Source organism: Artemia sp. Qi Xiang Cuo, chromosome 17 (genome assembly GCF_049724085.1).
Source record: "Artemia sp. Qi Xiang Cuo chromosome 17, ASM4972408v1, whole genome shotgun sequence".
NCBI classification, from domain to species: Eukaryota; Metazoa; Arthropoda; class Branchiopoda; order Anostraca; family Artemiidae; genus Artemia; species Artemia sp. Qi Xiang Cuo.
Genome location: NC_142810.1, coordinates 2,227,489 through 2,299,577, shown reverse-complemented (window position 1 = coordinate 2,299,577; position 72,089 = coordinate 2,227,489). Strand labels below are relative to the sequence as shown.

Genomic DNA, 72,089 nt, shown 5'->3' with positions numbered 1-72,089 from the left:
AGATCAAATAAGAACGTCAATCATAAATAAACCAAGGATAAAATAGGAACAAAATCAAACAAAGCAAAAGCAAATTCACACCTACAACATCAACATATTCATATATATATATATATATATATATATATATATATATATATATATATATATATATATATATATATATATATATATATATATATATATATATATATATATATATATATATATATATATATATATATATATATATATATATATATATATATATATATATATATATATATATATATATATATATATATATATATATATATATATATATATATATATATATATATATATATATATATATATATATATATATATATATATATATATATATATATATATATATATATATATATATATATATATATATATATATATATATATGCTTGATGAGAAGAGACCTAGTGTGACATAAACAGGACCCAATGGGGAGACCTAAGTATACTATAGGATCAACAGTCTGAACTGTTAAGCTCCCACGTGCTATTGAAGGGGGAGTAGGACTCTTCCAGTTGAAAAGAACTATTTCGGACTATGCCAAATTGAACTGAAGCCCAACCTTGAGGCATTCATCTTGAAGGATAGAAAAAATTCCACTGATTCGCAGTAGCATAGGACTGAGATTCAGAATATCATCCGCGTAGCACACAAAAGACAGATTAGTAGATGCCGAAATTAAAGAGCATGGGCATTGGTCTTGAGCCTCAAGGACATAAATTATTGATGAAATTGGGGGAAAAAACTGCACCTTGTCGAGCGCCCCTTAAGACTGGTATGAGCCTTTTCTTAGGAATCGGAGGGAAATTTTTATCTGGCGGAAGTTTCAGTCGAATGGATAACCGTGTATACATATCCCTAAGTGTACGAATTATATCCGTGTTCAGTCCACGCCTACCAGCTTTAAGAAACGTTGCAGAGTGAATGAGTGAGTCAAATGCGCGTCTTACGTCGTGGCCAGCAAGAACTAGACTTTTTCCCACAGAATCGACATCAATAAGAGCGTTTGCTACTGCAGTGAGAGCGTCAGCACAGCCAGTTCCTCGTTTAAAGCTAAATTGGTGTGGAGGTGTATAACAAGTTACTTAGAGTTCGTCCCTAAAGAGAAGCTCGAAGAGCTTACAAAAAGAGGTTGCGACATTGATGGGCCGAAACAAGGTACACTGGGGTACTGCTTTTTCCTTCTTAGGGATCGGAGTAAGGTCATCAATACAGAATGTTGAGGGTACAGCGCATTGAGTGAATATCATCTGTATTAGCAGTGTGAGGTATTGGGTTAAAAGCGGGCTTCCGTTCTTCAGATGCATAGCTCCCACACAATCAAAACCGCTGGAAGGTTTCAACTTTAATTTTTGGGTTGCTTTTTCTATTGCTTGAGTTGTCACGGTGTAATGTGTTTTCGGCAAAGAAGCTAAGAAGGCATCTAAATCTTTACCATACTGATCCTGAAGATGGGGATCAGGAGACAAAAACTCCGATTCAAAGTGAGCATACCATTCATCATCAGGAATATCAGAGGGATGCACAGAGGGGGCGTTGTTACGTGACTGGGAAACCCATTTGAAGAGTAGTATATGGTCGTTTCTGGCTCTAGCAGAGTTCCGATTGACAAGCATCTTCCGATGAAAAGCAAGTGCCTTCGAAAATAGTCTTTGTGTACTGAGGCCTAGATCATTCACGATACCAGATTACGGTTTATCACAATCTTTCCAAAGATTGAACCAAATTTTTGCTTTTCTCCATGATCTAACTAGATCAGGATTTGATGACCAACCCGTGATAATACGTTTGCGATTTCTTCGGAAAGGAACTGCTTGGCTCTCGGAAAAACGAAGGGCATGGAAAATCTCGGCAGAATACATGTCCAGGCTAAGGTGTGTTTCTTTTTTCGATAAAATATCTAAAATCTGTAGAAGATGAAACGGTACTCGAATTTTATTCAGGATAAAATCCGAAGAAGACTTGAAAAGTTCACAATTAATTTTCGACCAATCACGCGAAAGTGGAGGAGTTCGAGGATTAGTTTGGTGTGTATGTTAGGGTGGTGTGTGAATTATAGTGGAAGATGAAATGGGAAAATGGTACGATAGCTGTTATTCATTCAAAACAGAAACTTGTTCCGTCTCAGATTAGATGTGATCAGATGTGATTCAGATTAGATGTATGAGATGCAGTATGAATGTAAGTAAAATTGGAATCCTTATGAACCACTTTAACCCGATCACCAAATATACCCCTAGTGAGGATTATTCGCGGCGATTCTTGGGTATCCCTTTCCTTTAATTTAAAATTAAAATCACCAGCTACTAAAAACGACAGCCCTAAACTTTTAAATTTATCAAGACACGAACCTAATTTCTCACACTATATAATAAAACGACGCTCGGATTCATCACTACAATAATCAGTAGGTAAATAAACGTTAATAAATGCACACCCTTCAACTCGGACAGCCAAGAAGTTATCACTTGTTTCGAAGAGGCTCGAGCGAAGGGAAACACAAAAAAAAGTCCTGAAGCCCCCTGACGGCCTGCCTCTAACCTTACGCTGTTGAGCAGGTACATTGTAAGACGAAGACTCCTGCAGCTTAAGGAAATTTACACTATACTTAGTTAGGAAATGTTCTTGTATATATATTACATTATAATTCGCACGAAAACCATTAAGCACAGGAAGTCTATTCACAAAAAAGCCGTTGATGTTCCAGGATAGAAACCGAACTGATGAGCTCATGGATTCACTGCCTTGCGATGTGTAGGACAACTAACGTTGTAGCATGTATGCCCAAGAACTTTTCAATCTACACAGAAAGGACTCTTCTTGCAGGGAGAGTCAGAGCTTGACTTATGGTCACTGGCACTGCATTTAGAGCAGATAGCACTGTTTAAACAAGTCACAGCTACGTGGCCCAACATGTGGCAAGTAAAGCAGCGACGGGGCCATAAAAACATATTCTTAAGCCAACAGTCTCTCATATCTTATTTTCAGGGAGTCCCTTAGAAATTGATCTTGGTCAGCACGAGTTTGGAAATAAACTTTGAACGCACGAGACTTTCCGCATTGTCCAATTTTACTACACTTTGGGATTAAGTCTTTAAGTGTTGTGTCATTTAAATCCCCTGGAACTTGCTTCAGAACGGCAACGAAGAGTGGTTCTGTGACAGAGAGATTCAGATTGGGATCAGACCGTTTTACGGTATCAGCTATTTGATTTGCAGCTTTCTTTGACGAGACGACGAGCTTCCATTCATCTTTTTGACACATGAGTTCACATATATCACCACCAGAAATAGGGCTTAGATTGTCTATAAATGCTTCACGCTCAGGTGGATCCTTCAGGTCTTTTGGTGGATTTTTCAGAATCACAGCGAATAAAGGCTTAGGGGTCGGGTATGGTTGGGAGGCTGAGGGGGGAGGGACACTTGCTGAGGGACGAGTGACGTTTGTAATAAAACCATCAAGTTTTCTGGACAGTTCATTAACTTTTGACACAACTGTAGAATTGACAGCCTCACCAACAGTCGAAACGTCACCTGGGTTCAAAATCACGAATTTTGGGACATTGGCATTTTGCTTAGCCTGTGACACCAGGCTCTTACACATATCAAGAATGTTCTCTTCATCCCTAGTATGAATCACAACTAGCAATGTGACGCTTAACTCTGTGTATAGAATCTTCTTTGCTTGTATAATTTGATCGTGATCGATAAACGCAACAGCTGCCTTCTGAATTGTCTCTTGTTTGACCCCATCAGTCAAAGACCGACTCAGGAAATTCAAGACAGGGCTCAGAATCAGCTTTTCCGCCATAGCACACAATTTACCTTGCAATCGCAAATAATCCAAAGCACAATCCGTAAATCATATCCAATGAAGCAGGTCATCATTGCCATCTAATGAAGCAGGCCATCAAATCATAGTGCCACCTAGAAATTTAGGTAAATTTTTGGTAGTTCATATTATTGACTTACAAATAAAGTGAATAATGCTGAATACCGCATACCGCTTGATGCCTTTTTTTAAGCTCATTACAAATATAATGACTATTTTTGTTGAAAATGAATTTTACCCCCTCACCACTATATATACCAACTCAGGGTATATATATTTACACATTAGGGGAGGGGGTAAAGTTTAAACTTACTTCTCATTCACATCAGAAATAAACTTTACTCCCAACCCCCTAATGTGCAAATATATACCATGAAATGGTATAGCCTATATAGGGGTAGAGGTAAAATTCATTTCTGACAAAAATGATTATTATATTTGGAAAGAGCATATAAAAAGGCGTTGAGTGGTATGTTTACTTTATTTGTAGGTCAATAATATGAACTGTCAAAAATTTACCAAAATATACCCATGCTTTATTATGTAGACCCCTCCCTGAAAGTTTCATTTTCCTAACCTAAGCCCCTTCCCAAGATAAAAAAAAGTAGCTAAACTAGAATTCATCATGTCTCTTTATTGTCTAGGATGTGTCCAGAAAAGGTTCAATTTTATTCCTTTATTGTCTGTAGGCCAAGTTTATGTTAATCTTGTCCAAATGTAGGTCAGTTATGGAATCTTAAATACATTGACCCTAAAAACACAAGCTTATATATATTATTTAGGGCTATACCTAGACAAATCAGAGAAGAACGCACAACTGTAAAGCTAAGGGAAGATCAGCTTTAAATTGTCATACAGGTAATTCAATTTTTGGCCTGCCAACCTAATTTACATTGCTTATTTCTCAGAAGTGGGTCTAGGTATAGTCTTTATGAAGGACTACCGAAATTTACTTTTAATGCCTACCTCTAAAAAGACTGAATTCTAGTTAAAAAAAAACAAAGAAAATCAGTCTGCCAGTTCCTTAATCAAAATTTGACAGAAACTAATCATTTAGTTTCCAAAAATAGAAATGGCTGTTTTGTAAATCATAACATCTATTTTGGGTAGACTATAGGTACAAGTTTACAGACTACATTTACTATAAACCAGCAACACTTTTTTGACTAATGAAGTTGCTAAAATGTCCTATTTTTTACAAGAATGGACTTAAAGAAAATTTAAGGACATTGATACGACTTCTTATGTTGTTTTTTTTTTGCAAACATTTCTTTGTTATGCTTTGATCAGTAGTTTAAAGACTCTGATTAGATTGTCATCAAATTTCTCTAACTACATTTAATTTCCTCACCTTGTGCCTCTCTAGCCTGCGCATATAGATCTAGTAACCAGAAATTCACCATTTTCTCTTGCCATTAAAGAGAAAATTTTTCTCTTTAATTGCATTAAAGAGAAAAAGAATATTAAAGAGAAAATTATCGCCATTTAAAAAAATTACGTTCATTCAAACAACTGTTTTTTAACACTTTTATTGATAAACTAATTTAAGCAAGTAGAAATGCGATATTAATCAACGAAGCAAATCAACATATAGGAAACGTAGTATTTATGAAGACAAAAATCTCGTGATTAGCGTCTATGCGAAATCAAAAACAGTAAAGGCAATAGATCGATTTTACTGGGTGCTTTCACATTAGTTGTCAATTTGAAAGTCTAATAAAAAAGAACTTGAAAGATTATCATGTTTACATCTTTGATAGAGTTTATACTTTTACAGCCTTAATTTTTTTTTCTAAATCGCCGATTTTGGTTTATTGTAAGAAAGCAGTCATGGTGTAACGCAAATGGATTTTATTGAAAGTATGGAGTCAAATACGCATTTCCAGTCTGCATTACTGGAGAAATAAAGGGCCCGTAGCCCTTCCGCACAACCCAACCTCCTCCGGTACCAAACGTTAGTTGAGATATAAATTTCCTGCGCCTTGATTTAAGGCTGGAGATATGAAAATCAAAAATTAGCTATACAGAAGAGATTTTGCTGCGTAAAAATAGGGCAGTTATCTTTTGATGAATACAAACGGGTTTAGAAGGCGGTCCTTAACTTGATTGCAAAATTTGAATAGCAGGGTTTCAAGCTCTCATCCGATTTTAAAAGACAAAAATTGCAAAAATAGGTTAAAAGTGGACAGATATGCAGAATTTTGTTTCCCTCTCAGTATTAGCCTTTAGTCAAATTGAGAAAAACTAGAAATTTAAAAAGAAGAAGGATCAATTAAAGAACAACGTAAGGACGTTTGATAAAACGTTGACAGGAAAGAATACACTTATTTAGCAAGGGCACCGGCAGAAAATCTTCCAGGGGGCACACGCCAAAATACCAGTGATGGGGACAGGGAATATATTTCAGGATATTTATTTTTGTAGGAATAAGTTTATTTTTAAATACTTTTAGTGAAAAACTCTCAAATAAAAAGAGCAATTAAATTCCATACAAAATGAAACAAAATACAGTAAATTTTAAACAAAAGTTCCTGGCAAAGGATCGCTTTTATTTAATCAATAATATATGTAATCATTATGCATATAATCTTAAAAGAAAATCTGATTCAAACCAAAATTACATGAAAGATTTATCGCTTCCATAGATTATAACAGATGTAGACTTATCTTTATGCAATTTCCTACTCCTTAGAATAGTTTACAGAAAGAGTAGAGATGCTCAAAAATCATCCTGCCTACATAGATACCACGTCTTGATTTTATACCGGCCATGTAAAATGTACCTCTTTCATAATAGGACGATTCTCCAACTCAAACTTAAATCCCTTTTATATTCAGACATTTAAAAATTTACAGAGCAGAGAAAGAAAAAACTAAGTTTAAACTGACTCTCCATCTTGAAAATTGATCCTCTGTCTTTTTATTAGCCTATTCAACTAAATAAAACTAGTATTTCAAAACGCATTTGGTAAAAGTGGTGTTGTGTAAATTTTAATGTGATAAAAAAAACAGTAATCAGACAGTAACTTGGCAAATATAAGCCAAAGAAAAAAATAAAAGTTTATTGACATTTTGTTATCTGTCAGTTTTTGCTTTTTATGCTGATTCTAAATGTATTTAATTATTTCAGTATATTTTTACCCACCCACAACTAAAAATTTGATAAAATTTACCTAGTTTTTGAAAAAAGGGGAACACCCCCAGAAATGTGAGCGATCTTATTGAAAATCCCCTAAAAAAAAATCATATCAGAGAACTCTACGATAGAGGTTTCAAGCTCCAATTTAAAAATGTGGATTTTCGCATTTTTTTTTCAGAAGAAACATCGTCGATGCATTTTTTTTGTTTTGTTTTTTTGTTTTGTTTTTCACAGGGGTGATTGTATCAAAGCGAATGTCCAAGATAATTGGGAGGGAGCTCATTCAAACGTAAATTGAAAGTTCTTTTTTAAATGACCATACACGTTGGGCCAGAGGAAAGTCTAGTTTTCTTCCATTTTATGGCACCAAACTACCTCTTTACCCCAAAGAGACAAATTTGCAATCAATTTAAAATTGTGAGAAGTTAATTGATTTAAAAATATCAATAACTATATTTTATACTTCCCAGTTGCAAAAGAAGTAGTGCCAAATGGAGGCTGTACTGGATTCAACCAAGTTGATTCACTTTATTTGTAATGAAATTTGGCTACGTTTGATGATCTGTAATTACGTATCAGCTAAAATGAGGGGGGAGGGTGAGTCATTCTTTTCTATTTTACCGTTTTCTAGCAAATAATCGTGAAGGATTTTCTCTATGGATTCCCCAATAATGCTTTCGTACATGGTAAATGTTTTTTGCGATGGGCAGTTAATTCCAATTGTAGAAAAAAGTTCTTGAATCTGGGCATGAGTCATGCTGGCGTTTATAACAGCAACTACAACTTCTTTGTTGATATTTCTAGACCCCGTTTCTTTTTGTCCATACCTCTAATTGACCAGTCGATTTTTTTCCGTTTCAGACTGAGCGGTCGTGTATTTGTAAGTTATGTTTTTTACTCGTGTGTTATGTTACTGATTCTAGCTTTCGTATCCTTTTTTAATTTAACTGGAATATCAGTGTGAAGCGTAGCTTCTTCTTGGCAAGATTCACATTTGAAGATAAAGCGGGAGCGCAAACCAACAATGTACTCTCTGTCGAACATCATGTTTGAAATCAGATTGAAGTCTTGACACCTACAATAAAAAAAAACAAATCATCGGTTCAAGCTCCTGTACAATTAGAAGTACACAACCATTCTACAGCTGATAATCATCCCAACCAAGTTAGCTATGGGAAAATTTTGTGTAAATATTTGCATTCAACGCAAAACATGTTTTACGAGTGATTATGATTTAGAATCATCGTTTCCCTCCACGAGCACCTACCATTCCCCTATTTCTGTTGTTATCGGAGTCTCTGCCTCCCACGATACATTACCCTGTCCTGCGGTAGATTTCCGTACCCGTATTTGAGTGGAACCGATCTATATTGTTCACCTACTTTTATACGAAGGGCGGGGACGATTATCCGGAAAAAAATAAAGAAAAATACCCTCCCCCCTCCCGCGGCTGTGTGGGTTGCAAGTAATTTCGACTTATAAAAAAAGACTATAAATCTCAATTTCTGATCAAATGAGCATCCTCCAAAGTTTCTACGACCATGAGGCGGAGGTGGGGATGATGAAGGGACAGTCCTCTTCCTATAAGGAAGAAATTCTGCTCTTTTCGGGGTTTGATATTACTCTTTACTTTCATAATAACAGCGTAGACGGAATTATCCCCAGAAATCAAGAGAGATTAAATATCAGTTTCATATTTTTGACGTGAAAGTTTTTTTTGGGAGGGGGGGGGGAGTGGGGCCCCCCCCCGCCGGAAAAAAAAATAATACCCAAACAAAAGTCCTGAATACGGCCCAAGGGATTATACATCAATCTCTACCCCCCCAAACCCCCTCCCCTTGTCTCGTTCTTAGAACTAATTATGTATTTATCTGAAGGCTCAATGAGAGTTGGGATCTTTTGTCATCAGAAAAAATCCATTGAGGCAGGTCCCTCTATCCCTAACTAGTTACAATATTTTTAAGGTCCAATTTCTAATTTTAACACAAATTTCACCGTCTTAGGTAAATTCTCTGTTGTTTTACAATTCCACACTCAATTTTAAGGTCACAAAAAATCATCTCCCCCTCCTTTCGATACATAAAAGATAGACTCAACCTAGATTTAATACACTTTCAAGTTTGTTTTGACTAGCAACCTAATGAAAAATCGAAAGAGTTGTAAGTTTTAGGGCTATTCCTACGTAATATTATTTGTGTGTCTTTTAAATTCTGACAAAAAAGATGTTTTTCGTTTTAATTTTCCCGTCTCTGTTCATTTTTAGCTATATTTTTTGAAAAGGCTATCATTTGTATGAAATTAAAAGGAGAGAAATCTGTCAGAAAAAATGGTGTACGAATTATTGGTGTAGCGCTGGATTCCAACCCTCCAGCGCTCCTTGTCACTTTGATCTAGAAAATTTCACTAGAAAATCCATCAAAATGTATCTATGAAACTACTTTACGAATCTTCGACCAGTCATATAGTATTTCTTTTCAACTCCCCATAAAAAAAAAAAAAAAAAAAAAAAAAAGCTATGCATTAGAACATATATGGCAAAACTACGTGACGGAAATTGTGACCAAAGATGTTCATAAGATTTTATTTGTACTTATAAGCAAGAACGTATCCAGTATTTCTGTTTGGAGGTAACAAAAACTTTAAAAAATATGCCAAAAAATTTTTTGCGCTTTTTTGCTACAATTTTGGTGGGGGCGGGGTATTCAAACCCGGTATATACCCCTTCCCTGGATACAGCATTGCTTATAAAAGACTCGAATTTCTGTTGTTACGACTGCAAGAAGTGTAAGGCCCTAATAGTAGGAAAAAATGTGTCAAAACAACACTACAAAACTAATTAAGCAACACCTATGAAATAATACCATCGCTTTCTTCACTTCTTGTTACGACATTTACTTTTCATTTACTAGATTGAAGAGGCCCACACATACAAATTTTCTTTGACTTCTCTAAATTTACATTTACAATAAAACAAAATATAAATGAAACCCTTTTGTTAATTTATTTTCGTTTCATTTTATTGTACATTTTTTTTTTTACAAGTGATATGAGTCGAAGAAACTAAATTTGCTGCTCTTATTTTAGAAATATCTGCTGAACTTTACGACAAAAAGTCGACGACCTGAACTTCTCATAATAATAATGAAAATTATGGCCTAGAAACCTAGTTATTGTAGCTTCAACCCCCCCCCTTCCCCCACAGACACGCATTTATTTTACTTCCCCGTCAAAATATTATGTGAAGCTATGCATATTCCGGTAAAATATTATATAAAACAATACATTAAAATATATAAGGCAAAAGAAAAAAAAAACTGTATGGAATAAATCGCTAATATCACTTAGCAGAAAGTCATAAATCGAGGTCTAGTTTTTTTTTTTAATTTACACTACAAAATAAAATGAACGATAGTTGCATGCCTAGAAAAAGTGTTATTTGTTAGGAGACTGCAATCCCCTACCCCTCTTCTTGCGACAAATAATATTTTACTTCCAATCTTTATCCCGTATTATCAAAAGAAATTTCTACTAGGACTAAGTGGGATAGATATTAAAGAGTTATAAGTTTTGAAGCTTCATTCACCTCCCCTCCCCCCTCATTTTTTAAAACTTTCTTGTCAAAAGATTATAGTCTTATGCATCTCCCGGTAAAATATTATGTAAAATTAAGCACTAAAACATATAAAGCAAAAGTAAAAAAAAACTACATCCCATAAATCGTTATTAAGTACTTCATTTGCCCGTACGATAGTGGGCTCATCCCTGGATCTTCCAGGGACTATGTAGAATGTCATAGATCAAAGTCTATTTTTTATGATTTACGCTGCAGAATAGAATGAATTATAGTTGTATGCCTAGAAATTGCGCTATTTATTAGGGGGTTACAATCCCCTGCCTTTCTCCTTGCGAGAAAAAATTTGTATCTTCCTTGACTTATCCTATATTTCTAAACATTTTTTCTAATAGGAACCAAGTACGATAAAAACTGAAGGGTCATAAGTCACATGCTTCTTCATAAGTCAAATTCAGTGTGTTTTAATTTGAAAGTCTCTAGGTGAATAGAATAAAAAAAGAAAACCATTAAATAAACTTAAACACAAAATGTGTATTTGCCCTCTCCTACGTTGCCCGTGTTGGTTTGTTTATCAGTCTGAATCTATTAATTCATCCGAACAACATTCTAAGAGAAGTATGAGAATTGAAATCTAAGGCCCTGAAAGCACACAAACCTATAATGAGTATAAAGTCTTTGAAAGGTCCATGCTACAAAATTTACTAAGTAGTACTTACATATGTTTGATTACCAATTCTTCGTAGCTCTTTAGAAAATAGGGCACATTAACCATCCAGGGAGAATTTTTTTAAAATATCCGATTCTAAATTGCGACCCGCAGTTATAACTTTCAGTCTTGGGATTTCTGCTGCAGGCTCTTCTTGAAGAGATGTTTCGTTCAAGCCGAGTAAATGTTTTGGAAGTCGTGGTCTTCCAAGCTTTTTGTAAATTTGCTTTAGTTTTTCCCTGTGCTTCTGTACAGTAACCAAGCCAATGCCTCTTTTATTACGCTTCTTTACCAGCTTTCACAAAGCACTTTTGTGAACTAATAAGACCAATTTCTTTAATTGCCTTTCTCTTCTTTCCAAATCTTTGACCGCAACCTAATTTGACGGAGCATTCCTATTTGCATAATATGTTGAAACAATCCCCTTTGATGTCAGTCGATACAAGTGGAAACCCTGAACGTTTATCACCTGAAAACTGGTAATTATGCCCGCTTATTGAAACTAAATATGCAACTGTTCAGGAGTTACTAATATAAAACTGATGGTAACAACTTTTAAATAAACTGATGAAAATGTCTTTTTGGAACTAATTAGGAAAAAAACTTAAAAGTCAAGTTGTTACTTTCAAAATCCTCTACAAGTCCGTGTTAAATTTAATAAGCTTGTATTTACCGTTTCCTCATACAAGTTGAAATGGAATTGGCAAGAAAAAGTCTAATTTAGAAAGCCAAGTAAAAAATATTAAAAAAATAGCAAACTCAGATTATATTGCTAGATCAGGGAAACAGATAGAAACCAAAATCGATGCCTTAATGCGTCTGTTGTCGCCATACAAGCTAAAAATATTTCACATGGAAGAGATAGTCGGGATTGTTTCTATTCCGTTCCTCCTTAATCAACATCAAGAAAACATTTGGTACTCTCAATCATTCCGCATAGGAATAGTTTGAAGGCAGAAAGAAGGAATGCTTTAGAAGAAAGCTTCTTCAGCTGTTTTTGCCTAAAATCTAGCAATAAATGCCAATATTAAAGAGAAAATTATCGCCATTAAAAAAAATTATGCTCAGTCAAACAACTGTTTTTAAACACTTTTATTGATAAACTAATTTAAGGAAGTAGAAATGCTATGTTAATCAACGAAGCAAATCAACGTAAAAGAAACGTAGTAGCCTAATTATATAGACAAAAATCTTGTGATAAGCCTCAATGTGAGGTCAAAAACAGTAAAGGCAATAGATTGATTTCACTGGGTGCTTTCACATTAGTTTTCAATTTGAAAGTCTAATAAAAAAGAACTTGAAAGATTATCATGTTTATGTTTTTGATGAAGATTGTCCTTTTATGGCTTTTTTTCTAAATCACCGATTTTGGTTTATTGTAAGAAAGCAGCAAGGGTGTAACTCACATGGCTTTTACTGAAAGTGTGGAGTCAAACACACACTTCCAGTCTGCATTCCTGGAGAAATAAAGGGCCCTAGCCCTTCCGCACAACCCAACCTCCTCCAGTACCAAATTTTTGTTGAGATATAGATTTCCTGCGCCTTGATTTAATCAACATCAAGAAAACATTTGGTACTTCAAATCATTCCGCATAGGAATAATTTGAAGGAAAAAAGAAGGAATGCTTTAAAAGAAAGCTGCTTTCATTAAAGATTGGCTTCCTGATTTTTCTTTATTTTTTAACAGATGAAATGTTTTGTTAGTTTCTACTTAACCGATTCAAACAATCATATTTCAATGTCACTGACCTCGGTACTTTGAATCATTCTGCATAGGAATAGTTTGAAGGCAGAAAGACGGAAAGCTTTAGAAGCAAGGTTCTTTCATTAAAGATCAGCTTCCTGATTTTTCTTAATTTTTTAATATTTGAGTTGTTTTTCAAATATATGGTTTTAATTTCACTATCCTCGGGACTTTGAATCATTCTAGATAGGTATAGGTGGAAGGCATGAAAAAGAAAGCTTCAGAGGAAAGCTTTCATAAAAGATGGACTTCCTGACTCTTCTAATTTTTTAGTATTTGTATTGTTGTGTTCAGAGGATAGCTACTTTCATTATAGATTGACATCTTGATTCTTTCTAATTTTTTAATACTTGAAAATGTTTTGTTGGTTTCTACTTAACCTTTTTAGACAATCATATTTTAATATCCCTGTCCTTGATACTTGAATCATTTTGCATAGGAATAATTTTAGGTAGAAAGAAGAAAAGCTTCAGAAGACAGCTACTTTTACTAAATATTGACATCCTGTTTCTTTTTAATTCTTTAATATTTGAATTGTTTTGTTAGTTTCTACTTAACCGGTTCAAACAATCATATTTTAATTTTATTGTCCTGGGTACTTTGAATCATTCTGCATATCAATAGTTTGAAGGCAGGAATTGTTTTGTTAATTTCTACTTAACCGGTTCAAACAATCATATTTTAATTTCACTGTCCTTGGTACATTGCATCATTCTGCATAGGAATAGTTTGAAGGCAGAAAAAATGTAAGCTTCAGAGGCAGCTTCTGTCATTAAAGATTGACTGCCTGACTCTTCTAATTTTTTAGGATTTGAATTGTTGTGTTCAGAGGACAGCTATTTTCAATAAATATTGAAATCCTGATTCTTTCTAATCTTTTAATATTTGGATGTTATTGTTAGTTTCTACTTACCTGGTTCAAACAATCATATTTTATTTTCACTGTCCTTGGAACTTTGAATCATTCTGCATAAGAATAGTTTGAAGGTAGAAAGAAGGAAAGCTTCAGAATACAGCTACTTTCACTAATGATTGACATCAGGATTCTTTCTAATTTCTTAATATTTGAATTGTGTTGTCAGTTTCTACTTAACCGGTTCGAACAATCATATTTTAAATTCACTGTCCTTGGTACTTTGAATTATTCTGCATAGGAATAGTTTGAATATAGAAAGAAGGAAAGCATTAGAGGACAGCTACTTTCACTAAAGATTGACATCCTGATTCTTTCATATTTTTAATATTTGAATTGTATTGTTACCTTCTACTTCACCGGTTCCAACAATGAAATTTTAATGTCTCTGTCCTTGTTGCTTCGAATCAATTTGCGCAATAATAGTTTGAAGTCAGAAAGAAGGAAAGCTTTAGATAAAAGCTTTCTTTCATGTATTAAAATGAGATGAAACATACTAAAAACAAAAAAAAATCGCATTTAATATGTTTGAAATACAAAATGAGAATGATATAGATATTTTAGTCGTGACTTCTACTATTAGAAAAATAATGTTTGTAATAGCACTTTTTTTGGACTGTTTTTTGGACTTGGAAAATCATTCAACTTTGTTTTACGTTTCTTAAAATGACATGAAACATGCTTGCAGTTGTACCAATGGAACTCAATGGCTGCTCATCGACACTATGTGACTGTACCAGTAGTACTCTATGGTTACTTATCGAGACTACCTAGTTTATTATGTGTATTAAATCAGTGATTTTCTTACATTGGAAGGATAACAACTGATTCCATTTAAAAAAAGAAGTGAAAATGAATTATTCTAAGAAAGTGTGTTGTACCTGTTAGAGTGGAAGAAACTTTACATATTTATTTAATTTAAGCCCTTTGTCAGCTATATTAATGTTTGTTGTGATTGACACAGAATATATTAGACTGAAATATTCCTCAATGGGTGTTATTTTTGAAGCGGCTTTCTTATTGCTAGATGAACAACGCCGTGAAGTTTATAATTATAAATGGAACGTCAAATATAATATGTTTTAGTACGATAAAACAGATTCTGTCTAACATTAAATTTTACAAATCGAAACTGCTTTTACGATAAAATCATAAGACTAAGTAATGAAAATGGTTATGAAATAAAACATATATAAGAAATATGCAGTTTTTCAGTGTGCAAGCTATTTATGTTAAGAGAAACGTGCCGACTGATAAACTCTTACTGGAAAAATGTGAAAGACATACCATTATTCAACTAAGAAGACTTCAAATATGAGAAATACCTGCATTCAGTACATGATCCGGAAGATGAAGTTAGGTATTTCGCTCACTGGGTACCTGAAAAGATACCTAACATGGAGAAATGCATCAGATATCCAAAGATCTAAACTCAAGTTCCTTCTATCAAATGCATTAAGCTTTTTTTTAAATATGTGAATATGTATATTTTTCCAAATATTTGATTAAGCCTCTTTTTTTAAAATATGTAAATATGTATATTTTTACAAAAAGTTTTTGTTTGTTGCATATATTTTTAAGCAATAAACAAGTTTTAACTTACTTTCCATTTTCATCTATGACTTATACATCATGTTTAGCTCTAGGATACAGTTTGAAACATGAAGGAATATTTTTGTTTCTGAAAATAGAAATAATTTTTTTTAAATATTCCAATGAAATTAATAGAGTCGAATAAATCTAGCCAAGGATATTGGACTAAACAATCCAAGAGAGCATTTTTAAAATATTCTAAGTCGTGAGTAATAGTGAACTTTAAGCAATAAACATCCTTAAGCTTAACAGTTCATCTATTTATTTCTCTGTTACCTGAAGTAATCACATAGCTAGTTTCAAATTAACCTATGACGAAGGACAATATTGAAATAGAAGTATCTTTTTACTGTGACTGTTTCATCTGTAAAGGTCACTATCATGATTTTACCAGCTTGTTTGAGTTTAATGCAATCAATTTAGAAAATGGGGACTTTAAAATAAATGAGATGAATGTGGAGAAGATGAATTCAAATAGAATGGAGAGACGGTATCCGTCTCTCCATTCTATTTGGTATCCAAGGACTAATGTAGTATCCATTATATTTGGTATCCAACTGCTAAACATGATGTATAGGTCAGATGAAAATGAAAAGTAAGCAAAAACATGTTTATTGCTTAAAAATATATTCAACAAACAAAAGATATTTGGAAAATAGACATATTTACAAATGTCTATTATAAAAATCTTCTCTGTTATTTCTAAAGAAATGTGAAGATCTCCTATAGTGGTACCATGAATTTTGTTGATCTTATATTTTTTTCGTTGTGATCACTTTCTTGTTTACTACAGTTCCTTTCCCATGACCATCGTTGTGATGTTGAAATTTCATAGGGGAGTAATGCTACCTTTTCTTCCGATAATTTTTTACTTGACCAATCTAAAATAGAGTTTCTCTCCATTCTATTTGAATTCATCTCCTCGACATTCATCTCATTTATTAAAAAGTCCCCGTTTTCTAATTTGATTGCAATAGTCATAAGAGTTGGTAAAATCATGATAGTGACCTTTACAGATGATACAATAACATTCAAAAGATACATCTATTTCAATATATTCCTCCATCTTAGATTAATTTGAAACTATCTGTGTGATTGCTTCAGGTAACAGATCTATAAATAAATGACGTATTAAGCTTAAAGATGTTTATTGCTTAAGGTTCACTATAACACAACTTAGGATATTTAAAAAATTCCCTCTCTTGGATTGTTTTTGTCCAGTATCCTTGGCTAGACTAATTCGACTTTATTAATTTCATTAGAATATATTAAAAAGCTTATTTCAATTTTCAGAATAAAATGTTCCTTCCTATCTCAAACGGTATCCTAGAGCTAAACATGATGTATAAGTCATAGATGAAAATGGAAAGTAAGTTAAAACATCTTTATTGCTTAAAAATATATTCAACAAACAAAAACTATTTGGAAAAATATACATATTTACATATTTAAAAAAAAGCCTTTATTAAATATTTGGAAAAATATACAAATTTAAAAAAAAACCTTAATCAATTTGATAGAAAGAGCATGAGTATAGGTCTTAAGATATCTGATGCATTTTTCTATGTCAGGTATCTTTTCAGGTACCCATTGAGCGAAATATCTAACTTCATCTTCCGGATCATGTACTGAATGCAGGTATTTCTCACATTTGAAGTCTTCTAAGTTGAATAGGGGTATGTCTTTATCACATTTTCCTAGTAAGAGTTTATCAGGCAGCACGTTTCCCTTATCATAAACAGCTTGCACGCTGGAAAAACTGCATATTTCCTGAATTTCCTCTTGTGCATGTTTTATTTCATAACCATTTTCATTGCGTGGTCTTAAGATTTTATCGTAAAAGCAGTTTCGATTTATAAAATTTAATGTTGGACACCATCTTTTTTTATCGCACTGAAACATATTTTATTTGACACTTCGAAAATAACACCACTTGAGGAATATTTCAGTGCAATATATTCTGTGTCAATTACACCAAACATTATTATAGCTGGGAAAGGGCTTAAATTAAATAAATATGTAACGTTTCTGCCAATCTAACAAGTACAAAACACTTTCTTAGAATAATTCATTTTCCCTTTTTTTTAATATGATATCGGTGGTTATCCTTCCAATATAAGAAAATTACTGATTTAATACACATAACAAACTAGGTAGTCTCAATCAGTAACCATAGAGTACCACTGGAACAGCCGCATAGTGTCGATAAACAGTCACAGAGTACCATTGGTACAGCCGAAAGCATATTTCATGTCATTTTGAGATACGAAAAAAAAATTGAATAATTTTCCAAGTTCAAAGAATTCAGTCCAAAAAACTTCTACTACAAACAATATTTTTCTAATATTTAAAGTCACGACTAACATATCTATATCATTCTTATTTTGTATTTCAAAAATATTAAATGTGTTTCTTTTTTGTTTTAAGTATGTTTCATCTCATTTTAAGACATGTAAAAAAATTCGATGTTTTAAAAAAGCCAGTCTTTAATGAAAGAAAGTTTTCTTATAAAGCCTTACTCCCTTCTGCCTTTAAATTATTCCTATGCAGAATGATTTAAAGCATTAAGGATAGTGAAATTAAAATACGATTGTTGGAACCAGTTAAGTAAAAAACTAATCACAAAATTAAAATATTGGAAAATTAGAAAGAATCATGACTTAAATTTATAGTGAAAGTATATGTCCTCTGTACCTTTCCCTCTTTCTACCTTCAAACTATTCCTATGAAGAATGATTCAAAGTACCAAAAACAGTGAAATAAAATATGATTGTTTGGGCCGGTTAAATAGAAACTAACAATAACATTCAAATATTAAAAATTAGAAAGAATCAGGATGTCAATCTTTAATGAAAGTAGCCGTCCTCTGAACACAACAATTACAGTCCTAAGAAATTAGAAGAGTCAGGAAGTCAATCTTTAATGAAAGAAGCTTTGCTCTGAAGCTTTTCTTATTTTATGCCTTTAAACTATTACTATGCAGAATGATTCAATGTACCAAGGACAGTGGAATTAAAATATGAGTGTATGAACTGGTTAAGTAGAAACTAATAAAACAATCCCTGCCTTCAAACTATTGATATGCAGAATAATTCAAAGTACCAAGGAAAATGAAATTAAAATATGATTGTTTGACCCGGCTAAGTAGAAACTAACAAAACACTTCAAATATTAAAAAATTAAGAAAAATCAGGAAGCCAATCTTTAATGAAAGAAGCTTTTCTTCTTTCTGCTTTTAAACTATTCCTATGCAGAATGATTCAAAGTACCAAGGGCAATGAAATTTCAAAGTACCAGGGACAGTGAAATTAAAATACGATTGTTTGAGCCGGTTAAGTAGAAACTAACGAAACAATTCAAATATTAAAGAATTAGAAACAAACAGGTTGTCAATATTTAGTTAAAGTAGCTGTCACATTTTTGTCACATTTCCGAAACAGCATTTTGAGTATTGTTTTACAAAAATAAATTTTACTAGTACAGATTTTTTTTTTTAATTAGGTATCGAAACTGCTCCCCATAACAGTCTCAAGAAACAACTTACTCTCTACCAAAAAGTATAAGTATAATGCCTTAAAAATGGCAGTCTGTACGCTTTGAAGGCGTTATGACCTTAGTATTTAGGTTCTATCCTCCAAAGGAGTTATGTACTTAGCAATGACAGCCTGTACGCTGGGCTGGATTTACCAATAGGTCCGGGCCTAGGGGCGCACGATGTCAGGGAACGTAATAATTATCACTGAGTGATTGTTTTCTTAACAAAAACTGGACTGATGCAATTTATAGTCGAAGTCCCGAGTGCACTCTGCCACCACGCTGCCTTTTCACAGAAGTGATTTTAAAATAACACAGGAATTCCTTGGCCACTTATAAACTGTCAAGTGTCTCCCAGGTATGACAGCTGAGAGTTCGGTATCACCTCTCTCTTTCATTACTTTCGGGTCGTCAGTTGCGTTCTGTTAAGTGCTTCCACTGCCCCCAAATTGTCGGGATTTCCCTGAGAATTTCGCAAAAACAGAGCGGCGAAAACGCGTGGGTCTAGAAGTGTCAAAGCTTTAAATCCGATTCTGCCTGTACAATCCAAAAGGCGTTATGACCTAAGCAATGATAGTCTCATTGCTTACGATATGACCTTAGTTACGATATGAACTAAGGTCATATCATTAATACGATATGACCTTAGTAATGACTGTTTGGACGCTTCAAAGCGATATAACCTCTATATATCGCGATATATCGGCATATCGGCATATATATCGGCAATGATGGTCTACAGGCTTCAATGCTGTTATAGCCTTTGCGATGACGGTCTGTACACCTTTGGTGTTATAATCTAAAAGGAAGTTCCGCCCCACACCGCAATTATGAGACCTTAAATACTAAACAAAAGCAGTAAATGTATTACATCTTTAGTCCAAGACTAATAAAAGAAATCAAAAGTTTATTTTCAAGCTAGGACAATTCTACAATAATTCTATAATATTTATAATTACATATTATATAATATATATATATATATATATATATATATATATATATATATATATATATATATATATATATATATATATATATATATATATATATATATATATATATATATATATATATATATATATATATATATATATATAGTAGTACCGGAAGCCTGGCAGCTTCGCCACTGGGCCCTGGAACTCGGTACGGGGTAGACTTCTATAGAGGGATTCTCACTGTCGCTTGTCTTCTAGCCACAGACAATTTGAGACAATTTTCTGTATTTTCATATTGCAGTCTTTAAGCGATATTTGATTATTAAAGCAAGTTCAATTTCTAACAACGATATTTAGTAAGCTTGAAACTTTTGGTTTTCTTTTTTAAGGTTTTTTGAATTGTTGTAATCCTTTAAAATATATGCAAATATTTTTTGCACTTATCAACCGCCGGGCTCCGGCACTTGACACGTGGCAGGCTTCTATATGATTGCCAGCTTCACCCCCCCCCCGTCAATTTCCTCTCTAGAAAATCTAACCCCCACCCCCTTCCCTCCGGGGAAAATATCCCCCCGTCGAAAATAAGGCTTTCCAAATTTGAGACTTATATTTGAGTTTAATTTTTTTTTAAATTCCGTAGAGGGAAGAAGTTTTGGTACTTGTTTATTATGGACAACTCACTCAAGTTGACGCTGCGTAAAACTTGAGCACAAACCTGTTTCTTGGTTAGTTTTTTTCAACTTATCGCGAGACAAGACAAAGACAAGTGGAAAAAAATATTGGAAATATATAATTTGGGCTATATATTTGCACATAAGGGGAAGGGGTAAAGTATTTGGACAGTTTGAAGTCAGAAAACAATCCTTTCTAGGTATATGACGCTTAAAAATTACAGAGGAATAGCGAGGCATCTGGAAATTTTGTTGACTAAAAAAAAAAAATATATATATATAAAAAAAAAAACAGAAATAATCAAATGTAATTTTTCATTTAAGTGTTTTCCCCAAGTTTCTATATGTGGATTCTCACTGTTGCTTGTCTTCTAAACGCAGACAATTTGAGCCTTTTCTTGATGGCATGATGTTCAAATGGACCTTAAATTAGAAAAAGTGCCTTTGTAAAATTACAATTTTTTTTTTTGGACCTTAACTTTTGCCGTACCTTGTCGTTTGTCATTATGAAAGACATATAGCCGAACCTTTGTTTATTTCAATTGTTCAGGTGGTGGGACTAAAACTTCTTTCTCTTCCGACGAATCATCTAGTCCATGTTTTTGATTTTCAAAGGTATGGTGGGCATTGACCTTATCCATGTCAAAACCCAAAACCCAATCATCATCGCTATCATTTTCAATTTGTATGGTTCGTTTTACCTCGGCTTGTCTTTCGTCCTCATGAAATACATATCGCCAAACCTTTGTTTTTCCCCAAAGGTATGGTAGGCATTGATGACCTTATCCATGTTCAATATTGGCACGTTTTGATTCTCGCGGTCTAGGTTGATTTTCATTGACTCGCTCATATGCTCGGTGTCACATGTCCTAATCGCGCATATCTTTGCTCTTCATTATTGACACGCCGCCACTGTTCTTTTAACCACGCATGTATTTACTCTTCATTTTATTTTTGACACGCTCACAAGCTCGGGGCCACAAGTCTTCTAACCGCGTGTGTCTTCACTCTTCATTTTTCATTATTGACCTGCCATTACTTTTGTTCTAATCCCGCGTCTTTGTTCTTCATTTTTATTTTTGACTCGCTCACATGCTCGGTGTCGAAGGTCTTCTAACCGTCTGTCTCTGCTCTTCATTTTGGACCCGCTCTAATTGTCGTTTTCGCATATCTTCTAGCAACCCATGTCTTTACTCTTTATTTTCCTTTATGACAATTTTTGGGCTTTTGATTGATCCGGCCAATTTAGCAATAGCCTTTGTTTTAGCTGCCTGTATTGGTGTTGTCGCAATTGATGGTCCAGATTGTCGATTTTAACATTTTATCACGTTTGATAGTTCAGGTGTTGGTTCCATAGTAACTGCAACTGCAAATTTTCGTTTTTTTGGGTCTTCCAACAGGCATAATATTATATAAATAACTGATTCATTGGAAACTCAACAATCTTATTTATGTTATGCATGACATCATATAAAATTTTCTTATATGATGTCATAAGTAAAGCATTCTAACTTTGGAGTAAATTAGCCTTAGGGCAAGTGGAGTAAATTAATTAATGCGGTAATTGAGCAAACGTAAAAAATGATAAAGTGGCCAAAGCTTTCGACAACTATCTCGCATAAAGTTTTATATAATGTCTATGAGTTGTGAAGGAAGAAGCAAATATAATTTTTTTTTTTTTTTTAATATTGTTTATTGTAGAGGTCTGATCCTTGGTGGACATCGATGCCAAACCAGACAAGTGTAATCGTTTGAGGATTGAACGCAAGAACAATAATTAGTTCTTAAATTAATCATTGTCACAATTGCATTTGAATGTTTTAAGTGACGAATTAATGCAGAAATAAAGTTAAATAAGTTTTCAAGCATAAAACTATGACAAATTACCATCAATATACAAATGAAACCGAAAACGATCTGAAATTACATTAACTGAGTCAACGTTGTAACCTGATCGAGGCAGAACGGCTTCAACGCTTAAGAAGCCCAAAGATTATTCAGCTTTTCAATCCATTTATTTGACTCATAATCCATGAACCCACCCATCCAAAGTTCTATGGTACAGCTATTATTAACATTTTATATGATGTCCTAACATAGTACATGGAGTCATTTGCAGAAACCAAAATTGAGGCTCTTGACGAATTTTCTCAGACTTCTGACCTATCAAGATCGTTTTTCTATGCGAGAATATCCCTAGATACCAATTTTCCCGGAAAAATATAGAGTTGTTTTTGAGAAAAAATAGATACATACATACATATACAATTATTGCTCACTTGTAAAGATAGCATACATGAGTTTGAGTGTATACTCACCAAAGACTCTACTTAGGGATATTATTAATCAAGATTAATTGATTTCATCTTTCTAATAGACGAACAAAATTTGTAATATGCAGAATTAAGTCCAAAGAATTTCCTTGGATCTTGGTTATAAGTTTAAGCTCAAGCTACTACAAAATAAACTTTAATTACTTTATATTTAAGAAAAAAACGTTGATCGTCATATAGACCGCTTTTCCAGAATTTTGTGGTATGGTAATCTTGCCTTGTTTATCACAAAACGAAAAGCTTTGGTAAATATATTATCTACCAGTGCGCGAGGTAATAATTGCTGAAACATATTGGAGGAACAGAAGATGTAATCAATGTACTTATTTGACAGGCAAACAAACAATATGACTAAAAATCAATAACCTTTAAAGTGAGAATCCTTAGGTTTTTTTTTCTCTATAAATTGACTTTTCTAGGCTTAAAGGTTAATTGATTTCTATGGTGGACCTTGATTCTCAATTACACCAATAACAAAGTGAAAGAATTTTTAACACTACCTTTGAATAAATAAAGAATCTTGCAATTAATGAATACTGAGAAACTTCGTAGTATAAATCAACAAGTCGGTGATTTTTCATCATTTTTCTTGGCAAAATTTCACAATTAACAGTTGTATTTGTCAAATTAACAGATTTTATTGCAATATTCAGAATATTTTTTTAGTTCATCACGAGACTTTTAGAAGGAGGGGGAGGTATCAAGCCACATTGAACCAGTAGTTTAATACACAAGACTTCAAACCTAACCGAGAATAAAACCTGAATAATTTGGCTGAAACAAATTAGAGGAACAAAATATGTATTTATTTGACAGAAATGCAAACAAAATTACTCAAAATCAATTGCCTTTAAAAGCGGAAAGGTTATGTTTTTTTTTACATATATGTAAAAGATCAGGGGGGGGGGGTAGGGCTTATCAGTCTAAAGAAGGGTCATAAAGCTCTATTTCGCTTATGACAATTTATGAAGTGTATGAGAAGACAAAAATATAAATCTTGAATTTTAATATTTCTCAAGAGGGGAGGCTTGCTGATTTTACTTGGATATGTCAAGATAAAAAATAACTCTTTACAGTCACATTAAATTTCTCGAATAGGCAGGTTATGCCGGAATATTCAAATAAACAAATAAATATATCAAAATACAACATTTTATGTATTATTTACAACATATATTTCCAACACTCGATATGTGAGGAGGACGGTTAGAGCCCTCTCAATCCTCTAAAGAAACGAATTTACCTTTAAGCAAACGGCTCCCAATATGACAGAGTATTTCTCGATATTTTTTAAAATTATTTTTGAGCAGCGCTATTTTCATAGCATTTTTTTTGCCTAAAAAAGTGACCTTGGATTCACTAAAACGTTACCTTAAGTAACCTGGCATCTGAAATAATTAAATGTACTAGCTTTGAGCGAAAATCATTTTTTAAACTTAAAAAATTTAGTAATATAGTAATTAGTCTCACCAAAGATCCGACATCTAAGATTATATATCTTAGAATATATCTTAGAGAATATTCAAAAAAGAGATTTCAAAATTACTCTTTGTTCTTCCTTTACTGCTTGTAAGGACTCAGTTCAACTCAGCTTAACCTGACTTCCTTGTGAATGAGATGACAAAAATTCACCACGAACCTTAAACTGAACTGTCTAATATCCGACTTTTGCTTTTACCTCCTTCTCCCCCAGTAGTATAGATAAAGTGAAATTCAATGATGTAACAAGACTCAAGTGTTGTAAACAACAATTCCAGTGTTCCATCCAAATTTTTTATTGTCAACTATTAACTATCAGACTTCTTCTTAGAATGGGTTGTTAGGTGATATTTCAAGGTCGATTTCTCTGAAAATGTTCTCTTGCATAAATTACATTTGAATGGTTTCTCACCTGAATGTAGTCTTTGATGCCTATTCAATTTGCTTGATCAAGAAAAGCATTTCTTACATATCTCACATTCAAATGGCCTCTCACCTGTATGCACTGTTTGATGCTTTTTCACAAGGCTTGGTGAAGGAAAGCAGTTCTTACATATCTCGCATTTAAATGGGCTTTCACCTTTATGCACTCTTTGATGGATATTCAAATAGCTTGACGAAGAAAAGCATTTCTTACATATCTCACATTTAAATGGACTGTCACCTGTATGTATTATTTGATGCGCCTTCAAATGGCTTGCTCTAGAAAAGCATTTCTTACATATTTCACACTTAAATAATCTTTCACCAGTATGCACATTTTGATGCTCCTTCAAACTGGCTTGATCTAGAAAAGCATTTCTTACATATTTCACACTTAAATAATCTTTCACCAGTATGCACATTTTGATGCTGCTTCAAATGGCTTGAACTAGAAAAGCATTTCTTACAAATTTCACATTCAAATGGCCTCTCACCTGAATGAAGTCTTTGATGGATATTCAATTTGCTTGATTTAGAAAAGCATTTCTTACATAGACTACACTTATATTCTTTCTTTTCTGTTCGTACACTTTTAGGTCTTTCTAATTTTCTGTGCTGTTTACTGTCCAACAGACAATCCAAGTTTTGATCGTCTAAACCTTTTTCATCAGATTCGGATTTAGATGAATTTGAGTAGCCACTAGTGGAAGGATTTTGTGAAACGACTAGTGATTCATTCACCTGCAGGTCTAGTTCCGACATGTTTGGAGAGATGTGACCTTGTAGCACTAGATGTTGTCTCATATCACCAATAGATTCTTTTAAACAAATGGCACATTTCCTTGTCACTCCCATTTGGTGTTCCATGAAATGAACAACAAAATTACTATAATTACGACATACTGCAGGGCAGATATCACACTCTATTGGTGAAAGCTCTTCACAGCCAGTGTCAATGTGAAGATCTAGAATCAAAAGGGATTTCTCGGCTTTTCCACAGGAGCCGCAACGCCAGATTCCAACTGTTAATTCTTCAATAGACTTCTCTGTCAGTTTTTTCACAATAACGATCGGTTTAGGGCCTAAGAGTATTGGAAGACTCACATCATCAGACCTGCACACAGTAGAATGCATCATCCCTGTAGTAAAAGACAAAATATTGACTTAATTTTTTTTTTACTAAAATTAATAAAATAAAAATAACAAAAAAATTGGTATTTTAACACTTGAAGTTCGACCAATATATCGGGCAGCCGATATTATCAGATCAATATAGGGGTCAGTGTCATTATCAGATATCGTGAAATAAATATAGGATCCAGAAGATGGCACCAGATTTCCTCGTGTAGTTTTTGTTTATCCAGCAATGGGGACAGAGCCACCAGCGACTGTGTTGGAGATAGCAGCAGAGGTGAGTTAAATGAAGTCAAAGTAAATTTTTTGTCAATACACACCTGATGCAGCAATGTTCAAAATGTATGGTGAGTTCAAAAACACACAACTTCTACCAAAACAATCAAAAAGAATACAACAAATCATACATTTCTGTTTAATGAATGTTCACTTGTATGGGTGAAAGCTCCACGATTCAATCGATTGCAACCATGATAACTAGTCAGGGGAGCAGCTAAGGGGGAAGGGTTCAAAGGTGTCAGCACCACGTGCCGAAATCTTGAAAAATGTAACTATTTACATTGGAAATTTAGCTTGTGTCTGCATTAGTCAGCATACTGGAGGGTTCTATCGAAACATTCTTTATGTCCCCCCTAGAAAATTAAAACCCTTGTATCCAAACGAAATAGAGTAGGCAAATAAAGTATGATTGACTGCCTGTTAGAAAACATGTTTGCAACTTCAACAATTGAGGAAAAAGAGTCAGGAGATAATATTGATCCGCAACTGGTAAGGTACATGAGTTAGGCTGTCATTGGCTGGGGAAAAATATGTCTCTAAGATTGGTCACGAAATACCAGCACTCGTGTAAAGATAATGGAACAACTTGCTGTGTAGTATAAAAACGCATACGGGGGCGAGACGGGGGAGGGGAAGTGAAAAGAAAGACTTACAAATGCAACTTATATAGAAAGGTTTCAATAAATTATTTTATTGTTAAGCTTTCTCCATTCTAAACGTCTATCTTTATACATATCATTCAAGAATAGTTTTGAATGATTTAAGTAAAAAGCTAATATTAATTGAACGACCAAATGTATACTCCATAGGTATACCTAAACATTAATAGGGAATGGGGTGGGGGGAGTCAGTTATAAGAAAGACTTACAAATGTGATACATATATAATTTTCTGAGTCTACTAGAGTACTACTACTACTACTAACAACTTACCGCATCACCAAGCCCTCTGAGGCCAACACAGCTAAGCAGGCTCTTCCTTAATCTCAATCTATTCAAAGCCTCCCTCTTTACACCCTCATACGAAGTTCTCGTTTACTTAAAATTTTTCTGTACGAGTTTGTATGACAGTTTTATTTAAAAATTACAAGTTTGAAAGAGTTATTACCATTGTTCTGAAATAGCTCTTAAAACGAACGATCAGTGATTTGGCTTACGCCCCCCCCCCCCATCCTTTCCTAAAAATCTGCGTTCACTTCGGATCAAGTCGACAAAAGAGAGCACAATAACTGCCATAAGAGCTTTTAGCCTCAGATGAGCTCCATATGGGAGCAATAGCATGAACCACATTTGAATTTTATCCTTCTTTAATTTATTTTCTCTTTTATCTGTCATTTCAATTTTGCCTTTTTTGTCGTCTTTGTAGTCACTTAAACCAGTCTACATTTTCATCCAATAGTTGTCACTAAAAGAGTCTTCAATTACTCCAAACAAAAATGGCTTCAACTATTCCTGTTCAGAAATAGAATTAGAATATACTTAAGCGACAATTAAATTTAGTGACAACCTTGGATATCACTATTTCTAAAAGACACATCAGCTCCAAAAACTGAGTAAAGAATTCTAAAATTGTTTCATTGTGACCGTCAGCTTTAATAACCCTTTTGTGACCCCCCCCCCCTCCCGTGACCCCATCCCCCGTGTTGGTAAGATAAAGCGACAAATCACAGCTATCTATTGAAAAAGAATAAGTACAATTCTTACTTCAACCTGACGCCGCCAGATATAAGAGGGGTTTTAGGCTCCGTTAAAAAAAAAAACAATTATCTATCATTTCAAGCTACCGATCTGTAAAAGATGTATACAATTAAAGAGATGTTTTTTATTTCGACTTGACATTATACTTAAGGCATTTCGAGGTATTATTTCCCAAAATTCAAAAAAAAGGCTTGTATAATAAAAATTTTTAGTTCAATTAAACTTGAAAAAAAAAATACTATTTTTGAATCAGTGTTATATAAATCATCTTCACGAGACAGCTGAATCTCAGAGATAAATAGTCTTTCGGTAAAGATGGTTTAGTTGAACACCAATAGCACTTAAAAATTAGTACTGATAATTATTATTTTAATTATAATATATTACTATAACTACAATATAATGTAATTATGACAATTATAATATATAATTATTATTGATAAACTGATAATACCGCACAAGAGGGAGCTTTCTCACATTTTAAAAAGTCCTGAAAAAAAATCCCTGCTAGAAAAAAAAACAAGTGCCAGAGAAGCTAGTAATTAAGTTTAGTGTAATAATTAATGTACTTTCAAATTTAGTTTTATTTTCGTTTAATATTTTTTCGTATTAGAATTTTTCCTCTTAAGCTGAATAATGTTTGGGAAAAAATTGGAGTTAGACAGAAAAAAATTCAAAAAAATCACCAAAGTAAAAAACAAACTCCATCTCCGCTTTGCTAGTGTAACTCTCTAGTAACTGAAAAAGAAAGTTATTAGATTAATGTTGAGAGGCTCAAGACCCACTTTTAGTCTTGCACTGTTTCAGTACTGTGCGTTTAAATTCCGTTGATGCCCTTCCCTATGAGCCGAAGTGTAAACTAAGCCTTAATATACACTTTTGGGAATACTAATTAATGACCAACTTGAATGAAAAAAATACTTTTGGCAATACTATTTGAATACTAAAAATGTGAAGAACGTTTGTTAGGTAGGAAAAAACTTTCAGAAATTATCTTTAATCAGCCTGAATTTTAAAGTACCATTGATAATTCCAAATATACCTTCGTCATTTCTATCCAGTTCCTGTGAGTCTGACTCAGATGCTATATTCAATTAAATACCCAAAGGTTGATTTTGATGGTCTGATGACAGAATATAATTAAAAGTTTCTCTCCAAGTTTCGGTATCAATTAATGAAGTAGTTTCAGCTTCTACAAAATAAAAAGAATTAACAAATAGAAAATCAGTCAACAATAACATTGTCTGAATAATTCACCCAGAAAGAAAGAAAGCGACAGAGCATACGTGTATACTGACACTGTTACGACACTTGTTACAATTGTTACGACACTGATTTCACAAATTTATTATCCAGTAGTTAGTAAAAATGTGAAAATTGAAACTTGGAATAATACGACGTTAGAAAATAACTATCATATCGACATTTTGACAGAGAAATTCAGACCATTCGAATTGGACTTATTAGGAGTTTCAGAAACTCATATCACAGGGGTAGGAAACATGAAATTAGGTGATATAGAATTTATCTACTCAGGCTGGAAAGATGGGGTACATAGACAGGGAGTAGAGCTCATGAAGAATAAGGAAGCTGCTAAGTCTTATTTAGGCTGGGAAGATATTAATAATAGAATACCAATCGCTCATTTTATAAATATAAAGTTCAGGGTATCAGTTGTAGTAGTACATGCCCCTGTAGAGCCAAAGAATTGTTCACTAATAAACAAAAAAATTGGTATTCTGAGGTTAAAAAGCTGTGTGGCAGGAAGCTTGAACAGCTTAACTTCAATCTACCCGAGTCCCCTAATATTACTGCCAATAATCTAAATAAATTCCGTGCTTCTATTGTCCAGAGCCTTCCAGCATTATCAGACCAATTACCTACAGGAGCCCTTTCAACTACTTTACCCACTGTTTCCCCGTCTGAGATGTAAAGAAGAATTAAAAAACTAAGAAAGACAAGTATTTGTCCTTTGGATATCCCCTTTCCTCTGAGTAGTGCCTTCGGTGATATCCTTTTTAAAGCCCTTGTCTTTCCTGTTTAACGAGATTACCGAGTCTAGGCGAATTTCAACAATTTGGAAACAGGGTTTCATAACCTTTTTGAAAAGAAAACGGAAAGCTTGGTTTTGAAGGCGTTCGTCCTATTACTCTTACTCCTATTGCCTCGAAACTTTATGAAGGATTCCTTACAGACTGGCTAAAGGAAAAAATCCCACCTCTTACTGACTTGAAGCAATTCGGGAACCTAAAATCCATCTCTACTTCCAACTACCTCGTTTCTCTTATTGACCACATCGGGAAAATCCTCGAAAAGCCGAATTCCTGGCTAAATTTTAATTGCCATTGACCTTCAGAAAGCATTTGACCTTGTTAACCATAATATTTTAATTGAGAAACTTGATATCACGTTAAAGATATCATCCATAGAGCTAATGTGTCTATCGCCCTCCTTAAGCTCCTAAATAAATTCAGCGTCCCTCTTCCCACTCCTTAAGGATTTACACGTCTTTTGTCCGCCTGCATCTTGAATATATTTGTCCAGTTTGGCACCCTGGTATATCTCGCGAAGAATCAGAAAAAATTGAATCAATCCAAAAAAGAGCCTTGCGAATAATTTTCAAAGAAGGCAAGGTGCCATACTCTGTAATACCTAAAAAAAGCTAGTTTGGAAACCCTTGAGCGAAGGAGGGTTTCGTTGTGCCTCCGTTTTGCAAAAAATGCAATAACAAACCCTCGGACGGTAAGTATTTTCCCCAAACGTCACTCCCCATCCAGATTACGGCCACCTCAAGCTGTTTCCTATTTAGAGAATCCCTATTTTGTCCCCGATTTGTTGCGTTACTTCCAGATACGAAAGAACTTTTGTCCCCTTCATTACAGAAAAAAATGAATAAAATATCCCACTTGTTCCTTTCTTTTTTCTCGCTTTTTTTTATTAGCTGATGGTGCCGCCCAGGTTTTTGCACTCATTTTCTTGTCCCTTCTCTTTTTTTTTGTTTTAGTTCCCCCTGTAATTCTTATATATTTTATATTTCGTTCTTTTTTTTGTTGCTTATTTATTTATTTTACTTTTCAACAATTTTGTTGACTTCGTTTTAATTTTTTAAAAGGGGCACACTTTTTTAGTGCCCCTTTTAATTTATATGTATTTATGTCTCGTTCTTGTTTGTATTTATTCGCATATTTTGCCCCCCCCCCTTTTATGTGTTTTTAATTCTTTTTCTGATTTGGATTTATGTAAGTTTAGTTTGACCAGTTTTTATCTTTTTAACTTTTTTAATTGACTTTTTACTGTGTAACATTTAGTCTTGACGGGTAATAACTATTGACTTTTAAATGGTTGTTCTTTATAAATTTTCTTTTTGGTTGTTGTTTTTATGCATTTTTGCCAGTTTTAGTGAAACCATCAATATAGTCGACTCCGATGTCCGAATTCGGCCCTTTGTGGGCTTGTGATAGAGATTTTTTTGAAATAAAATAAACATCTTATCTTATCTAGAGCCAACTGATACAGATACTAGTGACTCAGATGAATTTTACATACAGTTGTAGAAGCAAATAGTCAGAATCCCAGGAAGAAATATGGTGATTTTATTAAAAGCAACACCCAAATTGGTAGAGATAGGGATATATGGTATCCTAGCCTAGGTAAATTTGGTGTAGGGAAAGAAAACAGTAATGACTACAGACTCTTGCAATTTTATAGGTATAACAATCTAGTTATAACCAATTCGGTACTTGGTCATAAAATGGCCCATAAGTTAACATAGTATTCATGTGATAGTAAGACAGCGAACCTTATTGATTATGTTATGGTAAACAGAAGACTGGTAGGATCAGTACAAGATACTAAGGTATATAGGAGTGCTGCTACTGCTGTAAAAAGGAAAGATAACCATCTAGTATTGTATAAGGTTAATTTAAATTTGAAATTTCAAAAGGGTTACTACCTTCCGGGTCGTTATGATGTTGATTGACTCCAGGAGGAAAATTTGAAGAAAAATTTCCAAGAACAGTTGAATACTAATCTGGAGAGTTTAAAATTAGATAATGTGGAAGATGGATGGAATAATTTTAGGAAAACAATTTGTGAAGTTGCAGATGGTGTCTTAGGGAAGAAAGTTAGGAGCGCAATTAGGAATATTAGTGACAAGGCTTTACGTTTAATAGGCAGGAGAAGGGGCCTGTACCAGAACTATCTGAGTGATAGATCATATAAAAACAAAAGGAATTTAAAGAGAGTAGAGAAAGCATTATAATATGAACTAAGGAGGTGTGAAGTGGAGGAAATGGATAAAATTGTCGAGGATCTGGAAGATGCGGCTAGACGGCATATTGGTAGAATATTGTACTGGCATGTTAATAAATTGAGAGGGAGTAGTCAATCCGAACTTGTCCCAATTAAAGATAGGAACGGGGCAAAAATTAGTGATAAGGAAAGAGTTAAAGAGAGATGGACAGAACATTTTAGTTTGTGCTAAACCGAGATAGAGTTGCAAAAAATGAAATAGAGGAAAATGAAAAAGTTTGTGATACGTAAGAAGTGAGGGAAGAGTTGTTTGGTGATAAAGAATTAGTGACAATATTAAAAAGATTAAAAAATAATAAGACTCCAGGTGCTGATACTGTGGTAAATGAGTTTCTTAAATATGGTGGCTGTGAGGTTAGAAATAAGTAACTGAAGATTATGAATATGGTTTTTAAAAAAGGGTAAGTACCTAGCTATTTTAGGAAAACCTTAATTAAACCACTGCGTAAGAAAGGTGATAAGAGTGAGTGTGGTAATTATTGAGACATTAGTCTGGTTTCTGTAGGTAGTAAATTATCAAGTAATATGATACTTTTTAGACTGAGAGATGCCGAAAACAAAGCTATAAGAGAGAAACAGTACCGTTTTAGAAAAGGTAGATGATGTGTCAACCAGATTTTTACTCTTATGTTAATGACTGAAAAGTGTCTGAGTTATCAAACACTATTGGTACTCAGTATGATAGATTATGAGCAAGATTTCAATTATGTTGAAAGAAGAGTTTTAGCGATGATCTTATTCTTGTAGGGTATACCAGACAAATACATGAAATTGATTAATGCAATGTACGAGAATATCACTATTGCAGTCAAGATAGGAAGTAAGGTTAGCAGCTGTTTTCGTATTAAGTCAGGAGTTAAGCAGGGTTGTGCTCTATCCCTCTTTATATTGATCCTTTTGATGAATGTTGTCATAAGTAGCACAGGAAAGGCAATTGGAGACAACATAACCAAATGGGGAGGAAAATATCTCCTGGACTTAGATTGTGCTGATGATTTAAGCATTCTAGATGAAAGTATGAGCAAAATGAATGAATTTTTGGAGGTTTTGCGAGTTCAGGGTGTTAGAATAGGTTCAATAATTAATGTTAAGAAGACTAAGTCATTAAGGCTAGGAATAAGTGAAAAAGAAATGGTGACATTGGATAACGAGAAGATTGATCAGGTGGACAGCTTCACTTAGGTAGTATTATTAGTATTATAACTTCACTTAGCTTCACTTAGATACTATACTTAGGTATTTTTATTAGTAAAGACAGTGGGAGCAGTAAAGATGTTAAAAATAGAATAACTAAGGTTCAGGGTTTTTTTTCACAGATAATAAATTTTGGAAGAAAAGGAAGATCTGCAAACCAAGATTAGGATTTTGGAAGCTACAGTGATGACAGTGGTCAGATATGGCTCTCAAGCAAGGGCGCTCCAAAAAGCGGATGAAGATTAACTAGTTTTTTCCCAGAGAAATTACCTACAGATTGTTCAGGGTATCCGGCTGACTGACCGTATTTCAAACACTAGGCTGTACAAAAAGTGTGATTCAATCTGGCTTCCTAGGGCTATAATGAGAGAAATGTTGAGATGGCTAGGGCACGTTCTTTTTGGCCAACCGTCTAGGACAAAACGGCGAGCAGTTCGTCTGCGGTTGGGGTTGGAGGATGTCATAAAGAAGTATTTAAGTTAAACGGGGACTTCCTGAGAGGGCATAAAGAGGGAAGCTTTGGATAGATTGAGATGGAGGAGGAGCGTGCGTAGCTGTGCTGGCTTCGGGCGGTCTGGTGCTGCGATGAGCTGTTAGTAGTAGTAGTTAATTTTTATGAATAGAAACAGATTTATACTCACTCAAGACTAGAATGATAAATAAATCGGCACTCTATCGACATTGTGCAACTATTAGCCAATTTAAAAAAGGCTGTACAACGACAAACCTCGCAATCGTTTTGTGTTTAACGCTTTTAGTAACACTTTTTATGGAAGTATTATCTTTCAATAACTTTATCAATCTTTTAACAACATTATGTAATATTTCCTGCTTTATCAAAGCAAAAGAAAGAATTCATTGGAACAAAAAAGTTCTTTCTCATTGAAATTGATTCAACAACATTGTTCGTTGGTCATCATACCTCGGTCATCACTACCCACTTCCTGGGAGTCAAATTCTAGAAGTGACACGGGAATCGTGGGCGAAGCACTCTCAGAGAGATTCTGATGTTCTGGGGATAGAGAAGAATTTGAAGTTCCCATTAGGGTTTCGCCAGCACTTGTTGAAGGACGTCCAACACCTACGATAACAAAAAAAAAAAAAAAAATAACAAGGAAAAGAAACACTAAAATACTATAAAATACAATTTCAATAAATTACTCAGAAACATTGCAGCTCCCAAATCCAAGAAAGCAACAAAAAGAGATAGCGAAACTTAAAAGGGAGGTAAAACGAGAGCATCGAACTAACTCAAGAGTGATAATCTAAAGATTACATCAATAAATTTCAGTGATTACCTCCTTTTTCACTAATTTTAAAATTTAAAAAGCGTTCATCTGTTAAGAAAAAGAAATTTACAATTGGTCAAACTTTAGTTCAAATGAACAAGATCTATAAGACATTGTTTGTTCCAAGCAGGGCAGTTTCCAAGAGTTTGTTTTTGTTTGCCGAATTTTTTAGCTAGACAACAGCAGATAAAAACAAAAAAATAGCCACAAATACTGACCTCTTCATTTATCTGTTTGGAGTTAGCCATAGCAGTAGCCTACATTAAAATCCATTTATTTCAAGTTTTTCCCTTTAATATGAGTTCTGATTGGGATATAATTTCTTTTGATGTTATGAGAAATAAAAACATAGTTGAAAGTAGAAATTGTTTTTAATAAAGTGCAAATTATGTTCTGGTCTTAAGAAGGCCCGCATGTCCTTAGCCCTACTCTTCTTTGTGGTAGTTTAGTATTTTAAACTAATCATATTATCTAATCTTACTCTTAACTAATCTTAATCGATCTTAATCTTAACTTTTCTTTTATCTTATTCAAGTATCCAGGCATTTGCAAAACAGGTTTTGAAGTTTAACAACTTTCAAAGTGTTGATTGAAAGGCGTTTGACGAATTCTGTATATCTGGAGGCCAAAGAATACAGCTCAGAACTATATTGTTTATACTTCTTTCTCAATTCAGATATAAATCAATTTATTAACTTCTTGATTTAACATGACAGATTAAGCTTTTGAAACATGCAGAAAATAGACTGCTATTGTATGAAATGCCAATCAGAAATTGTATTTTAGTACATTAATTTATTAAAAATGACAGACTCAGACAAAATACAAGATTCACTTTAAGCCAGTGAACTAAAAATCTACTTGTTTGTACATAGAACTAATTGTTTTGCAATGTAAAACTAGAGGTGCATAAGAAGTCCTATTGGGCTTTAATAGTAGAGAAGAAAGTAAGTTTTTGAGTAAGATAAAATTCTATGGGGATCCATCGGGTATAAACCATCCTAGATTTATAAAAATGCCTGGATGTTAAAGTTTTTTATATTAACAAAACATTGAAAGGGTTACAATTTCCTCCTCCCCAAGTTTTGGTTTTTACTATTGAAACAAATTAGATTTACGTTTTCTAGGCACCGTGAAGTTTGCAGCAGCCCCTTTTGGCCAGGAATCTAAGGAAGGAATTAAGAAATAACATACAGAAATTGAAGTCAGTAGAAAGTATCGCTTTGTGTCTGCCCCTCATCCCCAAAGATGATGATGGTTTAAGAAAACAGATTAATATATATATATATATATATATATATATATATATATATATATATATATATATATATATATATATATATATATATATATATATATATATATATATATATATATATATATATATATATATATATATATATATATATATATATATATATATATATATATATATATATATATATATATATATATATATATATATATATATATATATTGAATTTGTAACCAGTTATATACTGGATTTTGTATAAAGTGTTTAATTACCACGTAAGGTGTGTAATTATCTGTAATTACATAGCATGTGTAATATCTATAATATCAAACAATAGTATTGCGAGTGTAATTATCTATTCCCAATTTTATGGATCATGTTGCTGCAACTACTCTTTACTCAAATACTTCCAAAGCTATTGTATTGTGATTTAATATTTTATATATTGTATTGTGGTTTTATCTACAACTATATGTATATTTGGTTATATGTAGATAGATTTTCTTGCCCTCAAATGTTTAAGAATAAAAAAAAATGCAGAAATTTTATTTGTCTTAGCCTAAAATTCGCATCAAGAATCACTATTAGGTATGCAGACTAGGAAAAGTTGCAATGCTGAGTTTTAATATGTTATTACATGGTGCTAGCACTATGCATATGCAAAGTTTCTCATTTTGTGCAATTATTCTCACCTAAGACCCTAAGATGATTGGACTAAGTTAAATCTTTTTCTAATCTCTTGGAGTTTGTGCATAACTTACAGGAAACTTCTGCTTTAAGGAAACCATTAATCTAAAATTACTTTTTAGCGTTATTAACTATTAATTGAGTGATTTTTTTTTAATCAGTGTTCAGTGTGTTGAATCAGTGTTTGAATTAGTGTTCACAGATAGATCATCTTCACGAAACAGCTGAATCCCACAGATGTTAGTTGAGTCCCACACGGTGAGTTAGTTGAACACCGATAGGACTTAAAAATTATTGATAATTATAACATATTATTATAATTACTACTACTACTACTAACAACTCACCGCAGCACCGCGCCGTCTGAAGCCAAGACCGCTATGCATGCTCCTCCTCCACCCCAATCTATTTAAAGACTCCCTTTTTACACCCTCCCACGAAGTTCCCATTTCCTTTAAGTCTTTCTTTAAGACGTCCTCCCACCCTAGAAGAGGACGACCTGCTTTTTGTTTAGCCTTAGACGGTTGGCCGAAAAGGACAATCTTCGGCAATCTGTCATCCTTCATCCGCACAACGTGCCCTAGCCATCTCAACCTTTTTTTCATTTTAGCCCTAGAGCGGTATTGAACCACATTTTTCGTACAGCCTATTGTTTGAAATACGGTCAGTCAGTCGGGTATCCAGAACAATCCTGAAGCAATTTCTCTGGAAAACATCTAGCAAATCAGGGCTTCAGGGCCATATTTGACTGCTGTCATCACTGTAGCTTCTAATATTTTTATCTTGGTTGGCAGACTTATCTTCCTATTCTTCCAAACTTTTTTTAATTGTGAAAAAACACCCTGAGCCTTGGCTATTCTACTTTTAACATCTTCACTGCTTCCACCATCTTTACTAAAAATACTACCAAGGTAAGTGAAGCTGCTCACTTGATCAATATTTTCATTACCCAACGTCACCTTTTCATCTTCACCTATTCCTAGCCTTAGTGACTTAGTCTTCTTAACATTAATTTTGAAACCTAGTCTAGCACCCTGAACTCGCAAAACCTCTCAAAGTTCATTCACTTTGCTCACACTCTCCTTTAGGATGCTCAAATCATCAGCATAATCTAAGTCCAGGAAAATTGTTCCTCCCCATTTGATTCCATGGTCTCCCATTGCCTTTCCAGTGCTCCTTCAGAGTCCATCAAAATAATCCGTATAAAGGGGGATAGAACACGACCCTGCTTTACTCCTGATTTAATACAAAACCCGCTGCTAACCTCATTTCCTACTTTAACCGCCGCAGTGCTAATCTCGTACATAGCACTAATCGCTTTAATGTATTTTTCTGGTATGCCATACAAGGATAAAATCTTCGCTAACGCTTTTTTATCAACAGAATCGAACACTTGCTCATAATCTATAAAGCTAAAGGCCAAAGGTGTTTGACAACTCAGATACTTCTCAATTATTAACCTAAGAGTGAAAATTTGGTAGACACATCCTCTACCTTTTCTAAAACCGCACTGTTCTTCTCTTAAAACTTTATCTACGGCATCTCTCAGTCTAAAAAGTATCAAATTACTAAGTAAGTTAGACTACCTACAGAGACCAGACTAATGCCTCGATAATTACCACACTCACTTCTACCACCTTTCTTATAAAAAAATAGAAATGAATGTGCATTGTCAGTTTAATATACATATGCTGATATTTAGTAATCAAAATGTTAATATTATTTGATTTATTAAAGTTATAAAAGTAAAAACATCTATATTTTCTTCAGTAAAGTGCAACTTTTGTTCTGGCCTTGGAAAGGCATATGGATTTTGTACCCAACTTATGTTAATTTCTGCTCGTTTTGAGTTTGACCCGGTTATTAATTGTAATTTCTGTTCGTTTTGGATTTCATTTATTTATCAATGCTGATTTGTGGTAGTTTCACGCTTGGTAGATTATTTGATTTTATATTTGCTCATTTTTTGTTTAATGGAGTTCTTTACTTTTCTTTGAAAAACGTATTTTGTGTGAAAAGTGTTTTTTTTAATTAATATAATAAAAGAGGGATATTTCTCTCATTTTAAATAGTTTTGAAGAAAAAAAAGTCAATACTTGAAAAAAAAAAAAAACAAGGGCCAGACAAAACAGTCATTATGTTTAATGTGATAATTAATTTACTTTCAACTTTTTTTATTCTTTTGTTGTATTTGAATATTTTCTCTTAAGCTGCATCATGTTTGGGAGAAAATTGTTTTACGCAGAAAAATAAAAAAAAAAAACCAGCAAAGTAAAAAAAAAAAACCACCTCTGCTTCGCTAGAGTAACTTTCTAATTAATTAATAAGAAAGTTTTTAGATTAATGTTGAAAGGCACAAGACCCACTTTTAGTCTTACACTGTTTCAGTACTTTGCATGCAAATTCCTTTGATGCACTTGTGTACGAGCCAAATGTAAACTAAGTCTTACTATAAACTTTTGGGAATATTATTTAATGACCTATTTGAATGACAAAAATAATTTTGGCAATACTATTTCAATACTAAAAACGCAATGAACGTTTGTTAGGTAGGAAAAAACTTCCAACAAAATGATCCTCAATCAGCCTGAATTATAAAGTACCACTAATAAATCCGATACCTTCGTCATTTCTATCCAATTCCTGTGAGTAAAAAGAATTAACAAATAAAAAATAAATCAAACAATAAAATTGTCTGAATAATTCACCCAGAAAGAATGAAAGCCACAGAGCATACAAATACCAGTCTACAAATTTGGAAAACTAGACATAGCACGAGGTCGGCACAAATTTAAGAGTAATAAAGTTCATTGTTACGAAACTGATTTCACAAATTTAGTTTTATTCCCAGATTTTCATATCCGGTAATAAGTAGTTAACTTTTATGAATAGAAACAGATTTATACTCACTCACTGAAGACTAGAATGGCAAATCAATCGGCACTTTGCCGACGTTGTGCAACTTTAGCCTACTTAAATAATGCATTACAACGTTAAATCTTACAATCGTTTTGTGTTTAACGCTTTTAGTAACACTTTTCATGGAAGTAAAATCTTTCAGCAACGCCTTTTGTAATGTTTCATGCTTTATCTTAGCAAAAAAATTTGAACAATTTTCTTTTTCGTATTAAAACTCCTTCAAAAATATTATTCGTTAAATTATACCTTCGTCATCAATACCCACTTCCTGGGAGTCAAATTGTAGAAGTGATGTGGAAATCCTGGGTGAAACAACCTTAGAGAGATTTTTATGTTCTGATGATATAGAAGAATTTGAAGTTTCCATTAGGGTCGCGGCAGTACTTATTGAAGGACCTTCAAAAACCAAAAAAATAAAATATTTTAAATAACAAGGGAAAAAAACCCCAATCTCAACAAATAACTGAGAAACAAAGAAGCTCCCAAACCTAAGAAAGCAACAAAAAAAAAATAAATAGAAAAATTTGAAAAAGCGTTAAAACGAAAGCCTAGAACAAACTCAAGTGATAATTATAACATTAGATCAATAAATTTCGGTAATTATCACCTCTTTCACAAATTTTAAAATTGAAATAATTTAAAAAGCGTTCATCAGTTTAGAAAAGAAAAATTTGAATTTGCAAATAATCAAACTTTAGTTCAAATGAACAAGATCTATAAGACATTGTTTGTTCCAAGCAGAGAAACTTCCAAGAGTTTGTTTTTGTTTGCCAATCTTTTGAGCTAGACAACAGCAATTATAGAATTATAGAATAATTATAGAATTTTATAGTACCAAAATAGTTTTTCAAATAGGCATAAACTTACCCTAACTATAACCATACAATTCACGACGAGTAGGCAATGTCCCATACCAGTTCTAAATATAGATATATTTAGAACCAGTTCTAAATATAGAGAAAGTTTATAATCTTTAAACTTGAGTCTTTCATTAGTTTACTGGGCGACCTTCCTCATAATTTTGAATTCATTTATAAGCCTTCTTTTTTTACTAAGAAAATTCTGTTTAACCTATTGCAGTTGAAGTTCTGCATCATCAACTAAATTCACCTTTTTCAGATTCAGATTTCTTGAGATTCAGATTCTTCTTCTTTCTCTTTCCTCCTTTGAAAATTGTTTCTCTTCAACTTGTTCAGAATAATTGTGTCCTATTTGACAAGAGATTGGTTTTCCTAGGGCAAGGAAACCAATCCTGCCCTAGCATAATCCAGATATTGAGTTTAACAAGTTCAAGCTTTGCAAGGTTGATATACCAAGGTTGTATTTTCTATGGGTTGAGTTTTGTATAGTTTTATTTTTGTTGTGTCAAACTTTCTTTTTTTAATTTTTCTTTGATTAAACTTAATATGCATTGACTTTTCTATTTCTCATAACAACATAAAACAGGATTAAAAATTCCCTCTAATAACAACTAATTTCAATCCTCAATATCATTGATACCTGTTGCTTCTTTCCAGGAACTTTGCTGGAAAAGATCAGAAGTTTTGCAGGTGGGTGGAGGGTGTTAGAAATTATCTTAGGCTAAACAGTTATGGCCAAGGATTTGAATTTTTCTAGAAAGCGCTGAGGCTGTTATCTTTTAGAAACATTCTTTATAATTTCTTTTAATCGATTTAATAGATTTTTAGATTTATATGGACCAGAGGCTAATAAAAAAAAACTCTTGATAAGTCTCCCAAAAATATTAAGGTCGAATTTTAACAGAATTTTCATTTGACAAAAAAACACTTTATTTACTTGGATCTGAGCTTTTCTTACTTTATATGGGAACAGATATGGGAAAATATAAATTTTCGAATCAATTTGCTTGTACTATCGACTGTGCCTTCTTAAATTATTTTAACGAAAATTAAATTTCAAAACTACAAAACACTTATGAATGCTACATTATTTATTTGAAATTTTGTGCCTCTGATATGTCTGCACATAGGGCAAGTGCCCCTTTAAAACCAGCTCTGATTGAAGCACAAGCCTATAGAAAAAGAACAAACCACATTTCAATGAAGATTAAAGCAAAAAAGCATTTGATACACATTGATTAGAATGCATTCATGCAAATATTCAAAAAAGACCTGGGAAATGGGAGGGAGAAACTAAGAGCCAACTACAAGGGATGTTAAGCTTGAAAATTTTGCTTTTACATTATAAAATTCTGATAAAAATGCATTAAAATTTTGTTGATCAATTTCAACAAAGCATCCTTGAACACATTTTAGCAAGCTTCTGCATTTTTTATTTGTAGCTACTATATAATTTGGTTCTTTTGGTTTTTAAGTAAAACTAAGTCAGTTAAAAATGTCTAAACCCACAATCAGTGCTATATTCCGGATTTTAGTTGGGAGAAGGGGGGGGGGGTATAAATACTTTAAAAAAATGCATCATGAATTGCTTACATGTGTTTTTTTATGCGTTTGAGTCAGACACACATTTCCGGTGGGAGGGAGGGGATTGAACCCCCTCCCCCTTCCTGGATACAGCTTTAAAAAAAAATAAAAACAGAATAATATAGCCAAATCCAAGCAAAATTAAGGTTGAAAATTTTGTATATAGATTACAATATTTTTATGAAATTGCATTAAAATATTGTTCTTTAATTCTAACAAGGCATCCTTTAATCTATTTTTAGCAATGTTCCATATCCTTGATTTGCAGCTACTATATAATTGTGTTCTTTTTTTATGTTTGGCTAGGCCAGCTAAAAAATACCTAAATACAAAATTTTAAAAAACAGTATAAAAGAATTATGACTAGTTGTAACGATTTGTTTCTTCAAGCATATACTTCAAAAACCCAGGTCACAAAACCTGAAATAATACAAGCATAAGCAAAGCACAAGCAATACATAACAGCAAGCATAAGCAAAAGCACAAGCAATACATAACAGCGCATATACACAAAATACAAGCAAACCATGGCAAGTAAGTAAGGAATATTACATCTCCCTTCTTTTCGGAAGAGCTTGTCAATCAAAGGTTTATTCTTGATGGTGGCTTGACTTGTCGACCACTCCTGGTAGTTACAGAACTTCTGGGACTGTTGTTGACTTCAGCCGCTGAAGGCAGGGAGCCCACAGTGTTTTCCTGGCCAACGGCGACCGGGAATTCTGGCATGCTGGCTTGGCAAAAGTGCACGTCCTCTGTTTGGGGTAAGTCCGGAGAATGATGCCTTGAATCGTGTACTGACGAGCTGCCAGTGTTTGAATCAGAATCAGAACTCTTCTCATCTGTAGTCACGACTTTCAAGTGCTTTCTATTCCGGCGGTATTGTCTGTTTGCTTTCGTCTGTAATACATACGATCGTGGCGCATCTGCTTCTCGGAGGACTGTTGCAGGTTGCCAGGTTTGATTGTTGGACCGTACTCGAACTTGTTGGCCTATCTGCAGTGGATTAAGGCTTTTTGTATGTTGATCATAGTAGCGTCTCTGTCTTTCCCTTTCTTTATTCCTTGTGGACATGAATTCCTGCATAGGTATGACTTTTGGAGATAAGTGCTCAATGGTGAAGGGTACTAGGGATCTCAAGTTTCTACTCATTAGCAGTTGGGCTGGGGAAGCTAGACCATCGACTGGTGTGTTGCGGTACTCGAGGAGAGCTAGCTCGAGGTCAGTTTTCGATTTCTTTGTTTTCATGATCATGGTCTTAGCAATACCAACTGTTTTCTCAGCGAGTCCGTTGGACTGAGGATGGTTCGGGCTAGAGGTTTTGTGTCGTATTCCCCACTGTCTCATGAAATCCTTGAACGTTTCTGAAGTGAATTGTGGGCCATTATCAGATGTAATCATCAAGGGTATCCCGAATCTAGAGAAGTGAGATTTTAGCTTGTGGATTATGAGGTTTGTGTAAGTATTTATTCCCAGCTCATCAGCTTCAAAAAATCGACTGTAATAATCCACTATGATCAGATAGTATCTTCCGGATATGTAAAACAGATCAATGCCAACGTGCTCCCAAGGGTAGCTGGGAATATCGTGATGAAGCAAGGGTTCTCTTGCATTTGCTGTAGAATAAGTGCAGCACGCATCACACTTCTTGACGAAATCTTCTATTGTCTGACTCATCTTTGGCCAGAAAATGACTGATCTGGCTCTGTTTTTCGTCTTCTCGATACCAAGATGTGAAGCATGGATGCTTTGCATTACAGCAATTTGCATGCTGTCTGGGATGACAAGACAGTCATCTTTCATGATGATGTCATCAACAACACTGAGATTAATTTTAACTGTCCAGAATTCAGCTATGGATGACGGAACCATTTTTATTTTTTCAGGCCAACCTTCTTCCACCATTTTCCTTAGCACCCTCAGCTGTGGATCTCTGAGCGTTTCTTGTTTCAACTCTGATAGCTTTTCTTGACTGATTGGTAGTAGTTTCATAACGGAGTGTACATAGTATTCAATTTCTCTGTGAAGCAATGGTTCCTCAGTTTCTAAGTGGAGCCGGGAGAGGGTATCTGGGATCGGTATTTTGGTGCCTGGTCGATATGTTATACTGAAATCGTAGGGTTGTAGATGTAACAGCATTCTTTGAAGTCTCGGCGACGACTTATTGATCAGCCGATTGAGGATTGTTTCCAGGGGTTTATGGTCACTGATGACTTGGAAGTGACGGCCATAGAGATACTGATGAAAATGGCAACATCCAAAAACAATGGCATACAGCTTCTTTTCGATTTGTGAGTATCTCTGCTCTGTTTCATTCAGCGATTTCGATGAAACAATTTTATTCTCTTGAAGCAGGACAGCACCGAGTCCTGATTTGGAAGCTTCAACTTGGATCTCTATTTGATTTTTTGTAGGATCGAAGAGCGAAATTGTTGTTATGATCGACGCTTTAATTTTCGTGAGTGTGGCTTCGTGTTCATTCGTCCAGTTGAATTGCTTCTGCTTAGCTAAGGTCCTAAGAGGTTCATTGAGGCTTGACAAACTTGGGATAGAGCGTGAGAGGTAGTTTAACATCCCAAGGGCTGTTTGTAGTTCTTCCTGGGATTTGGGTGATGACATTTTCTCTAGTGCTTGGATTTTCTCAGGATCTGGATGGATTCCGTTTTCGGAAATGATGTGGCCAAAGTAAGGTATCAAAGCTGATTTGAAGATGCACTTATCTTTGTTAAGCTTGACTCCCTTTTCTCTAGCTCTTAAAAGGGTTTTTTGAAGATTTCTGTCATGGTCCTCTTCAGATACACCAGAGATGATCATGTCATCCGAAATTACTGAGAATCTCTTGAGGTTGCTGAATGCCTCTTCCATGTGGCGTTGGAACTCATCTTGTGCAGACTTGAGTCCAAAGTGCATACGTCTAAATTTGTATCGCCCATATTGAGTTGAGAATGTAGTCAGTTCGGAAGATTCGTCATCAAGACATAAGTTCCAATATCCTGTTTGGGCATTTATCTTGGAGAAATACTTAGTGGCTACAAGCTTTTGCGCAGCTTCTTCAAAAGTTGGCATGGGATTGTAGGGTCTCTTTATGGCTTTGTTGAGGTCGTGAGGATCTATACAGACTCGCAAGGTTCCATCTGGTTTCTCAACAACCACAGCTGAGTTCACCCAATCAGTTGGATGGGTCACCTTCTTGATGACTCCTAGGTTTTCCATACAATCTAGTTCTTCCTTGAATTTGGACTGGAGACTCAAGGGGATTCGTCTCGTGGGCTGAATGGATGGCTGTGCACCTTCCTTGAGGATTATTTTACATTCACCTTCCAGTTTCCCAACTCCTTCAAATAGGTCGGAAAATTCGGTGAGTATCTTATCAGTGCTGAGCTGTCCAGATTGAAGACTAAGTATCAGCTTTATCAGGTTCAGCTTACGACTTGCACTGAAGCCAAGGATAGGAGTAGGGGCTGACTGCACTAAAAAAAAACTATGGGTTGACTATCATTTGATTTGTAGGCACAGTCGATCTTAAATGTCCCCAGGACGGGAATAGTCTGACCACAAAATCTTGTTAAAATGTGGGTTGTAGGGTGGATTGCAGGTTCTGGATTTAGTCTTTCCACTGTCTGTCTGGTAATGATACTAGCTTGTGCCCCTGTGTCAATCTTGAATTTCACACTGAACTGGTTGGCGATTCTTAGTTTAGCATATGGCTGGTCATCAGCTTTATCCATCATTAGTTGATGGATGAATAGTTCGTCAGTTTGTTGAGCTTCAGAACTGATGATGTTCACAGTCTTTTTGCTACCACGGCAGACACATGCAAAATGGTTGGGTTTTTTGCAGTTACTGCAGATCTTCCCTTTTGTAGGGCACTGGGGATTCTGTGAATAGTCTCCGCCACAGAAGTAACATTCACGGTTTTCAATTCGGTCACGATTGGGTTTCCACAGTCTATTTTGATTCTTCTTGATGATATCAACTTCTTGTTTTCCATGACTAGTTGATTCTGCTGACATTGTCTTAAGTTGTACCTGGATTTCTGTGTAGGTTCTTGCTACTTTGATAGCATCTGAGAGAGTCAATTCGGATCCCGATTGCAGTAGTCTTTCACGAATCTTCTGGGATGATGTTCCGAAGATGAGGCGATCACGGACCATTTCGTCAACAATCGTAGCTCCATATGAGCAGTCTCGCACTAAGATTTTCAGTTCAGTTGCATATTGTTCTATAGTTTCGCCTTCCCTTTGGTCACGTTTGTGGAATGTATATCGGGAGAATATAGGGTTTGATTGTGGATTAAAGTAGTCATCAAATTTGGCAAGGTATACACAAATTTTGTCTTTTTCATCAGCTGCTAGCGTCCAAGTGCTGAACACATCTCGTCCTTTTTCACCAAGCCAAATTAGCAGATATGCACACTTGATTTTCTCACTTTTTCCGCTCAAGGGTTCATCAAACATTAGATTAGCATGACTTTTGAATCTAGTCCAAGCCTCTTTTAGATTGTCCGATTCCCAGTTCAGCTCAGAATATGGGACGGAGGTATCCATCTTCTACTCTGACACCATGTAACGATTTGTCTCTTCAAGCATATACTTCAAAAACCCAGGTCACAAAACCTGAAATAATACAAGCATAAGCAAAGCACAAGCAATACATAACAGCAAGCATAAGCAAAAGCACAAGCAATACATAACAGCAAACATACACAAAATACAAGCAAAGCATGGCAAGTAAGTAAGGAATATTAGTAAGTAAGTAAGTAAAATAAGTTGATCAGTCAGATAAATATTATGGCTGCCAGATAACAACCTTCAGTTTTGGTTGAAATTTGTTTTTTTTATCATACCTGCATTAAAAAAAGAGAAAATTCTTCTGCCAGATGTTATATTGCCTCCTTAAACATACAAAATTACAGTTAATATTTTAAGTTTTTATTTGCTTTGTATAACAAAGCACTTTAATCTACCTTAGCTCTTAAGGGTTTTTATACAAGTGCATATGCAGTAACTTTTTTCCTGAACAATACTTAATAAGCAAGAGAACACAAGAAATTTTTTACTAAAGCAAATATAGCTTTAATGTTATTTTGTTACTGTAAATTTAATTGAAAAACTTACCATTCTTAACAGCACAAACTTCAGAAGGGGTGATATCTTCAGCCACTGGAATTTGAGGCATGTCCATAATAGAGCCTCTGAATCAAGTAAATACTGCTTATCAAATTTATTCTACTAGCAATAACACTTGGATAGAATACTCCAGTATTACAGGGGTGAGTAGAAGCACAATTTTGCTAAAAATACACAAGCTACAGTGACTCCTTTGAATCAACACAAAGCTAATTATGTCTTGATGCAGTTGAAAGCATAAGCTAAACTTCTTCAGCAGTCAATAAGATTTGAAATGTCATTAGTTTTGTTTTTTTTTAAATAAAGAAAGTTGTAAAATTTAAAGACTGTCTACTTATCCAAATGTAAATAAAGTGTAGCACAAAAGATCCAGTATGGACCTTAATTTTTCTCCAAAGTGCCAATTATGGTAGGTTTAGGATTTAACTTATAACCAAAATTCAAAGTAAAACTGTGTAATTGAGTTTTTTACCTTAGAAATGTAGTGCATGGGAAAGGAGATATTCTCATAATTAGATTTGGAGCCTAAACCAGAGCCCTGTGGAATATTTTGAAGATAATTCATTTGATTTATAAATAAATATCGTTAACATGGGGTTTGTTTCGTTTCTTTCTTTCCTTTCAACTAGAAAAAACGCCAATTTCCCAATATAATTCAAAATCTAAACAAACCCAGGAGGATATTCTCTGGTTTTGCTGCAACTCTACTTTTATTTTTAGTTTACAGTTGGGGAAAATTTTCCAGAGGGAGAATTGTCAGATGGGTGGGGATTTTACATGTGGTGAGGGGAGATTTTCAGAGCAAAAATTTTCTGCAGAAGATGAATTGCTTGCAGGGGTAATTTTCTGGGGGGAGAATTGTCTCATCTACAGTCTTAAATCATTTTTTTGTTGTCTATCATCTTGTTATGTTTCATGTATTTCCTGTTAAAACAGTTGGCTGATTTATTTCCAGGGGCATTGTCAAAACCATTTGGTATAATTTTAACCCCTAAATTTTGATGGAATAGTCAAAATTAGAGATCACTCTAGGGTTCACTCAAAAAATTTAAAGGAAATTTGCATGTAAAATGATTATTAAAAAGAACATAAAAAGGGACAGTAGATTTGTAGTTGGCTATATAATTTAGCTAGGATGAAAGTGAAAATGTCATTTAATGCCTTTTTTTATGCTCTTTCACAATTCAATAATTTCTTCTGGGGCTAATTGCATCTTGAGCCCTTAAACGGGCCCCAAAGGTATTTTATATGAATTATGAAAGAGCATAAAAAAACCATCAAATAATGTTTTCACTTTCATCCTAGATAAATTATATGGCCCACTGCAAATTTACCCATGAACTTTATCATCCCCCTCCCCCACCCTAATGTGCAAATATATAACCTGAATTTTTGACAGCAAAGTTTTGAATCACAAAGTTCAGCACAAAATTTGTTGACAGTATTCATGAAACACATAGTTAAATTGAAACAGTGGGAAAATGGTTTATATTGGAGTTGCCTAATAAATGAGGTTTGAATTGTTAAAAATAAGTATTTTGGAATACATTACTCATGAGCAACTTATTTATAAACAAGTGATATGTTTTTAAGCACTTTGCAATACCTTTACTAATGTTGATAACTTCTATGTGTGGTTAAAAAAATGAAATACCAATGTGGTCCCTTTAAGGGCTCAAGATGCAATTAGCCCCAGAAGCAATAACTGAGTTATTAAAGAGCATAAAAAATGTCATCAAATGCTGTTTTCACTTTCATCCTAGCTAAATTATATAGCCAACTGCAAATTTACCATCTAGATCTACAGCTCTTCTGAAGGAAACATCCTAATAAAACATATACGACTATTTTACTCCCTATTTTATGTCTTTTTTCAATATAAAATTCATTAATCAGACAAAAGACATGCATTCTTTCCCAAACTAATGATATATTTCTTTGTTATTGAACATTATCATAAGCAATTGGTTTTCTATTGAAAAGGTGTTTATGTTGTCTGATGACTTGAAGCAATAGATGTAGTGCAATGACTTGAAATTTAGTCTGAAATTGTTTTTAATATTTACCTAAATTTTATTTTCAACAGAAAGGATCATAATAATTGTACCAATAGGAATGTTCTGAATATTATAAAGTAATATTTCATAATTGTTGTTTAGTTGTTTGGTCAAAGCCTAGAGAACTACTTGAAGAAAAGTAAATACACCCAAGGCTACATGAAACAATTAGAAGGGGCCTGGGATTAGCCTACTTGTCAGAAATGTAAACTAAACAATAAACATCATCATAAAACTAGCAATCTAAAATATTTGGTATAAATGTATGACCATTTCAGTACACAAGGAGAAATGTTAAGAAAACAATTCTTTTAATTAATAATATTCAAAATAATCTCAGTTGACATATTTTCCAGGGAGAAAACCTTAATCATCACTTCTTTCACTGTTGCACAATTTTTTTTTAACAAAATTTTGAAAAATAAACAGAATTTATTGCATTTATCCATTTTCAAATAGTCTATATATGAAAGTTAAACACCATCACTGCCATCTAACAAAAAGATATAAACAGGCAAATATTGATAAATTTAGGGTTAAGTTTGGTTAGATTTGATAGATGGCTCTTGGGTGTTTGCTTTATAAATGATTTTAAAGACTTGGAGAATAAACACAAATATTGAAAAATGTGATTGAAAAACAAGAAAAATAGTGAGGATAAAGGTCTCATTGTGGACAGGAATGGTCCTAAATTTATAAATGTCTCTTTATTGCAGATAAGAAGATTCTCTAAGCAGTTTTGGGTTAATATCCAACTAGCTAGATAATTCATTTCTCTTAGGCACAGCATGAACATCTAACTAGGTGGATAATACCAAGTCTTAACACTCCTGATATATATCCAACTAGGAGGATAAGTAAATTCCATTATACAGTTTTTGGATATCAAGAATATCTAACTAGGTGGATAATAATGTAGCTTAGTGTTTCTGATATATATCCAACTAGGTAGATAAGAAAATTCTCTAAGCAGTTTGGGGTTAATATCCAACTAGCCAGATAAATTCTTTCTCTTAGGCAGAGAGAATATCTACCTAGTTGGATAATAATGTTGCTTAGTATTTCTGATATATATCCAACTAAGCAGATACGAAGATTCTCTAAGCAGTTTGGGGTTAATATCCAACTAGCCAGATAATTCATCTCTCTTAGGCATAGCATGAACATCTAACTAGGTGGATAATACCAAGTCTTAACACTCCTGATATATATCCAACTAGGAGGATAATGAAATTCCATTATACAGTTTTGGGATAATATCCAACTAGCCAGATAAATTGCTTCTCTTAGCCAGAGATGATATCTACCTAGTTGGATAATAATGTTTCTTAGTGTTTCTGATATATATCCAACTAGGTAGATAGGAAGATTCTCTAAGCAGTTTGGGGTTAATATCCAACTAGCCAGATAATTCATTTCTCTTAGTCACAGCATGAACATCTAACTAGGTGGATAATACCAAGTCTTAACACTCCTGATATATATCCAACTAGGAGGATAAGGAAATTCCATTATACAGTTTTATGATAATATCCAACTAGCCAGATAAATTGCTTCTCTTAGGCAGAGAGGATATCTACCTAGTTGGATAATAATGTTGTGTAGTGTTTCTGATAAATATCCAACTAGGCAGATAAGAAGATTCTCTAAGCAGTTTGGGGTTAATATCCAACTAACCAGATAATTAATTTCTCTTAGGCACAGCATGAACATCTAACTAGGTGGATAATACCAAGTCTTAACACTCCCAATATATATCCAACTAGGAGGATAAGTAAATTCCATTATACAGTTTTGGGATAATATCCAACTAGCCAGATAAATTGTTTCTCTTTGGCACAGCAAGAATATCTAACTAGGCTAGGTGGATAATAATGTAGCTTAGTGTTTCTGATATATATCCAACTAGGCAGATAAGACAATTCTCTAAGCAGTTTGGGGTTAATATCCAACTAGCCAGCTAAATTGTTTTTCTTAGGCAGAGAGAATATGTACCTAGTTGGATAGTTATGTAGCTTAGTGTTTCTGATATATATCCAACTAGGCAGATAAGAAGATTCTCTAAGCAGTTTGGGGTTAATATCCAACTAGCCAGATAATTCATCTCTCTTAGGCATAGCATGAACATCTAACTAGGTGGATAATACCAAGTCTTAACACTCCTGATATATATCCAACTAGGAGGATAAGGAAATTCCATTATACAGTTTTGGGATAATATCCAACTAGCCAGATAAATTGCTTCTCTTAGGCAGAGAGGATATCTACCTAGTTGGATAATAATGTTGCTTAGTGTTTCTGATATATATCCAACTAGGCAGATAAGAAGATTCTCTAAGCAGTTTGGGGTTAATATCCAAATAGCCAGATAATTCCTTTCTCTTAGGCACAGCATAAGCATCTAACTAGGTGGATAATACCAAGTTTTAACACTCCTGATATATATATCCAACTAGGAGGATAAGTAAGTTCTATTATGCAGATTTGGGATAATATCCAACTAGCCAGATAAATTATTTCTCTTAGGCACAGCAAGAATATCTAACTAGGTGGATAAGGTTGAGTCTTAGATCTTCTGATATATATTTAACTAGGCAGGAAGTTACTTAACTACCTAGTTTGATTAATATCAGAAGGGCTAGGACAAAGTGTTATCCATCAAGTTAGATGTTCATGCTATGTCTAAGAGAAAAAATTGTCTGACTAGTTGGATTTTATCACTAGTTTGCATGAAGAATTTACTTATCTGTCTAGTTAGATATATATCAAAAGCATTAAGTTAAAGTATTATCCACCTGGTTAGAGATACTAAGTTGGCTCTTATTACCTTAAATCGCAGCTTGGAGCAAATTTAAGGATTTTCCATCCTTGTAATGCTCCATGATGACATCTAATGGTTATTTTTTTGTTTGTTGTGATTTGCTTGCTACATTCGGGTTGTAGACTCAGCAGCTTCCCAGTTGTAGAGGAACTCCTGCTGTTGTTAATCTTTGTCAAGTCTTTGCTTGAAGGCAATTGTTGAGTCTTCAGACACCATATCTTCAGAGAGCTGATTCCACAAGTTGGTTATTTGTTGGCTGAAGAAATGGCTTCTCTCTAGGATATAAGAGTGCTTCTTGAAAATTGTTATTGAATGTCCTCTTGTCACAAGGCGTTCTGGGGGAGCAAGGAGACCAGGAAGAGTATTTTTTGAAATGACTTTGTGGGTTAGATCCTGTTGCACACGCTTTGTATGGCACTTGTTTGAGGCCATCAACCATCTTAGTTGCTCTTCTCTGTACTTTTTCTAGTCTTTCCCTGTCCTTCTTAAAATAGGGGGATGCCAGGGACATTCCAATCTCAAGGTGTGGACAAACCAGTGCCTTGTAGAGCTTCATAAATACTTTAGGACACCGGCTAGAGATAGTTCTTTTAATAAGTCCACGGGATTGGAAGGCAGAAGAAGATACAGATTTTGCATGGGTACTGAAACTCAGCCAATGATCAACAATGACTGCAAGATCTCTTTCTTCAGTAACTGCAGAGGGGGGAGGTTACATTGGAGATGGTACTGCTGATGTGGATTATGTTTGCCAAAATAAATGACATGACATTTTTCAGCATTAAAGGAGAGGAGCCATTTATCATCCCAGCTTCCAAAAAAAACACAAGCTTTTATATATTATTTAGGGCTATACCTAGACAAATCAGGGAAGAGGGCACAACCGTAAAGGCAAAGGGAGATCAGCTTTAAAGTGTCATATAGGAAATTCAATCGTAGGCCTGCCACCCTAATTTATAGCCTAGGGCTTATTTCTCAGAAGTAGGTCTATGTATAGGGTTTATGATGGACTATCAAAACTTACTTTTTATGCTAACACCCAATAATATAACAAATTGACTAAATTCCAGTTCAAAATAAAAAAAAATCAAGCAATTGCGTCTGCCAGTCCTATTTCTTAATCAAACTTAACAGGAGATAAATTTTTAGTTTCCAAAAAGATGGCTGCTTTGTAAATAATGCCATCTATTCATGGTGGACTATAGGTAACGTAGTTTTCAGGCTACATTTATAATTAGCCGGCACCATTTTTTGACTTATCAAGCTGCTAAAATGCCACATCTCTTGACAAGAAACGATTTAAAGAATATTTGAGAACTTTACTTTGACTTCTCACACTATTTGCATTCAAATATTTCTTTGTTATGCTTTGATCAGTGGTTTAAGGACTCTGATGAGATTGTCGTCAAATTTCTCTAACTAATATTCTGTTTGGCAGTAAACTATAGGATTTAAGCCCATAGATAAACAAAAAATCAATAATCTGTAATAATCTGACAGAAATACAAACAAAATTACTTAAAATCAATTGGCTTTGAAAGCGGAAAGGTTAGTTTTTTTTTACACAGATGTGAAATCTCAAGGGGGTGGGAGCTATCAGTTTAAAGAAGGGTCATAAAGCTCTATTCCACTTATGACTAACTAAATTTTTTTAATTGTATGAGAAGACCAAAATATTAATATGACATTTTACTATTTATCAAAAGGGGACACTTACAGATTTTACTCGGATATGTCAAGAGGAAACGTAATTCTTTACAGTCATAATAAATTATTCAAATAGGCAGATTATGCCGAAAAATTCAAATGAACAGATAAATATATTAAAATACAGCAGTTTTTGGAGCAAAAACTTAATTCTAACCCATCTATATCAGAAAGATCTACTCTTTCGAATCAGACACTTCTTTCGCTTACAGCCCTTTGTAACAGAACTAATTTTACTTCCATTATAGAGGCTTTTTTTATAGACAGAAATATGGGCTCTCCATGGGTGCCCCTCTTTCTGCAATACAGGCTGATATTTTCATGGAAGACCTTGAAGAAAGGGCTATTTTGCAAAGTTCTTTTAAACCTGAATTTTGGGTTCGTTTTAAAGATGACATTTTTTTTTATGGGAGCATGGTGACGATTCTCTGGGTTCTTTTCTTCACTTGCTCAACTCTTTGGGTCCAAAACTGAAGTTTACTCAGGAATCAGAGATAGAGAGGCTTCTTCCATTCTTAGATGTTCTGGTGCACCGAAATGATTAATTTTTCGAGTTTAGTGTCTATAAAAAACCCACGCATAAAGACCGTTACTTAAGTTATTCCTCAAATCATTCTCCTGCTGTGAAAAGAGGAGTTGTCACTTCTCTAGTTGATAGATCATAGAAAGATTGTTCTACACGCTTCTTGGATTTAGAGCTCAACCACCTTAGAGATATTTTATTTGGGAATGGTTATCCAATTAGTTTTATAGATTCTATTATTGCAAAACGCATTAAAATATTATCAGATAGATACACAGAAGACAAAAATCAATGGGAAAATTCAGTTTATCTTGGTCTCCCATACGTTAAAGGGATTTCAGACCACATTTCAAAAAATCTAAGAAAAATAAAATTTACACTTATTATAGACCCAGAAAAACTATCAGGTTCTAAATTTATCAAGGTAAAGACCCTATCCCGATAGGTGAAAACTCCGGTGTCTACAGAATTTCTTGATCGTGTGGTCTTTGGTATATCGGAAGAACTAATCAGCAACTAACTGATAGATTAATTCAGCACTCTAGTTCAATTAATAATACACTTAAAAAGTGGAAAAGAACAGAAAAGTTTGACTGCCCTTGCAGAGCACATTTTTGAAAAACCAGACCATACTATTTTGTTTAATCAAGCTAGTCTTATTTTACATGACAAAGGTAATGTCCAGCTCTACAGAGAAGCTGTTGAAATTTATAAATACCAACGTTTAGGTCTAGCTTTAAACAGAGATTCCAGTGATTTAAGAATAAACGAGTCATATTTCAGTTTTCTCAAAAGAGAAGCCAATACTTTAGTAATCCCTGAAATAAAACTTGAACCACTTTCCCAGTCATCTAATCAAACACGTGATCAACCCTTTTGGTCTCAAAGGGTGTCTGCAAGAAATGCATTAATTAAAATCCGAAATCAAATTACATAGTTCTCCAACTTATTTAATTGCTGGTTCGTTTTGTTTTTTCGAGTGAATGAATTGGTTTCCTTTTCTTTGTTCAGTTGTTCGCTAGTATCCGTCGATGGCAGTTCACGTTTTTTTGGATTTTGTGCAAATCGCGGATATTGGCGAATAACTCGCTTTTATTGTTGTTAGGTAGTTGGTTTTAATTCTTTTAATTTTTTAGCTTTTATTGATACATCGTTTCGTTTCGCGCTGAAGAAGAGAGGCGTTTTTCCTCACGAAAAATTAGCATTTTTTTTTCAGTATATTCATTTGGCCAATAAAAAACCCAATTTTTCTAGTTTTTCTTTCTTTTTTTGATGTAAGGCCAATGTGGTTTAATAAATTATATTTTTCAAATACTCAAGATGTGAGGGAGACGGTTTCAGCCCTCTGAAATCCACTGAAGACACGAGTTAACCAGTAAGCAAACGGTCCCCAATAGGGCTTAGTATTTCTCAATGTTTTTCAAACTTATTTTCGAGCAGCGCTACTTTTCTTTGTATATATCTCCGTATTTTTTTAATGTCTAAGCATTCAAATATTTATTCAATATATAAGGATGACAGATTATCAATTAGAAAATTAAGAAATTCCTAATGTTTCAATATTAATCTTGGCAAAATACCAAACCTTCTGTAATATTCAGGATACATTTTTCAACACAAAACCTCTGGAGAGGGAGGGGGGGAAATTATTCAACCATATTGAAGCAGCAGTCTAATATAGAGGATTCCAAAACAACCAAACTAGAAAACATAGAAAATTTTGTTTGCATCCCCCATGTTGGGGGAACATTGAATGTATTTTTTTCAACGAACAAACTAATAACATAACAAAAGAAGCTATTCATGTCAGCTAGTAACTTATTTTTTTACTTTTTCCATTACTAGTACTAAATTGACATAAAAAAGATGATTCAAAGATAAAATGAAATTATTCTTAGAACCCAACAAAAACTCGAAGAAAAGAAGGTTGAGCGGCTAGCTGACAAACACTTGATGTATTGGCTTTCATCTATCAAGAAGATCAGCACCGTCAGTCATGGAACGGAAATCAGCAACAGCAGTTTGAACTAGTGCCGTTTAGTTTGGACTAGTCTAGTGGCAAGTCCTGTCTGTTTAGTAGATCTGGTTACACTAAGGTGTTAGTCTACAAACACTAAGACTTATTTTAGACGAAAGAAATTCAACAGAAGACTGCTCTGAAGCATTTGACAATACTTAGGTTCTTGCTTTTTCTAGAAATAAAGAGCAGTATTTTTGGTCCGACAAATAATACATCCAAACAATTCAAGTTCAGAATACAATTTCTTTCAGACATTCACTCTTTCTTTCAAGAACTCAAACAGCACGTTCTACGAGTTCTAATCTAAAGAGAGCCAGTTTAACATGGTTGAAGCAACTAAAAGCTTGTGCGAACAGCATTCAATTCAAATAGAAAAGCCAGTGCATTCGGTTGTTAATAGCATACAAATCAATTGTATGTTGATACCATTGTCGATTCCAAAAGAAATCGCACGGAAGACAATAACGACATATTGTATTTTCTATATTCCATGTTATCAGACATGCTATACTTCATGGTCGATGGAATAATTTCAGAGCTGATAAAGGTTCTTGGTTCTTGACAAAACTTCTTGGTTATCATGGGTGCATGCATAGAATTGAACATTGTGCATGAATTCTCTGTATTATCTGTCAAAGAGTTGACCATTGAGTCAGAACTAGCCATTGCAAAATTTTACGCATAGTAAAAAGCCTGAATGCTAGTTGAAAGCTCTTGTTTATATTACGTGAAATAAAAACACATAGCTCAATATAAAGATTGTTTTCAGTAAATCGCAAATTATATTCTGGTTTTTAGAATGCATGAATAAAAAGGGAGGGGGAGGCCCATTTTAATCCAGCATGGGTAGTTATTTTTGACAAACAAATAGTTCTTGTTTTGTAAATTTGTCCCCTGGGTGTATGTTCGAAACAATTAGATTAAAAACAAAAGAATGATTGGCAAATTTTCGGGAATCCCCTCTCAAATAAAATTTGGTGTCCACCTGGCTGACTAAACAATACCGAAAATATCAAGCTGCGTTGACATGAAGCTTTGTTTTAAAGAAAGCAAAACATTTGTTTGTGCTTAAAAAATAGACCTTTGATTCAGTAAAACGTTACCTTAAATGACCTCGCATCTGAAATAATTAAATCTACTAGCTTCCTGCTAAAATTGCTTTTTAAACTTAAAAGATTTAGTAACATGGTAACTAATCATAGGCAGCGCCATAGCGCTGCCTAAGTAAAGAGCGATGTGGGCACAGTATATTATTTTTTAGGTTTTAGACTAGGGCACTTTGCATCGAAGGAGTTGTCGTAGAAACTTCAAAAAGAGCTCATTCGATTGAAAAGTGAAAGGTCTAGTGCCCTTTTTAATAGTTGAAAGTGATTGAAGGGCAACTAGCCCCCTCCCACGCCCACAATTTCCCCAAATACATCCAATCAAAATTTTTAGACAGCCATTTTGTTCACCATAATTGAAAGGTCCGGAAATTATGAATTCGAGGGTGAAAACTACCCTACAGCCCTCAGGGCAAGGGTTTTAAATTATGCCCTGGGGGCATATAAGGTTTAATAGGCAGCGCAAAAGTGCTGCCTAAGTAAAGAACGATGTTGGCACAATGCATTCTTTATTTTCTTGTTTTGGCAAGGGCACGTCGTATCGAAGGAGTTGTCGTGGAAACTTCAAAAAGGGCTAATTCGATTGGAAATTAGAATGGCTAGTACCCTTTTTAATAGTCGAAAGTGATTGGAAGGCAACTAACACCCCTACCACGCCCACGATTTTTCCAAAGACCTCCAATCAAAATTTTGAGATAGCCGTTTTGTTCAGCATAGTTGATTTCCAGATAGAAAATGTTTTTGAGGAGGACAATCCCCCCAAAACCCTCAGGGCAAAGGTTGAAAGTTATGCCCTGGGGGCATATAAGGTTTTATAGAAAGCTTTGTCGTAGAAACTTTAAAAAGGGCTCAATCGATTGGAAATTCAAGAGGATGACAACAGGGCGAGGGTTGTAAGTTATGCCTTGGGAACATATAAGGTTTTTATAGATATCACACCCACCATTTCCCGAAACACAGTGAAAGCTTTGTCGTAGAAACTGGAAAAATGGCTCATTCGATTGGAAATTCAAAGGGCTAGTGCCCTTTTTAATAGTCGAAAGTGATTGAAGGGCAGCTAACCCCCCTCTTACGCCCACCTTTCCCCTAAACGCTCCAATCAAAAATTTTAGATAGCCATTTTATTCAACATATTTAAAAGTTTTGGAAATTAGGTGTTTGAGGAGGATAACCCCCTCAGAGCTCTAAGGGCAAGGGTTGTAAGTTATGCCCTAGGGGCATGTAAGGTTTTTATAGATGGCGATGTTGTAGAAACTTCAAAAAGGGCTCATTCGATTAGAAATTGAAAGGGCTTGTGCCCTTTTAATAGTCGAAAGTGATTGTAGGGCAACGAACCCCCCTCTCACGCCCACCATTTCCCCAAACACATCCAATCAAAGTTTTGAGTTATCCATTTTGTTGAACGTAGTTGGAAGCTAACCTTATTCTGGAAATTAGGTCCTTGAGGATGATACCCCCCCCCCCCCCCAACTGCCCTCAGTGTAAGGGTTGTAAGTTATGCCCTGGGGACATATAAGGTTTTTATAGAAAGAGTTGTCTTAGAAACTTAAAAATGGGCTCATTTGATTGGAAATTAAAAAGGCTAGTGCCCTTCCTAAAAGTCGAAAGGGATTGGAGGACAACTAACCTCCCTCTCACGACCACCATTTCCCCAAACACATCCAATCAAAACTTTGAGATAGCCATTTGGTTCAAAGTAGTTGAAAGTTCTGAAAATTATGTTTTTTAGGGTGACAAACCCCTCACACCCCTCAAGGAAAGGTTTGTAAGTTACGCCCTGTGGCCATATAAGGTTTTAAAGATAGCGTTGTCGTAGAAACTTCATAAAGGGCTCACTCAACTGGAAATTGAAAGGGCCGGTACCCTTTTTAGAAGTCAAAATTTTGGGAAGGCAACTAACTTCCCTCTCACGCCCATCATATCCCGAAACACATCCAATCAAAATTTTGAGATAGCCATTTTTTCAACGTAGTTGACAGTTTTGGAAATTAGGTCTTTGAGGATGACAACCCCCCCTCCCCCCCAGCAACCCTCAGGGTAAGGGTTGTAAGTTATGCCCTGTGGGCATATAAGGTTTTTATAAAAAGCGCTATTGTAAAAGCTTCAAAAAGGGCTCATTCGATTGGAAATTGAAAGGACCAGTACCCTTTTTAATAGTCGAAAATGATTGGAGGGCAACTAACCCCCCTCTCACATCCACCACTTCCCTAAATATATTTAATCACAATTTTGAGATAGCTATTTTGTTTAACGTAGTTTAAAGTTCTGGAAATTAGGTGTTTGAGGTGGCTATTTTTTTCAGCGTAGTTGAAAGTTCTGGATATTATGTCTTTGAGGATGATAACCCCCCCCCCCACACACACACCCCTTAAGGCAAGGGTTGAAAATTATACCCTGGGGGCATATACATTTTATAGATTGTTGTCATAGAAACTTCGAAAACTTCAAAGGGCTAGTGCCCTTTTTATTAGTCAAAAGTGATTGGAGGAAAACTAACACCCTCCCACGCCCATCATTTCCCTAAAAACATTCAATAAAAAGTTTCAGATAGCCATTTTGTTCAACGTAGTTTAGAAGTCCGGAAATTATGTCTTTGAGGATGTCACTCCCCCCACAGCCCTCAGCGCAAGGGTTGTAAGTTATGCCCTGGGGGCATACAAGGTTTTATAGAAAACGTTGTCGTAGACACTTCAAAAAGGGATCATTCGATTGGAAATTGAAAGCACTAGTGCCCTTTTTAATAGTCGAAAGTGATTTGAGGGCAACTAACGCCCCTCTCACGCCCACAATTTCCCCAAACACATCCAATTAAAATTGTGAGATATACATTTTGTTAAACGTGGTTGAAAGCTTGGGAAATTAGGTCTTTGCCAGCGTTGTCGCAGAAGATTAAAAAAAGACTCATTCAATTGGGAATTGAGAGGGCTAGCGCCCTTATTAATAGTCAAAAGTGATCAGAGGGCGAATGTCCCCCCCCCCATACCCATTATTTCCCCAAACACTTCCGATAAACATTGTGATATAGCAATTTTGTTGAACATAGTTGAAGGGTCCGGTAATTATGTTTTTGGGTGTGACAGCTCCCCACAGCCCTCAGGGCTAAGGTTGTAAGTTATACCCTGGGGGCATATAATGTCATATAGAAAGTGTTGTCATAAAAAGTTCAAAAAGGGCTCTATCCCTTGGAAATTGAGAGGGCTATTTCCCTTTATAATAGTCGAAAGTAGTCAGAGGGAGAATCCCCCCCCCCAGCCCATTATTTCCCAAAAAATTTCCGATAGTTTGTACTATATAATTGCAATATGATTTGTACGATAATTTTGTATGATAATTTGTAATATAATTTGTATGATAATTTGTAATATAATTTGTACTTTACTGATATTTTTTTTTAAATTCTTTCACTTTTATAACTTTAAGAAATCAAATGTTAATCAAGATTTTAAGGAATAAATATAAGGATATGTATATTATACAGACAATGAACATTTTTTTCATTATATTCATTTGAATTTTTTTCACTGAAGTACAAATTATATTCTGGCTTTTAGATAGCATAGGGTTTAGAACCCTACTCAGATTAATTTCTGCTCGTTTTGAGTTTGACTTTTTTTAGTTTTTGTTTGTTTTGGGTTTCATTTATTTATTGATACTGATTTGTCGTAGTGGTGGATTATTTGATTCTATTTTTGTTCATTTTTGGTTTAATGGAGTTCTTTACTTTTTTTTGAATAGCTTATTTTATGCAAAGTTTTTTTTTATTAATATATAGAAAGGGTGATCGTATAAACTTCAGAGGGGGCTCATTGGAATGGCAATCAGAAAATTAGTGCCCTTTATGAGATTCAGAGTAATGGGAGGGTGGATACCCTCCCCACCACACTTCGTATTTTCCCGAAATGCATCGGATAGGAATTTCGAGATGGCCATTTAGTATCGTAGAAACTTCAAAAAAGGCTCATTCGATTGGAAATTGAATGGGCTAGTGGAATTTTTAATAGTCGAAAGTGATTGGAGGGCAGCAAACCCGCCTCCCACGCCCACCATTTTCCCTAACACATCCAATCAAAATTTTGAGACAAGTTCAACGTAATTGAAAGGTCCAGAAATTATGTAGTCGAGGATGACAAACTCCCTATAGCCCTCAGCGCAAGGGTTTTAAGTTATGCCCTGGAAACATATAAAGTTTCATAGACAGGGCAATAGCACTGCCTAAGTAAAGAACGATGTTGGAACAATGTATTATTTATTTTCCTGTTTTAGCCAAGGCACTTCGTATCGAAGGAGCTGTCGTAGAAACTTCAAAACGGGTTCATTTGATTGGAAATTGAAATGACTAGTACTTTTTTAATAGTCAAAAGCGATTGGAAGGCAACTAACACCCCTTCCACCCCCACCATCTCCCCAAACACATCCAATCAAAATTTTGAGATTGCCATTTTGTTCAGCGTAGTTGATTTCCAGATAGAAAATATGTTTTCAAGGAGGACAGCCATTTTGTTTAACTTAGTTGAAAGGTCAAGAAAGTATGTATTTGAAGATGACAACCCTCAGGGCAAGGGTTGTAACTTATGCCCGGGGGGCATATAAGGTTTATATGGAAAGAGTGATCGTATAAACTTCAGAGGGGGCTCATTAGATAGCTAATCAGAAGTTTTAGTGCTCTTTATGATGTTCAGAGTGATGAGAGGATGGATAACCCCCCCCCCTTGTGTTTTACCAAAATATATCTGATAGAAATTTTGAGATGGCCATATGTTATCGTAGAAACTTCGAAAAAGGCTCATTCGATTGAAAGTTGAAAGGGCTAGTGCCCTTTCTAATAGTCGAAAGTGATTGGAGGGCAACAAACATCCCTCCCACGCCCACCATTTCCCCGAACAAATCCAATAAAAATTTTGAGATAGGCATTTTGTTCAACATGGTTGAAAGTTCCAAAAATTATGTATTTGAGGATGACAACCCCCCAGAGCCCTCAACACAAGAGTTGGTTTTAGATCAGGGCACTTCGTATCGAAGGAGTTTTCGTAGAAACTTCAAAAAGAGCTCATTCGATTGGAAATTGAAATTGGTAGTGCTCTTTTTAATAGTTAAAAGTGATTGAAAGGCAACTAACACCCCTTCCACGCCCACAATTTTCCCAAACACATCCAATCGAAATTTTGAGATAGCCATTTTGTACAACGTAAATGAAAGGTCCAGAAATTATGTCTTTGAAAATGAAACCCCCCGAGTCCTCAGAGCAAGGGTTGTAAGTTAAGCCTTGGGGGCATATAAGGTATATATAGAAAGGGTGATTGCATAAACTTCGGAGGGGGACTCATTGGATTGATAATAAGAAGTTCTAATGCCCTTTTTAAGATTCAGTGATCAGATGACGGATGCCCCCTCACACCTCGTATTTTCCCAAAATCCGTTTGATATAAAATTTTGATATGGTCACTTGTTGTCGATTTGATTTGATTGCTCATTCGATTTGAACTTGAAAGGGCTAGTGCCCTTTTAATAGTCGAAAGTAATTAGAGGGCAATTTACCCCTCTTCCCATGTGCACCTTTTCCCCAAACACATCCAATCAAAATTTTTAGATAGCCATTTTCTTCAACGTATTTGAGAGATCCAGAAACTATGTCTCTGAGGACCCCCCCCCACAAAGCCCTCAGGTTGTATGTTATGTCCTGGGAGTATATGCAAAGGTATGCAAAGAAAGGGTGATGGTATACTTCTGAGGGGGCTCATTGGATTGGTAATTAGAAGTTCTAGTGCCCTTTTTAAGATTCAGAGTGATCAGAGTGTGAATACCCCCCATCCCCTTCACACTTCGTATTTTCCTGAAATGCTTGTGATAGAAATTTTGAGACGACCATTTGTTGGCGTAGAAATTTAGAAAAGAGCTCATTTGATTGGAAATTGAAAAGGCTAGTGCACTTTTTAATAGTCGAAAGTGATTGACGGGCAACTAACCCCTCCTACCACACCTACTATTTCCCTAAGCACATCCAATAAAAACTTTTATATAGCCATTTTGTTCAACGTAATTTAAGGTCCAGAAATTATGTCTTTGAGGATGAAAACCCCCCACAGCTCTGAGGCCAAGGGTTGTAAGTTATGCCCTGGGGGCATATAAGGTTTATATAGAAAGGGTAATTGTATAAACTTCGGAGGGGGCTAATTGGATTGGTAATTAGAAGTTCTAGTGCCCTTTTTAAGATTCAGAGTGATCAGAGGGTGGATACCCCCCACACCTTGTATTTTCCATAAATTGTATTTTCATTCAATTGGAAATTGAAAGGGCTAGCACCCTTTATATTTGTAAAAAGTGATTGGTGGGTAACTAGCCCCCCCCCCCCTCACGCCCATCAATTTCCAACACACATCTAATCAAAATTTTGAGAAAGCGATTTTGTTCAAAGTAGTCGAAAAGTGTGGAAATTATGTCTTTGAGAATGACACCCTCCCCCTCTACGGCCCTGAGCGCATGGGTTGAAAGTTATGCCCCAAGAGCATATAAGGTTTTTATGGAAAAGGTGGTGGTAAAAACTCCGGAATGAGCTCATTTGATTGGAAATAAGATGTTCTAGTGCTCTTTTTAGGAGCCCCCTTTAAAGCCCTCAGCGCAAGGGTTGTAAGTTATGCCCCGAGGGCATATAAGGTTTTTATGTAACCTTAATCAGAAGTCCTAGTGTCCTTTTTTACGATTGAATGATCAAAGGGTGGATACTCCCCCACACCTCGTATTTTCCCGAAATGCATCTTATAGAAAATTTGAGATGACTATTTGTTGTCGTAGAAACCTTTAAAAAGGCTCATTCGATTGGAAATTGGGGGGGAACTAGCCCTCTCCCACGCCCACTATTTCCCCAAACTTATCCAACCAAAAGTTTTATTCCACAAGTAGAAATACGTCTGTCAAGTCGTGTTGTCATCAGTGCATCATCATCATCATCTGGAGACAAACAAAGCAATTTTACAATAGGAAAATGGTCTTGTGCTTTGTTCCTAATTGTAATCATTGTTATTTGAGAGAACAATGCTCTTTCTATCGTTTCCCTCAAGATGAAAAGCTAAAAAGAAAGTGGTTTTTGCTATGCAGGTAAAAGCTTAACTATTAGCTCAACTGCAGTAGTAGTGATTGATAGCAGTGGAAAGGAAGGTAAAGATACAGACTAGCTACCCATGTACTGTAGGGTGCAGAGGTACAAGCCAATAGAACCAGCATATACAGTGAGAAGAATTTGTTTGTACTCTGCTTCTACCGAACAGTATCTGTGCAATTATATAGCTCAGTTGGCTGAATAATATAGAGTAAAAAATAAGTTTTTTTTTACCATGGGTAGCTATTCTTCATCTTTACTAACTTTACAGTCTACAACCCTTTTTGATTGGCATGCTAATTTCTACTAAGATTCCTTTCAGTAAAGGTGCAGATTAGCTGCCCCAGACAAAACAACTTGTTTTTACTGTAGGCTATGAAAGACTTTTTTTCCAATCACTTACTTGAAATTCATTTGATTTTTTTTTTTATTTTGTTGACTTTTTGACTTGAGAGTACCTTTACAGGCATGTTTGCTTAACTGTACTATTCCTGTTAAGTTAAAAAAACAGCTCAACCAGAGCAGGCTATGCTGCTCTAGGCTATGCTACTCAGTCAATCAGGCTGTAAAATTGCAGAGATATTTACTGGTAGAAGCAGGATATAATCAACCCACTTCTTACTGTATATCCTGGTTCTATTGAGCCATAGCTCTGCACAACAGCATACTAATCTACACAGTACGGCAAAACTGTTTCAAAACTGAAAGCTTGAAACATTGTAAGAATTGATAGATCCACCTGGCTACAGCATAGCAAGTCCGAGTTTGCAGAAGATCAGTAGCAAGTCATTGCAGTGCTCTGTGCTATCCATCTGAGTCTCCTTATATTTTTATGTATGAGTCCTTTCCACCTGAGTCTCCTTATATTTTCATATATTTTGTATATATGCTAACATCCCAGCAATTGGATAAAATTGTGTTTTTGCCTTATTGATATGAATGCTTTGTGCATTCATATTAAGTTAGCTACTCCTATAATAAGAGGTAGCTAATCTGCATCTTTACCAAAGTTATCATAGAATCCCAAACTGAACAGGATTCTGGGCAGGAGATTCAAATGAGGTCCAACAAACTTTCTTTAGCCTTTTGATAAAAGATGCTATTAAAAGGTCAAAACAGCTTAAATACGTTTTGAAATTTTCACCTTCTTTCACCTAACTTCTATTGTCTTCCAAACTCACCTATGCTCTCCTCAATGTGAAGTAATAGTAATTGCATTCATCTAGTTATAGCCCTTCAACTTTCTGTTACCAGAGAATTGCAAAAAGAATGCCAAGCCAACAATTTATGTCGGCAAAAAATGCTAATCAAGTAAGGCTTAAAAAACAAAGCATGAACAGTCAAGTATTGCATTGCACCACAACTACTGTTTCAAGTCTTACTATTAAAATTTTCCATCTGAAGAAATGCAATCTTGATCAAATTGGCAAATTTAGAGAAAAGTAATTTTTAGACATAGACATAGTTTATTAAGACAAGCATGGTAGTACAAGGCTAATTTCCGTCGTCTTTTACAACATGTTAAATAAAATACACTTGCACTTATTATACCACTCAACAAAATAAGAAAAATATTATACAACAAAATAATTTACAGGAGTTAGCCTCTTCTAGGAATTTTTCTTACCGGCATCTTTTTGTTTTTACTCTATGCCTTTTTTTTAAACAATTTGTCATAATATGTATTTAAACAATTTAACCCTCTCCATAATCCTCCGTCCCAAACCCACTTACTACTCACTCCTTAAGTCAGTAATGTCCCCATGGGTAGCAGTCAAATAATGCTTCATCTACAATAATAAAACCTCTAGTCCAGGCGTGCAGATGTAGGAAGCCCTAGAAATGGTGACAGGATATGTTCATGTCATTTCAAAGATGGAAAGAAGAACAATCCCAGCTTATTCCTCTGGAATACAGAACGTTTGTTTGACTTCCCAGCACAGAAAAAACCCCGCATGATACTGAATGCTGAGGAAGATCAACCCCTACTTGACACTGGAGGAGAAAGTGGTAGCGGTAGTGACCCTTCTAAGTCTGATAAAGCAACTGTAAGTCCAAGAAAGTTAATCTTGAAGGTGGATATGAGGTTGTTGAGCAGCAAAAATGAAGACTTGAAAAAGAGAATAGAGACTCTGGAACCAGATCTTAAATATGCACAAGAAAGAATAACTGTGCAAATGCTCAGAAACAAGCATGAATTGTGGGGTTTATATTGTGGTTTTCCGAATGAGAATCCATTTACTTTCATAGTTGAAGTTTTGAAGACAAAACCCTTTAAATATCACCTCAATTGGAAAGTTGAAACTCTTAAGTTGGAAGAACAAGTATTGATGACTCTGATGAAACTGAGAATGAACCTTCCATTTGAAAGATCTTGGAACCAGGTTTGGAGTCAGCAGAACTACAGTTGACAATGTTTTCAACACGATTGTTCCTGTTCTACATGAAGTACTTTATGTAAACCTCGTTGAGAAAACACCATACCCTTCAGTGATGAAGAATAGGACAACATTAGCTGCTGTTTTTAGTGATTTTCCGAACCGTACATTGATAATTGATGGCACTGAGATGGATGTGCCAAGGAGAAATATGGAGTTGTAAAAAGCAACTTACTCCCATTACAAGTCCAGAAATACTGTGAAGGGATTGGTAGGCTTGGCACCTAATGGAGCAATTATTTTTGCTAGCAGTTTATATCCTGGCAGCGTGAGTGATAAAGAAATTACAAGTCTAAGTTGAATTTTGAAGAAGTGCCAACCAGGAGATCTTGTGTTGGCAGATAAAGGATTCACGATTCAGGATATCATGCCCCCTGGTGTTGTACTTAACATCCCTCCATTTCATGTTGGTGGTCAATTTACTGAACAGCAAGTTAAGTTTACCACAAAAATTGCTAGAGCTCGTGTACACGTGGAAAGGAGCATAGAGAGGATCAAGAACTATCGAATTCTCGACAAAAGACCCTACCAGTTAAGGCATAAAGCTTCTATGATCTTCCAGCTATGTGCTTCATTGGTAAACTTGCAGAATCCAATAATTACTGCAGCCTCACCAACCCCATCTGTGGTAGACTTCTTTTCCAATCACTTACTTGAAATTCATTTGAAAATTTTTTTTTATTTTGTTGACTTTTTGACTTGAGAGTACCTTTATAGCCATGTTTGCTTAACTGTACTATTCCTGTTAAGTTAAAAAAACAGCTCAACCAAAGCAGGCGTTTGTTTGTGGTGACATTCTACATGAAACTTTGAAATAAAAGGACGCACCATTTTAATCTTTCCATTTTGGGATATTTCATATGCAGTGGATATAAGTTACAAACAAAGAGATAGATCTATGCATTAAAATTGACAGTTTCAAGTCAACTTCAAAATCAATTTCTCAAAAGCTTGGTCTGGTGCTCGCTTTTCTTAAATACAACATTATGTGTAGCAAAGAGTAGCCAATAATAACATAAATAATAGTTTTGGCAGTATTAGTGGCGTTTATGTGGGATAAAACCTCAGACCCAACCAGTGGCATATCCAGGAGGGAAGCGGCCCGGCCTGCCCCATTGTAATTTTTCAGTTTTTTTTTGTTTTTTTTTAGAGTGGTTTCTTGCCTGTTCCTCTCCCTTCACCGTAAATCCTGGATCCGCCACTACAATCGATACTGTTTTTTTTCCTTCCATGACTACCATATTAGGTAGACTGACAAGCCGCCTCCAAAACAAAATCCTGGCTACGCCGCTAAAGCCAACCAAAAAAACCATTTAAAAGAAAGTTATGAGCAAGATTTCTTAAGTTTGTTTTCAGCTTATATTAAAGGACTTAAATTAGCCACAAATGATTGTAGATAAAAATTAAGACCAATAAGAAAAATATGAGAAGCTCAGATCTTGTGAAACTTAAGGGATAAGGGAACGCCAGAAACATTTTCACTAGCACTGAGCAGACATTCTCTTCAAATATTCTGGAAGAAAGACGTTAACATAGATGTTTTCAAGAGCACGAATATTTTCACTCCATGATTCGTCTCTCACTATTTCCAATATTAATGTGCTCTTTTCAGACCAGACACAAAGATCACAAGACCACCAACCAGTTATAAATAGCTGCCCTTGGATTTGGTTGTAATATTTATTACCAAGAGGGTGAGAACGGTCAAGGTAATAGTAGTTGGCACTGTCTTTCTTCAGGTAACTGTTTGATATATGTGTATTCGCACTGGCAACAACACCATCCAGTCTTTGAGTATACGGGGACTTGACTTCCACCAGCTTTTCTGCTGATACAGTGCCATCAGGAGATGCACCAACCATTCCACTTGGGGTTAGAAACAGGCCTGCAGGGGCAACAGTCACGCCGGAAATCTGCTCATATTCCTAGAACGAAAAAGCAAGATGAAAACAAAATAACTTTTAACATTTAATATTGTTGGTGCTGTTTTCTTCAAGTTTTTCTTTTTACTTTGTATTCCTTAAACGCGAATCTAAGGATAATAGGAATACACTTGTTAGTGAAAATTTTTCTAATTTCTCAGCTGCTTCATCTAAAAAAGAAAAGAAAAAACGAAAACAAAAAAAACCTCACTAGGACATACGGTCGCCCTTAGAGTAAGTTCAGACGTTTGGGAAAAACGCATGGGATTTCCTATAGGGAGAATAAAGGGATTTTTCCGCCGTCCAACAGAAAACTGTTCGCTAACATTTTTCCCAACAATCGTTTTTCCGCCGTCCAAGTAAAAATTGTTAGCTAACATTGCTAGAACATTTCTCTAACAAATCGAATGCTTATTGAAGGAAATTGTTGGGGAATTTAAAGCAAAATATTCAAAAATAAGAAAGATGGGTACTTTTTATGCTTACAATATTGATAGAGAATCGAGAACTTCTGCTATTTCTTATTTTTTTTTCCTTTCCCCTTTTAGTTTATTAGAAATATCTTTTCTGGTAATCTCATTGAAAAAAAAAATCCATTCTTCCGTTGAAAAAATAGGAAAACAACAAGATTGTCACGTAGTCATAGTAATTTGATATGATCAAAAATCTAACGATTTCACTAAAGCAATCAAATTATAGTTTTTACTTGGTTGATCCACTTCCTCCATACATGGGATAATTTATGTAAATGCACTAAACAGTTACTTTAGGAAATCTTAAGCACTGGTATTATAATTTCGCCTAAATTCAATGTACTTTGCCAATTAATAAAATGTTTTGTGTTTTTGTTTCACTTGCTGGCATTAATAGTTATATTTTTTTTCTATGAGATATGAACATTGAAATATTCTATTGATTGAATTTCAAAGCTTCGTATCAGTTGGGTATTATCAAGCTGAGATAAACTCACAGCAACACTATCTTGGTCAGAATTTTTCTTTGAATTTTCTGCCCAATATCATGTTTCTGCAAATTGTGAGCTAACTATTTCTGTTAGCTAACAATTCTGTTTCCGCTGTCCAAACAAATTTTTGTTAGCCAACAATTAGACGGCGGAAAACCCCCTTAAGGAGAATGTTCACACGTATCCAAACTGCAAGATTGCAAATATTGGCAAAATATTCAAACATCAGAAATCATGACTGAAGATACAGACTTGAATGTTGCTTCATTAGCTTCTCTATCGCTAATTTAGTCATACACTAGCCAGGGAACTGTCTATTCCTTTAGAAAATCACCACCTATCTTTGAACTCCAATTATGTAGCCCTGTTTTTTGCCCTCTTTAGCCTGTGTCCTGTTCCCGATTACCATTTAAATTTCATTTTGTCTGTTACTCATTTCTTGTAAATATTTCTGAGGGGGTCATAGTTAAGCATTAGAGAAGTTGTCGTTAAATAACATGTGCTTATGTATATGTAGCTTGTTGCTACCCTTTTTTTCTGGGTAATCAGTGCTTGATGTGGTATAAGCCTGGAGAAGGACCTGTAGGCCTAGAGAAGAAAACATGTTAAAAAAAGTGACCCTTCATAATTTGCATAATCATTATAGCTTAAACATTTTACATGCAGCTCTGTTATATTCCAACCCTCCTAATCAGTGCTTCCATTTTGTTCCTACCAGATTTTCGACCGGTCTGCTTAAAAAGTCTGAGAATTCCGACACTCAACCCCATAAAATCTGACATTTTTTCTGACATCGCACTGGTCCAAAATCCGACGAATTTCCGATTCCAACCAAAAATCTGACAATACTCCGTCGCATAGAAATCTTTTTTTCTCACGAGACAAGATTTTACATTGTCTGTCCTACGGCTCCTCCTCCATCAATGGTAACATATATCTTTACCATTCCAAAAAATCGCACCTTATTCAGATTAACTTTTATTCATTTTAATCTCATATATTTTTAAAAATTCACGTAAAATCATGTTTTTTCCTCTAATAAAAAGCAAACTTTTATATTTTTTTTTAACATCACTTTTTGTAACTACACTGAACGCACTCCTCTGCTTTCGTGTTGGCTTTTACAATTTTGAGTAATTTTAAGAGCGGAGCATTGACTTCTAAATCATGGGACACATGTCTCTTTCTTTTCGTGCCAGACTTGGCCTGCACAATTGAGGCAAGGGTCCCACTTTTGAGTGTGTTTCTATGATCTGTTTTAACATCTTTCAAGGTTGAAAAGAACCGCTCCACAATAGCATTCGAAAATGGTAAGGTCAAAAGGTACTGAACAATGCCGACTATGTTTGAGAACCTCTGAGGTTCACTGAATGTTTTTATTGAAGCCACGTGACGCCAAGGATCAAAGACAGCTGTCACATTTGGAAGATCAAAAAGCACTATATTCCGCCATTCTTCTACTTTCTTTCTTCGATCTCACGACCCAAATTACTAACTTCTTTTTGGTGCACTCTGTTTTCACATTTTTCAAAACTATGAACCGATAAGTGGCCATAGCAGCCTAGCTCTCGTCTGCTTTGTTGACAATAGCAAGCCCAGTTATTTGATCTTTCTTGTCTAACCTTATAATGGCAAAAAGTCTCATCTTAACTTTCCTAAGATTAGATTCCAAATTAGAAGCAGCAGCAAAGATACATGTATAAATTTTCAAAATTTTCACCTTTCTTAAGCTAGTGATAAATTTTTTCCTTGTCCAGTTAAAAATAGAAAACAAATCTAGAAAAATTAAAAATCGGGCAAATATCCGTTGTTTTTACTGAAAATCCGACACAATTCCTACGTCTGACACTATTATTTTTTTTTTCGACAAGAGGGCCAAAAATCCGACAATTCCGGAAAAATTTGACATAGTGGAAGCACTGCTCCTAATATAGAAATCTATAGCTCAAATTATATATTTTCTATTTATTCTTTCAATCTCTCCCTCAACCCTAGTACCCATTAATTTAATCAACTGTGACAAAACACAAACTGGAAAACAAGTGACAGGTGGCAGAATACATTGGAAATATATAATTTGGGCTATATATTTGCACATTAGGCTAGTATAGAGCTGCATGATTTCCCCCTGTGTATGTAGACTAAGAGGAAGGTCACTTGTACCTGATGCTGCCCCTACTGCTTTTAGTTGGATAGAAAAG

At 34.7% G+C, this 72,089-nt stretch overlaps 1 protein-coding gene and 1 pseudogene across 2 annotated transcripts; both read right to left on the bottom strand.

Annotated features, from left to right (window-relative positions):
* Window positions 1-22,789: 22,789 nt before the first annotated feature.
* On the bottom strand, window positions 22,790-29,195 carry LOC148941786 (uncharacterized; annotated as a pseudogene). The gene is made up of 2 exons (XR_016143181.1): window positions 29,058-29,195; window positions 22,790-26,044 (listed from the first exon to the last, which is right to left on the bottom strand). The product of XR_016143181.1 is annotated as an uncharacterized LOC148941786 (transcript).
* Window positions 28,678-53,273, bottom strand: LOC148941785 (uncharacterized). The gene is made up of 5 exons (XM_089103392.1): window positions 53,143-53,273; window positions 47,229-47,404; window positions 39,917-40,066; window positions 34,443-34,601; window positions 28,678-29,207 (listed from the first exon to the last, which is right to left on the bottom strand). The coding sequence occupies exons 2-5, from the start codon at window positions 47,293-47,295 to the stop codon at window positions 29,110-29,112; spliced, it is 474 nt and encodes a 157-aa protein (XP_088959518.1). The 5' UTR covers window positions 47,296-47,404; window positions 53,143-53,273; the 3' UTR covers window positions 28,678-29,109.
* Between the last annotated feature and the right edge of the window lie 18,816 nt (window positions 53,274-72,089).

Bases quoted from the DNA above. Each gene is read 5' to 3' on its own strand.
- LOC148941785 (XM_089103392.1), bottom strand. From the start codon at position 47,295: ATGGACATGCCTCAAATTCCAGTGGCTGAAGATATCACCCCTTCTGAA. The intron at 40,067-47,228 runs GTAAGTTTTTCA...TGGTTTTTGAAG, and splicing joins AGTTTGTGCTGTTAAGAATG to GTCCTTCAATAAGTACTGCC. The intron at 34,602-39,916 runs GTATAATTTAAC...TTGTTATCGTAG, and splicing joins AGTGGGTATTGATGACGAAG to GTGTTGGACGTCCTTCAACA.